General features: G+C 33.7%; 3 protein-coding genes across 5 annotated transcripts; 1 reads left to right on the plus strand and 2 right to left on the minus strand.

Moving 5' to 3' along the window:
• Nucleotides 1-18,748: 18,748 nt before the first annotated feature.
• Nucleotides 18,749-24,045, plus strand: LOC130974206 (protein STRUBBELIG-RECEPTOR FAMILY 8). The gene is made up of 16 exons (XM_057898982.1): nt 18,749-19,100; nt 19,727-19,859; nt 19,952-20,023; nt 20,173-20,238; nt 20,347-20,418; nt 20,515-20,586; nt 20,844-20,915; nt 21,000-21,065; nt 21,138-21,203; nt 21,306-21,619; nt 22,017-22,273; nt 22,465-22,736; nt 22,836-22,971; nt 23,053-23,192; nt 23,310-23,466; nt 23,632-24,045. The coding sequence occupies exons 1-16, from the start codon at nt 18,935-18,937 to the stop codon at nt 23,782-23,784; spliced, it is 2,214 nt and encodes a 737-aa protein (XP_057754965.1). The 5' UTR covers nt 18,749-18,934; the 3' UTR covers nt 23,785-24,045.
• An 887-nt stretch (nt 24,046-24,932) lies between these two features.
• LOC130974207 (uncharacterized) lies at nt 24,933-28,639 on the minus strand. 3 transcript variants are annotated; one of them, XM_057898984.1, is made up of 9 exons: nt 28,620-28,639; nt 28,339-28,520; nt 28,159-28,220; nt 27,934-28,054; nt 27,586-27,734; nt 26,918-27,025; nt 26,658-26,777; nt 25,639-25,812; nt 24,933-25,380 (listed from the first exon to the last, which is right to left on the minus strand). In XM_057898984.1, the coding sequence occupies exons 2-9, from the start codon at nt 28,445-28,447 to the stop codon at nt 25,279-25,281; spliced, it is 945 nt and encodes a 314-aa protein (XP_057754967.1). In that variant the 5' UTR covers nt 28,448-28,520; nt 28,620-28,639; the 3' UTR covers nt 24,933-25,278. The 3 variants fall into 3 exon arrangements, with proteins under 3 accessions (XP_057754967.1, XP_057754968.1, XP_057754966.1); XM_057898985.1 differs by having other exon boundaries at nt 28,339-28,513; nt 28,620-28,637; XM_057898983.1 differs by having other exon boundaries at nt 28,339-28,633.
• A 2,005-nt stretch (nt 28,640-30,644) lies between these two features.
• On the minus strand, nt 30,645-34,711 carry LOC130974489 (homeobox protein SBH1-like). The gene is made up of 4 exons (XM_057899365.1): nt 34,001-34,711; nt 33,621-33,876; nt 30,943-31,187; nt 30,645-30,848 (listed from the first exon to the last, which is right to left on the minus strand). Exons 1-4 carry the CDS (start codon nt 34,448-34,450, stop codon nt 30,645-30,647), a joined length of 1,155 nt encoding a protein of 384 aa, XP_057755348.1. The 5' UTR covers nt 34,451-34,711.
• Nucleotides 34,712-59,630: the final 24,919 nt, after the last annotated feature.

The following is a 59,630-nucleotide window of genomic DNA, read 5'->3' on the forward strand; positions in this document are numbered from 1 at the left end:
TAGCTAGGTTCTACTATTTATAATATATGTTGCTTGTTCCATAATCCGTGATAGATTGAATCCAAATATCAAATTAAGACATCATCAATGTTGATGATAAATATGTTGGAGTTATGCATATGTATCCCGAGTCATGCCATTTGCAAAGTCACGTGACAGGTCAGGGACAATAATGTATCAATCAACAATGTTACATGATGGTAAAGAAGGATCTTATTAGCTTAGGCACAGCGTTTGACATTTACATCTTATCTTAACTTCAACCCAATTTATGAAGCAATATATTCCCTCAAATTCTGTCTTATGATCGATTTCTCTACCTACATGATGATAGATCTTCGATTTTTCGTTCTCTTATTGCACACTGAAGCTAAATTAAACTACACTAATATATGTTGTAAACACTTGTCATGTTGTCACACACGCACTATATTTTGCTTTGGGTAGAAAAAAAAAAAGCTTCTTTAATTAATTTCCTACCGACCAGTTACAAGATAAACTTTGTGACTAAAATACTAGAATACTTTGGAAAGGTCTAATTTCACCAAAAATTGAATTATTTATTTGATTTATTTTGACTGAACAGATCAACACGAAAAAAAGGATAAATTAAATTGAGATTGTTAATTAGGGAGATATTGTATGTGTGTTATGTAATAAAGGTGTTGATTTTTTTGATAGGTTTGATGTGCATAAATTTTATTTGTTGGTAGGTAATGGTCGTGCCCGAAAATATTAAGAGAATATTTTTAAAGTTGGACTGAGTTATCAACTAGCTAGTAAGGAGGAGTGCAAGAGATGGATGATATGTTTTTGTTCGATTATTTGAAAAATTTGTTTAGAAAAAAATAGAAGAGTTTTTTTAGAATAAAAAAAAAGTATTGATGAGATTATCCACCTGTGCTTTATGAACTATAAAGAATAGTTAGGTGTGGATTCCTTTCGTTGTTGAGGACAATACCAAAAATGACAAAGGAATATCTATTAGAGTTTTGTGCGTTGGTTGATTCCGTTATTTGTTTATTTTTGTTTAGGTTGGTTCTGTTTGTTGTCTTCTAATACTCCACTTATTGTGTTGAGCTTTTCTTTAAAAAAAAAAAAAACTAGAATATTAGATAGCATTTACTTTGGTAAGTTCTAAATGAAGTTATATCTATGAAATACAGATATTTCGTTGAGTTGTCGTATTCATGTGACGGACACATTTTGAATATGATATTTCTTTGGCATTCGTTCGACATGATTGTCTGTTATATCCAACGAATTGTGTTTTAATAAAAAAAATTTTCGAACATATTTAAACATGCTTAAATACCGTTACGTGTCAGCGTGTCCAGTCTTATTTTTAATATATATATTTATGAGTTTAGAAATAATATATATTATTATGTATTGAAATAAAAATATTTTAATTTTATATAATTAAAAGCACGGGCGGAGCTAGATAAAATATTAGAGGGAGATAAAAAATATTTATACAATAAAATAAGATTAAAATAAAATTTTAAGAGGGCTAAACTGAAATTTACATATAATTTATATATAAAAAATTAAAATTAGGAAACTATTACTCCTCTTTCCTACAATGTATAGCTTGTTCCTAATTAAAATAAGACATTAAAAATAATTAAAAATTATTTTATATTTTAATATTAATAAAATATTAAAATATCATTATAATTTATCTAAAAAAATATTTTATATTTTGTATATATACCGTATTTTTGTGTCTTACAAATTTTTAAAATTTATATATCAATATATTTTATATTATATCATATATCATATCAATCTCTGTACATGATAGAGTTATATATAATATAATCAAATTGTAATGCTTGCTATAATAATTTTGACAGAAAAGTCGGTTATTGTTATTAATATGAACGCATTGGATCCTTCAAAGCTTATGATTGTTGTTAAAGTTAAGGACTATTAGTGATTAAATATATGATTCCATGCATACTATCAACTAGGAAATTAAAATTGCTATGAAGTTGATTTTTACTTATGTTCGTTCAAAGCATGAGTCGCTGTTTAGAATAAGGGTGACTTGGGGGAGAGAAAAGGGGGGGGGGGGGGGGGGGGTTAAATGCTAATTATAATTAATTGTGAGATAGTAATAAACAATTATAAAATATAAAGAGAGAGAAAATTAAAAAAATAGATTAAACAACAACCATTTAAATATACACAAAAGTCAACCATCTAATTAATTCACATTCGTATAAAATATATATTAAAATATAAAATAAATTAAATAATATATTTATATATAAATATAGTGACTTATTTGATAATTAATTTTTAATGTGTATATAATATTTTTTATTGAAAAATATGGAGTTATATGTATATATGTTGTAGTTGTTAATTGTTGGTCCATTTTTAGTTTTCAAATTGGCATTCCGCGAAAATTATTATTCTACTTGTACTGTTCCACTATCACTTAGGGTGTGTTTGTTTGAGAGGAAAATGGGAGGAAAGAAATAGGAAGGAAAGAAATTGGAAGGAAAATAACTATTTTCTTTTGTTTGGTTGAATGGAAAAGTCAAAAAAAAAAATGAATAGTGTAAAAAAATGGGTGAGACCCATTGAAAATTTTTTCCCTCCAATAATGAATGGAAAATTGAAGGAAAATATATTTTGTATCAATATTTTAATATTACTCTTTAATTTTTAATATATTTTAAAATATCTAAGGATAAAATTATCTTTTCATAACATTATATACTATTTCATTCCTTCTCATTTTCCTTTCATCCAAACATATCCAAAGAAAATAAAATTCCACTCAATTTTTCTATTTCCTTCATTCCAACCAAACAAAGCCTTAATATGAGACGAAATTTAGTACATGTTGTGCATAAACTTTAATAATAAATAAAATATTTTTCACTCGCAGATGTGTCTTTTCAAGGAGAATCATCTTACTTAATTGTTTGAGTAAAGAATGATTCTAATTATCTTTATTGGTTTTCTCCACCTTAGCTTTCAGCATTTTTTATGCAACTTCCAGCAGACTAAATCCAAAATATTAATAACTTCATCTAGGAGTTGGTTTATCTTTTACTGCTATGTTTTGCTTTGATATGTGCGGTATCACATACACTAACCATTTATTTTTATTTTTATTAATTATCAACAAATCCTTTAACTTTTACCTTAGATAAAGGGTTGAAGAATATTAATTAACAACCTTTAATTACAGGTGTGTTTCTATTTGAATGTTTTTTAAAAGAGAAACTCAACACTTAAAATAGAATACAAAGAACACACATTAGTAAGATAAATTAGATAAAAAGACAAATCCAACAAACAAACAGTAACATATATTTTTTTATTATTTTCGACATTGTCAGTAATAACAAAATAGATTCACATCTAATTACTCCTTATAATTCAGAAATGTCATGTTAATAATTTTTTTAATTCTAAAAGATTCTCATGTTCCTTTTCAGCCATAAATTTCAGATAATCATACAAAAGCACACCATCTATTGTTTGTGCTCTGCTTTCCTTTGTGATATTTTTGTTCAACTTAGAAAATGCTCCTTCAACGTACTCGAATAAGACCATTGTCTACTAACATATGATAGTCATGCACACCAAACTTGCTAAGAAAAATTACAACCAAAAAACAAGTAGTGATCAAACTCAACACTTTTGATACATAAAACACACAAGATATCTTGTTAGTTAATAGTCCCAAACCGACTCAGTCTCTCCTTCGTACTGACCTTACTAGTCAAAACAAATCAAACAAACAACTCTACTCATGGTGGAACTAGTCCTTTCTATATAGTTTTAGTAAAGTTGTAGCTTGTGATATCTTCCAGAACTATTTCTGACTGCATTATCTGCACAAATGAGTTAGTTGAATAAACATCTTGTTTATCATATTTTCACACAACTTTATCCTCTCTGTCATATGCAAGTCTGACCAGCCTTAATGCATCATGTAGCTGGTTCACTAGATCCAACTCCCATTGGAACAATTGTCGTCTCCATTGGAAGTTTCATATCCACTCTAACCCATCCTAAAACCCACAATCCCCTATCACTGATCTTTTTAGTTTGAAACAGAGAAGAGGCTTGGAAAGTGATCTTTCAACGAACCTCTAAAAAATCGGACATCCTCCAAAAAACGAGTACCTCTTCCATCCCCTATCTCCATAGACAACCTAGTGATCATCTTCTGTCTCACTTCTTGATTTGTGAACTGTAACTGACAAATATTCCTCTACGGACTCTCTCGAGTAGGTAATTCTTGATTGGGCAGAGACACATTCGGATCCAGATTATTGCAGGAACAAACCATCTTCTTCCACAATAGACATTCCTCTTTTGAAAAGCGTCACCACCGTTTAAATAAAAGCTGTCTTGTGGACCAAAGCATCTCCAACTTTCAATCTGCCTAATTTTTTAGGAACCTGCATCACTTTCCACTTAACCATAACCATATTATTCCTTTCATCCTCTTTGTTCCAAAGAAATTTTATCTGTAAAAAAATTAACTTCTCTGCAATAGTCTTAGATATTTTATATAAGTTCAAATAATAAATTAAAAGACTATTTAACACATATTTAATAAACACCAATTTATTAGTTTTATTGAAAATTTTGACTTTTTGAAGGTTAAACTTTTTTTTTCACTTTGTCTATTATTGGCTTTTAAATGTTAACTAACCTTGGATTAGCTCCCGACAAGATATCCATATATTACTACATGAACAATAACTTTTATTTTTTATTTTTGTCCTTCTTGATGAACCAAGAATAATAATACTATACTCAATAGGAGGGTACGTATAATAATGTCAAGTGTGTCTGTTGTATATCTGATTTAACTATTTTCTTAAACTGTTACTTATTCTCCGGTGTGTGTGTTCGTATATTTGATTTAAACTTTTTTCTAAATCTGTTATTTATTCTCCACATGTTCTATATATATATGTGACGCACATAAATAAATTACAATTAGCTATATATGTATTAATTTTCTTTGCTTCTATGCTATATTTTAGTATCTGACTAAGACTGTTAGTATGTCTATGTCATCATGCATTCATGCTCATTATATCCAAGTAATAATCATCCATCAATATACATAGTAAGTGAATACAATCATAAAAATTTTATAATTATTTTTATGTAAATTAAAAATATATTTTTTTTATTATTAGATGATGAATAATAAAAATTGATTTAATATGTTATAAAAGTATTATTTTTTTTTTAAATGTGACCAAACAAATAAAACATATTTTTAACACAAAATTTTTCATAAAAAAATATTTTTAACATCTTCATTTGAGTAGCTAGGTGCTTATATAGTATTGTTTATATATGTTATTTGACCAGCATCCGTTTGGAATAGAGTCATTTATTTTATGTGAAATGCCATTATTAGTTAAATTATATATTAATATGACAAAGGGGAATGGACAAACGGCTACTAGGTATGATGATTGTGTATTCTATTGTTGAAAAGAATCTATGACAAATCACGGGCATCCCTCATTTTCTCAACCATGAAAATCCAATTAAAAAAAAAATTTTAAAGTAAGTTATGTTTTATTTATGTTGTTACCAACCTTGGCCCCATATAATATATGGCAAGAAAGCTTTTCTTGAGTTGCTCTTTATTAATGCCTTTTTTTTTTCCATTACATTTTTATTTCACTTTCACACCTCCTTTGGTCCTATTGTTTTCCCACTTTAAATTCGGAGATGATATGATTACAGTTGAAAGGGAAAAAAAAACTATACAAAAAGGAAAAAAGAAATCCCTTCCTTTTAAATGATACATAAAAGCTTGGTATATAATTAATTATCACAGTATAAAAAATAATATCTTAAAATTAGTTTTTGAAAAAGCAGAAAGAACATTGTTGATTCTTTAAATAACGATGACATATTATTCATAGTTTATGCTTTTCCAAATAATTATAGAATAGGAGTTCCAATGTAACATTATTGATGATAGATCTATATTTTTTTATTGGTGCACCGAGATAAAATTCTGGCGTGATGATTGTTGAATAATGAAGAATAATCATTCTCTATTATATAGCTGTAGCTGCAACTTTGGATGAGCTCATGGGCTCTGGTTTCCAAATTTGTTTTGTTGTTAAATTGAAATAAACAATTGTTACTACGTCCTATTATTTAATTTAAGAGTGATGTTATATGTATATTAAAATTAATTATTAAAATTAATTATTAATATAAAATATATTTTAGAATATAAATATATATTGAAAATAAATTAAATTACACATAATATTTCAGTAATTAATTTTGATAGACAAATAATATTTTTATTAATTTAATTGTGATTTTATATATTCTATCAACATTGAGCGAAGTATAATCAAGGGAAATAAATACGACTTAGTTTAATTTTGATATTATATTAAGGGTTTAATAGTCAGGATCCATGTTAAAATTATCAATTAATTTTTGTTATAAAAATATAAATTTTAAATTTTAATTTTAATGTATTAATTTGTTATATTTTTGTTACAGAAAAAAATATAAATTTATAATAACAATAATTTTAATATATACTTTTTAGAATAGATACTAGCTAAATTCTCAATTTAGCTATTGAATTATGCAAAATCACTCTATTAAAAATATTTATTTTTAAAGTATGATAAAATCATATGAAAATAAAATATAAATATTTAATATCAATATCCATTAATCTCATTGTTCATACCCCGGCCCAATGTTAAGGGCCCAGGTCCAATCAAAAGGCCTGATCCAATAGATTAAGCCTAGCAAAGCACCCACCTCCATTCTAGAGGTCGGTGTCAACCCCGACTAGGTACGAAGAAGTCGGTTGTGAGATTAGCTGGCAGATAAATACTCATTCAAATGGGTAACCGCCCCTGAAATCTCTCTAACCACTTCCTAAAGCCATATCTTAACCTCCCTAAGATAATGGGACGGTTATTATCCTAAAGATACGGCACTACTCCAACGGTGGTTATTGGCTCACCACTATAAGTACACTGACACACCTCAGGTATTCCTAAGTCCAATACTCTCTAAGACCTGCTTACACCCTTGCTAACTTAGGCATCGGAGTGTCTTTGCAGGTACCACCCCCCATTCACACGCGAGCACAAGTCGGACGGAGCCTCCCGAGTTGCGGACATACCTGGAGTCCTCCTCCATCACTCACTTGGGCCGCCAAACGCCGTCCCTTGGACTAATCTCCGGTTACCCACCGTAACATTGGCGCCGTTGCCGGGGACCCGAGAGATCATCTCTCGATGGCAGAAAGATCCCATGAAGAAGGCCATGTCGAAACAGATTCTGAGCAAGAGAATCTAGGCATGGGCAATGACAATGAAGACACAGCCCAACATCAAGATAACGACCAACACAGAGAGGGTACCTCTGGAATGAAGAATCCAAAGGTAAACTCCTCAGATGGTCGTGAATCAGAAAAGGGTGGACCATCCCACGTAACTGAATTGATGGGACTAGTCCATAGCCGCCTGGAGCAATTGGAACAAGAGCGGGAGAGGCAAAAGGAAACCGAAAGGTACCTTAAGGAAGAGATGGAACGACGAAAAGAGTTAGAAAGAAAACTCTTGCAGCTAGAATCCTCTCTCAAGAACTCCCGCGACGAAGGAGAAGATCAACTCCCAGGCGGAGAAGATCCTTTCAGCGAGGACATAATGAGGGCAAAAGTTCCAACGAACTTCAAAAGCCCTGATATGGACCTCTATGATGGAACTACGGATCCAAAGCATCATCTTAGCAACTTTAAAAGCCGGATGTATCTAGCTGATGCCTCCGACGCTACGAGATGCAAGGCTTTCCCGACCACTTTATCGAAAGCAGCGATGAAGTGGTTCGATAGCCTCCCCCCGAGATCCATTACTAGTTTTGAAGACCTCTCAAGGAAATTCCTGATGAGGTTCTCAATCCAAAAAGATAAAGTAAAACATGCACCAAGCCTCCTGGGAGTAAAACAGGAGGTCGGAGAGTCTTTACGAGCCTATATGGAAAGGTTCAATAAGGCATGTTTAGAAATCCAAGACCTGCCCACGGAGGCAGTAATAATGGGGTTAGTCAATGGACTTAGAGAAAGTCCCTTCTCACAGTCCATATCAAAAAGACACCCCGTTTCTCTAAGTGATGTACAAGAAAGGGCCGAGAAGTACATCAACATGGAAGAGAATGCCAAACTGAGAGACCCGAGTTCGCGACCTGGACCTACTTCCTCCTCCAGGGAGAGGGAAAGGGAAGTCAGGAAGAAGGAAGAACCCGGTCTCGAAAGGCCCAGAAAGTATCACTCTTATACTCCTCTAAGGACTTCTATAGTGGACGTATACAGAGAAATTTGCAACACTGAAAGACTGCCGCCCCCAAGACCCATTAAAAATAAAAAAGGGGGAAGTCGCAGCGAGTATTGCGAGTACCATAAAATATATGGTCACTCCACCAACGACTGTTACGACCTCAAAAATGTGATAGAAAAGCTGGCTAGAGAAGGTCGGCTTAACAGATATCTCATGGAGAGGTCGGACACCCATGGAAAGAGGAAGCGAGATGATATGGACAGGAAAGATCCTCCACCACAGACCCCTGAGAGACACATTCACATGATCTCAGGAGGTTTTGCGGGAGGTGGAATCACCAAATCTTCTCGCAAAAGACATCTCAAAAGAGTCTATCAGGTCGGGGATGAGACGCCCGACCTCCCCACTATCTCATTCACCAAAGAAGATGGGCAAGGAATAATCCCCGGGCATGATGATCCCGTGGTAATAACCATGATCCTAGCTAACGCCCATCTCCACAGAACCCTAGTAGACCAGGGAAGCTCGGCGGACATCCTTTTCAAGCCCGCCTTCGACAAACTAGGGTTAGATGAAAAAGAGTTGAGAGCTTACCCCGACACCCTATACGGGTTAGGGGATACGCCAATAAAACCACTGGGATTTTTACCCCTTCACACAACTTTCGGAAAAGGGGAAAAATCGAGGACTCTGAGCATAGATTTCATAGTCATCGATGAAGGGTCAGCCTATAATGCCTTAATTGGCAGGACTACCCTTAATCGACTCGGAGCAGTGGTATCAACTCCTCACCTCTGCATGAAATTCCCGACTCCAGGAGGAATAGCAACGGTGAGAGGAGATCAAAAATTGGCAAGGAAGTGCTATAACGAAAGCCTAAATCTGAGAGGAAAGGGCAAAGAAGTCCACATCATAGAGTTGGGTGGAGCAAAAACCAGAGAAGAGCTACGACCCCAGCCGGGTGGAAAAACCGAGGAGATACAAGTCGGCGAGGAGGAAGGAAAAAACACTTACATAGGAGCCAACCTAGGGGAAGCCCTGAAACAAAGGTTGGGTGAACTCCTAAGAGATAATTCCGACCTCTTCGCCTGGAAGGCTTCCGACATGCCCGGGATTGATCCCGAGCTCATGTCTCACAGGCTCTCGGTTTACACAGGGTCCCGACCTGTACAGCAAAGAAGACGCAAGCTCGGCCCAGAGAGGATCTCCATAGTAGAAGAGCAAGTACAGGCGCTCCTGGAAGCCGACTTTATCAGAGAGGTCAAATACCCAACATGGCTAGTAAATGTGGTGCTAGTCAAAAAGCAAAATGGTAAATGGAGAATGTGCGTCGACTACACCGACTTGAATAAGGCCTGTCCTAAGGACCCTTATCCTCTACCGAGTATTGACACCCTGGTAGACTCCAGCTCAGGGTACCGATACTTATCATTCATGGACGCCTACTCGGGATATAACCAAATCCCGATGCATGAACCTGACCAAGAGAAAACATCGTTCATTACACCAAAAGCCAACTATTGCTACGTGGTCATGCCATTCGGACTGAAGAATGCAGGAGCCACGTACCAAAGGCTGATGAACAAAGTGTTTTCTCCCCATTTAGGGAGCTTAATGGAGGTATACGTCGACGACATGTTAGTAAAAACCAAGCAAGAAGTCGACCTCTTAACCGACCTCTCACAAGTCTTCAACACTATAAGGTTGCATGGGATGAGGCTAAATCCCGCAAAATGCGCCTTCGCAGTAGAAGCAGGGAAATTTCTAGGCTTCATGCTAACACAAAGAGGGATCGAGGCCAATCCCGACAAGTGCAGAGCTATCCTAGAAATGAAGAGCCCGACTTGTTTAAGAGAGGTTCAACAGCTCAATGGCCGACTTGCAGCCCTCTCCAGATTTATGGCAGGATCGGCACTAAAATCCCTTCCACTATTCTCCCTGTTAAGGAAGGGATGCCAGTTTGAATGGACTCCGGAATGTGAGGAGGCGTTCCAAGAGTTCAAAAATTGCTTAAGCCAACCTCCTATCTTGACCCGACCAATACCGGGAAAAGACCTCGTCCTATACTTATCCGTCGCAAACAGGGCTGTCTCATCAGCCCTGATCAGAGAAGACGAGGTCGGGCAACACCCGGTCTATTTTACCAGTAAGGTTCTACAAGGTCCTGAACTAAGGTACCACAAACTAGAGAAGTTTGCTTACTCCTTAGTAATAGCCTCAAGAAGGCTAAGACCTTACTTCCAGGCTCACACGATAAGAGTCCGTACGAACCAGCCCATGAAGCAAATTCTTCAAAAGACGGATGTTGCAGGGAGAATGGTTCAATGGGCGATAGAGCTCTCCGAGTTCGATTTGAGATACGAAGCTCGGACTGCAATTAAAGCCCAGTGCCTCGCCGACTTCATCGCAGAATACGCAGGTGAACAAGAGGAAAAACCAACTACATGGGAACTCTATGTAGACGGGTCCTCCAACAAAACAGGGAGCGGTGCAGGCATAATATTGGTAGATGGAAAAGGAACCCAGTTAGAGGTCTCCTTAAAATTTCTATTTCCAGCTTCAAACAATCAGGCAGAATATGAAGCCTTGATTGCCGGATTAAAATTAGCAGAAGAAGTTGGCGCTACAAAGGTGATGATCTACAGCGACTCACAAGTGGTGACTTCCCAAATAAGTGGGGAATATCAGGCAAAGGACCCCAATATGAAGAAATACTTGGAAAAAACCTTGGAACACCTTGGGCACTTTGCGGAAACCGAGATCAAACACATAACTCGGGATCTAAATAGCAGAGCTGACGCCCTCTCCAAGTTAGCAAGTACCAAACCCGGAGGGAACAACAGAAGCCTGATTCAAGAGACCCTACAAGAGCCCTCGGTATCAAAAGCAGAAGATGAACGAGAGGTTCTTGAGGTAGTCGGCCTAAACCTCGGATGGATGAATCCCTTAGTCGAATACCTAAAATTCGACATCCTCCCCAAAGAGGAGAAAGAGGCTAAAAAGATCCGAAGGGAAGCACAACATTATACTTTGGTGAGAAATGTCCTTTACAGAAGAGGGATATCAGCACCATTGCTGAAGTGCGTACCGACCTCAAGAACCACCGAGGTGTTGGAAGAAGTACACAATGGGATTTGCGGAAACCATCTCGGAGCAAGGTCGCTAGCCAGAAAAGTAATCCGAGCAGGATTCTATTGGCCGACCTTGCAGAAAGATGCTACCGACTTTGTGAAAAAATGCCAGCCATGCCAGATGCATGCAAATTTCCACGTAGCTCCACCAGAAGAGCTCATTAGTATAACTTCCCCCTGGCCCTTTGCAAAATGGGGGATGGACCTGTTAGGTCCTTTTCCCCAAGCACCAGGGCAAGTTAAATACTTAATCGTGGGAATAGATTACTTCACAAAGTGGATAGAAGCAGAACCACTAGCTACTATCACCGCTCAAAGAAGTCGCAGGTTCCTCTACAAAAACATTATCACAAGGTATGGAATACCTTATTCCATCACCACAGATAATGGGACTCAGTTCACCGACGCCTCCTTCAGAAATTTGGTAGCCAGTATGAAAATCAAACACCAGTTCACCTCGGTAGAACACCCACAAGCTAATGGGCAAGCCGAGGCAGCTAACAAAGTCATACTGGCAGGACTGAAGAAGAGATTACAGGAAGCAAAGGGAGCTTGGGTTGACGAGCTCCCCCAAGTGCTATGGGCTTATAGGACGACCCCCCAATCCGCCACAGGAGAAACACCCTTCCGACTAGTCTACGGCGTAGAAGCCATGATTCCTATAGAAATCAGTGAACAAAGCCCAAGGGTAATTCTCCATGATGAGGTCGGAAATGTACAGGGGCACAAAGAGGAGCTCGACTTGCTTCCCGAAGTCCGAGAGAACGCCCAGATAAGAGAAGCGGCATTAAAGCAAAGGATGACTACCAGATACAACAAGAAAGTCATTCGAAGAACATTCGCCGTAGATGACCTGGTCCTAATTAGAAACGACATTGGGGTCAACAAATCAGGAGATGGAAAGCTCGCCGCAAATTGGAAAGGGCCATACAAAATCAAGGAAGTGTTAGGGAAAGGTTATTATAAAGTAACCGACCTGGATGGCACTGAGTTACCAAGGTCGTGGCATGCTTGTAATATGAAAAGGTACTATAGTTAAAAGCGAACTCTACTCCCTGGTGTACTCTTTTCCCAACTTCATGATTTTTTCCCAAAAGGGTTTTTTTTTTCTGGAGAGGGGTTTTTAACGAGGCATCATAGTAGAGGCTAAGGGAAAATATACTGTCAAGACCCTTAGTAGCAAAAAGGTACCTTCATGATTAATAAAGATCTTTTTTCATTCATAATATCTCTCAATATCCTCCTTTATTTTTCTAAGTCTTTCTACGAAACGCGCCGACTTAAGCTCGACAAAGCGTGAAAATCCCATGAACCGACCTAGATGGTCGTCAGGATAAAACGACGAGGTACAAGTCGGCGTAAAGAGGTTATACAAGTCGGTCGTAAAAACTCGGGAACCAACCCGACTCATAAGTCGGAAAGAGATCCCGAGTAGGAAAACTTGGAAAACTTTGATCCACAGATCGGAGTATAACACCAAGTAGAAGAAAAACGCATCGCAAAAATAACCTAAGTCATAAAAACTCACTAAAGCAAAGTCGAGTATAAAGGATAACAAAAGAGATATGACAACCTGAAAAGTTTAAAGCTTGCATACAAGCCTTTCCACGAAAAAGGCTCGAGAAAATAATGCAGGCTAGCAGAAGGTTTTTCGAAAAAGATCAAACATATTTCAAAATGGAAAAGCATGTGCACGCGCAAAGTAACTTAAACCCTTATCCAAAAAAGGGCACCTACTTCGATTAGAAAACCCTTATCCAAAAAAGGCATTTATTTTGTTTAAAACCCTTATCCAAAAAAGGGCAACAAACAGAATATTTTGTTTACGGCCTTGAAAGGCCAAGAAGCAAATTGTTCACAACCACCAGCAAATAAATAGAAGTTTAAAAAAGGGGGGACCCACAGGCCGGGCCCCCATATAGCCACAAAAATAAAAAAGTCATTTCTTGGACGGAGTAGAGGAATCACCAGGAGGAACACCACCAGGACCGGGAGGAGGAGCTAAAGAGGAAGTCGGAGTGAGGATTGAAGAACTCGGAGCATCTTGGGGACGAGGAGGAGACTCAATAATCCTCTGTCCCCGAGTCTTCAGGTCTGATTCGGAAACGACCTCGGGAACAGGAGGATCAACAATGGCGCCATCAATAACTACTTTGTCAGGATGTAGTGGAGAAAGGTCCAAGTCGGGAGCAATAACTCTGACTTGTTCCAAGAAAATTCTCCAAGACTCCTCGGCACCATCGGCGATAGAGTCCTCCAACTCGGCGTAGGCGTTCCGAGAATTCAGCAAATCCTTCCTCACAGCCACAATATCTTGAAATAAGCTGTGGTAGCTTTCTTGCGCCGTTTTCCTCAGATTCGCCTCCAAAGTGCATTGGGCCCGCAGCTTACCCTCCTCCTCCTTCAGGTGATCCCTCTCCTTCCTCAATTTATCCCTCTCCTCCTTCAACTCCTTCTCATGCTTTTCATAAATAAGAATCCTCCCCTCTAACTCCTCAACCCTCGAGGATGCCCCCAAAGAGCTGAGGGGAGCTTTCTCAAAAATATCCAAAAGTTTCCCGCAAACACCCGCCGCCCTAAAACTCTCCTCAGCCATGGTGGTGAGGTGGTTTCGAACAGAAACATCATCCATACTGATAAAAGGATAGATGTTCTTTCGGACGAATGCCATAGCATCCGCCTTAACCCCACCATCGAAGGAAGAAGAGCCAGACTCTAAGGTCTTACGCTTCTTCTTCTCGGGCTCGGAGAGAATTTGGGCTGAAGGGGGTGGTCGGGGCAAACTCGAGGAAGAAATTACAATGGGTTGAGAAGGAGTGCCAGTGTTCTTAGGAGGAGGAGGTGGAGGAGGAGGAGAGGTGATCGCCCCGGACCTAGCCCGGGACTTCGCCTTGGCCTCTCGGACCCTTTGGTAGGCCTCCTGAGCGTTCTTTTTTGCCATATCTACAAAAGAAACAACCAAGTTACAAGTCGGTATAATATAAGTCGGCGAAAACAACTCGGAAATAAAGAATGCATGCACTACCTATTTGAGACTGAACGAAAGTCGGTGTTCCCTGAAGAATTTTTCTGGTATCCAAATATGGGGACCTCCCCCACGCTTCTCGGAAAAACCCCACAATGGCCGCCTCCACCTCGTCTAGGTCATCTAGACCAATCTTTTCACAAGGGGTGGCCGGCAGCCAATAAAGGGGAAAGCGAGGGGAGGAATGCTCGTCCAGAAAAAAGGGGTGGTGACCCTCTACGGCTTGAACCTTGAAGAAGAAATTTTTGAAGTCGTGGAAAGATTCGTCAAAAAGGGTGAAAATCCTCCGACCTTGAATGGCTCGGAAGGATACCCATTGTTGTTTATTGTTTAGCCCACTAAAGGGCTTAGTCATATGGAAAAGATAAAGGAAGATTCTCAAGGAAGTCGGGAAGTCCAGAGCGTGGCTTATAAACTGGTAAATCTTCAAGAAACCCCAGGAATTGGGATGGAGTTGAGTAGGGGCAACCTTACAGTGGTGCAGAACGGATATCTCAAAATCCGAGAAAGGAAGAAAAACACCCAAATGGGTGATCATGCATTCATACATAAAGAAAAAGTGAGGGGTCGCCTCATCAACTCTCCCAAAGCAGACCCGGTCTTCAGGACCCGGGATTATCAATTCATATTTGGGCTCGTCCTCGTCCGAAGTACAGAGCCTATGGTGAGTACGAAGGTGGGTGACGAACTCAGCGTCGACCAACGGTTCCTCCCCAAGGACCGTATCGTCAACCCACTGAGAAAGAATGTCTACAGAAGCCATTTTTTATGTAAAGAAAAGTGGCAGAAAACCTACAAAAGGGAAAAAGGAAAAAAGAAAATCAAAAAACAAGGCCACTAAAGAAGAAAGATTCGAAACTAGAATCTACGGGTCAACCTATCTACTCGCCAAACAAAACATGCAAACAAAAATGACATGGGAAAAACAGAACTAACCTTTAGCCGAAAATGAAGGTTGGGGAGAACTGAAGTCTTCAAACACAAGAATGCAACACAAACAGGATAAGGAGAAGTTTGAAAGATTGCAGAAACGGAAAATGGAAAGAGAGGGAAAGTATTTATAAATAGGCTAAGGGGCATAATGGTAAAAACGAGGCAGTCATTAATGCGACTGCACCGTTACCAAAGCCCTCAATCCCTAAATGATCCCTCAACGGACACGACGCTTGAATTGACGTAACTGTCAGAAACCAAAAGTCGCGAAAATCACGTCGGTTCTCACCATCCGTATTCTTTCAAACAAGTCGACTACGAACCCGAGTTGAATACTTGAACCCAAACTTTAAAGAAAATTTGGGCTCAAGTAGGGGCACTGTTCATACCCCGGCCCAATGTTAAGGGCCCAGGTCCAATCAAAAGGCCTGATCCAATAGATTAAGCCTAGCAAAGCACCCACCTCCATTCTAGAGGTCGGTGTCAACCCCGACTAGGTACGAAGAAGTCGGTTGTGAGATTAGCTGGCAGATAAATACTCATTCAAATGGGTAACCGCCCCTGAAATCTCTCTAACCACTTCCTAAAGCCATATCTTAACCTCCCTAAGATAATGGGACGGTTATTATCCTAAAGATACGGCACTACTCCAACGGTGGTTATTGGCTCACCACTATAAGTACACTGACACACCTCAGGTATTCCTAAGTCCAATACTCTCTAAGACCTGCTTACACCCTTGCTAACTTAGGCATCGGAGTGTCTTTGCAGGTACCACCCCCCATTCACACGCGAGCACAAGTCGGACAGAGCCTCCCGAGTTGCGGACATACCTGGAGTCCTCCTCCATCACTCACTTGGGCCGCCAAACGCCGTCCCTTGGACTAATCTCCGGTTACCCACCGTAACACTCATCATTATATCCGTCAAAAGAAAAAACATTTCATCATTGGAAACTTCAACGATGTTATTATATTTGAAGCTATATATAGTTAAGAAATTAAAGTTTGGATTTAACTCCTCTAAAATTATATTGCCACTTCAGAAAAAAATATATTATTAGTTATTTTTAAATTAAGATAGTAAAATTTACAAATAATAAATATTATAAATTTAAAAGTAATTAAAACATCATTTTATTACTTTATTAGCATTATTACTTTAGAAGAATTTTTTCTCTAAAATTTAACACCATTTTTTTTAGTGGCTCCTATGTTTAATTATTAGAAAAGAAAATCAAAGAATTAGCGCATAAAAAAATATGAAGTAATATAGCCCTACAATGAACATTGTTAATATATTGATGATAATGAAGTATAGTTTGTATTTTATTTGTACGTACTTTATATGTTATTGAAAGCATGTAGAATTCGATGGTATCACATCATCACATGTTTAAAAAACAAAAGTCAAAATAAGCTCAACCAACACCATAGACCCGCAAGTCATTCTTATTCTCTCCTAATCAAAATCAAAATAAAAATCTGTCTCTTTCTTAATTAGAGTAAAGCTTATACAATATTCGTTGAAAAGAAAAATGAAAAAAAGAAGTTAGACTAATGCTGACCGACACTGCTAGTTATAAACAGTCAACGTTTGTGTTAATACCTAATAACTTCATCACATTAATGAATATTGACAATTAAATAATGAATTCAATTAGGGAATTAATTTTTTTGTCAATATTAACTCATTTTTTAAAATTATTATTTATATTGAATTTTAAAATTTCTAAAAAATAAAAATTAAAAAATAATTTTATAATAAAATAAAAATTTAATTAATATTAACTAATCAAGAATTAGTTCTGTTTGTTCTGAATTAATATAATAAAAAAATAAAATTGTACTAATACTAAAATCATATTCAATAGAGTATTTTTAGAATATCATAATACTTTCAAAAATTAAATTAATTTAGAATTAAAATTTGTATTGAAGTTGATTGATAAAATAAAATTACTATTAACTTTAAAATACAGTATTAATTTGATAAAAAAATTAATAAAATTTTACTATTTATATAATTATATTGATAAAAGAATTAAAAATAATATAAAATTATAATTGAATTAAGATTAAATATTAGAGAAATAAATTTCATTTTAATTTTAAATTATTGTTTATAATAAATAATCTTACAAATAATTATGTATCATTTTATAAAATCTAAAATAAAATTAAAATTAAAACTAAGATTACAGATGCTCTAATAATAATAGAAGCACTTAGAAAGTTACAATGAAGAATTGGGATTTATATTAATATTAAAATTGATATATAGAAATAAGATATGAGAAAATGAAAGGGAAAAGTGAACTGACAGAGACACAGGTTGGATTGGGGGTAAAAGCCCGAAAGGTGTAGAATATAAGAATGAGAGAAATGGAAGAAGAAAATCCTAAAACCCAGAGAGGAAAAAGCTTGGGGGCCCACTTTAATTGCTTCCTTTGTTGCTTCTTCACACCTTCAAAGTTCAAATGAAACCAGCCTGCCACCCTTTTCAACTGCTTCCATTCTATTTTATTTATTTATTTTATATTCACTCTCAAATCATGGGGGAAAAAGTAGTTGTTCCTATACATCATACATGTTGATTGCTGTGAATAATTATGCTTCCCTATTTTAAGTGAATGTATGGTGTATATATTTGAAGCTTTTTATAAAGAAAAAGTTAAACTCATAAAATAATAGCTTCTCCCAAATATTTGAATAATCTATTCTCTATCTATATACAAAGAAAATCTAGGTATTTAGTTTAGTTTTTTAATCTCTCATTTATAGTTTAATACTTTTTATTTAAATTATTGATAAAAAATTAGATAAGTTATATACATAACATAAATAAAAAACAAAAAATATATATTAACTCCGTATGTATATAACTTAGGCTAATTTTTTTTGTTATGGAAATAGAAGTAGTAATATACTTTAATATTATAATTTTTTGTGTTTTTCTAAATTGTGAAAATACATAAGTAGGAGGGTCCGATTTCTGTCATTTTTAAATTTTTTTAATACAAATTGGATGATCCGATCTGTGTACCTATAAAAATCGGACAATCCGATTTCTCCTTTTCTAATTAAACGATTTCATATTTGAGTATAACACCCCCAACAATCTACATTTAAAAAAAACACCACTACCACTCCAATATTAAAAATAAAAAATTCATATAACTTGTTAATAATTTTTTTCGGTATGCACTTCCTATTTCTTTTTATTTTTTGTTACGTGACATATATGATATATGATAAGAATATTATAAAGAATAATTAATATTAAAATTTAGTTTTTTTCATTTTCGCCGACACACACAAACTCACACACTCATACGCTTGTGTTGTGTTTCGCTTCACTCTACTTTCTCTCTCTTCATTACTCTAAGCTTCGAATCTCTCTGACCCTTTCTTTAATGGAGTTGCCTTATGAAACCAGTCGCGATCTGAATCCCAACTACTACTCTTCTACCCCCAATCCCTTCTTCTTTCTCCTCTCTCTCGCTTTCATGCTTCTCCTGCATGTTTCCTTGCTCCTCTGAGCTTCTTTCTGCAGCTGCGGCGGGAAACAACAACAACCCAACAATGCCTCTTTCCCGCTTCATTCTTCTCTCTCTCTTTCATCTTTCATTCTCTTCGATCTTCTTAGCTCTTCCTTTTGCACTTGCCAATACTGACCCTTCTGATGGTACCCTTCATCCTTTTAACAAGCTTCTTGTTTTGTTTTTGTATGATCACAATGTGTTTGATTGATTGCTGTGGCTGCTGCCCATTTTGTAATGCTGTTGAAAGTTTCTGATTTTGATGTAAAGTTTGGATTTTGCTTTGTGGGGTTCTTGCTTTGAACTTGAACCCAAGTTGAGCTTTGATGACTTGCTTTTTCTGCTTATAAAACTCTGTTTGGGTGCAGGGAAAATGCAAAGAGATAAAAAAGTACTGGATTTCTTTTGCTTTACCGTGCCAAAAGAAGTGATATTTTTCAGAGAGTATTGACTTTTGTAGGGCGTTGGATTTTTTTTTTTGTGAACTCTAGTTGAAGAGGGAGTGCAATAAATGAAGTCACGGGGATTATCTGTTTTAACATACCAAAATCTTTCCTTTTTTTAAGGGGGGAAGAAAAAACTCTCTTTCTTTCTCTCTCCATTTGAGTATATGTTTGATATCAAGATAAGCTGAACCACCAGTTGTACAATCATGTGGCTTTATTTGTGTGTATTACTGCAAAGTGTTTAAGGCCTAATGGTATTCATTGCCTTTATCAACTATTGACAGTTTTCATTCCTCTTGTTGTTTTTCTTCTTCCCTTTGTTACAGTTCAAGCTCTTGGGGTATTATTCAACGCGTTGAATAGTCCATCTGTTCTAACGGGTTGGAAAGTAGGTGAAGGTGATCCGTGTGGAGAGTCATGGAAAGGAATAACCTGTGATGGTTCAGCAGTTGTTTCCATGTATGAAAAGATGACTCTTTAAAATTGAATTTTTGTTAGAATTGTTTGTGGTTTAGCTAACTAACTAATCTTCCTTTTGTGATGCTGAGTAGTGATCTCTCAGGTTTAGGACTCAATGGAACTTTGGGATACCTGCTTTCAGACCTTATGTCACTGAGAATACTGTGAGATAAACTCTGCCTCACTCATGTTTCTTGTAACACATACTTTGATATTTCGATCTATTGGTATTTAGGGATTGGTTTTAATCTTATTATTTTAATATGTTCGTATTGTTGATTGATATTATCTTCTTTTACATGTGTTTTTCTAGTGACTTGAGTAACAACAAGATCCATGACACAGTTCCCTATCAGTTGCCACCAAATCTTACAAGCCTGTAATATTCACCTACAATTATCTGTTCCATTCATTTCTTGATTAGTCTCAATTTCTGAAAATTTGAATAATTTTTGTAACTGAGTTACTCTCTAATTGCAACAATCAGGAATTTTGCTGGAAATAACTTAAGTGGAAATCTTCCTTATTCCATTTCTGCCATGACTTCACTCAATTATCTGTAAGTTCCTTTCTATTAGTAAAGTGCTAAGTTCATAATGTCCAGTTCAGTCATTCATTGGAATCACTTTTTTGCTGTGTTTCAATGCATTTTCAGGAATGTAAGCAACAATGCACTCTCCACTCCAATTGGTGATGTTTTTGCTAGTCTTTCTGATCTTGGTACCCTGTAAGATATCTTACATAGTGTCTTCATTCCCATCTTCCATTATTTATTTCATTTAGGTAATGATGTCATCTACCATATTAATGATCACTTATTCTCCTTTGGAAATCTCTTCTGAAATGAGGGGGAGAGTTTCAAATTAAAACTGTATAATTCTTTAGACTTTATTTATCATATATTGTAATTACCAATACTAGCTATTCGTAGTTTCAAGGTTGATTGTATTTGATGAATGTCAGTCTTTGTGTTCAATGATGCAGGGATCTTTCATTCAATAACTTTTCTGGGGATCTACCTGCTTCATTTGCTTCTTTGTCAAATCTTTCTTCTCTGTATGTCGGATGATATTTCGACTGATAAACTGGTTTTAATTTACCGTAAGTAAACATATAATGCTTATCAAAACATATTTGCAGTTTCTTGCAGAGCAATCAATTGACTGGCAATCTTAATACTCTTGTTGGTTTGCCGTTAGATAGCTTGTAAGTACTTCTCCATTTGGGGTTAAATTTGACTGTATATCAGATTCTTATCCTGCTCAATGTTATTTCCAGAAATGTGGCACACAATAATTTCAGCGGATGGATACCTCACGAGCTTAGTTCTATCCATAATTTCATGTAAGTATTTATGCATTCTTTTCCTTTAGTGGAATTGCCAATCTGTTTTCAAATGCATAACACAAACAGTGTGGTTGATATGAATCTCCAAATATGAACTAGATTTGATGGGAATTCTTTTGACAACGGGCCTGCTCCTCCTCCACCACCATTTACTTCTCCTCCACCCAGCAGGTCTCACAATAGTCACCGTCGCTCTGGATCTGGTTCCCATAACAAAACACGGGTTTCTGATAATGAAAGTTCTGATAGCAATAATGGCTTGACCACAGGGGCTATTATAGGCATTATTATAGGTTCAATATTGGTGGCTGTTATTTTGATACTTGCTCTTTTCTTCTGTGTCCGAAAGCAAAAGGGGAAGGAAAAGGTTACAAGAACTTCTAGTGGGAGCCTTCCTCAAGGAACTACTAATGGTGAATTCTTTTCTATACCTCTTTGTTTCCAATTACATTTTCTAATCATGTAATTTGCTTTCTTTGTTGAACCTAATCTAATAAAGTATGCTTAAATCTGGCCCAATCTTTGTTCAACATTAATATTTAGAGGCAATGAGGTCGCAGCTATATAGTAGAAGTGATTAGAAGGCCAGCGTGAGGGAATTATGATTTGGAAATTCATATTCACTATTTTTCACATAGGAACAAATTTTCTTTATGCTACAATAGCCATTTGCATTATCATCCTTTTGAAGCTACTATTCCATAAATGGTTCTTTCATTCAGAATTCCAACTATTTTCTTATTCTTTGGAGGTGAAGGATGTTGTATATGTATCCTGAACAGTGTTTTTCTTTTTGGTTTGTACTTGCAGTGAATCCTCAGATGCAAGAGCAGAGGGTAAAAAGTGCAGCTTTGATTACGGATCTCAAGCCTCCACCTGTTGAGAATGTGGTAGTCGAGAGGGCGCCTGTGAAAAGTGGATCTATAAAGCAGATGAAGTCCCCTATAACTTCCACATCATACACAGTTGCTTCTCTCCAAAGTGCAACGAATAGTTTTAGTCAAGAAAATATTATTGGTGAAGGTTCTCTTGGTCGAGTTTACAGGGCTGAATTTCCAAATGGGAAGGTAACATTATAGTTTTACATTTCTTATCTGCAACCCTGGCATGTTGCGTATCAATGGGGTACATACTGGTTTCACTGTAGGAAATGAACAAGGGAAAAGTTTTGTTTTATTATTATCATTATTATTTTTATTAAACCATAAAGTTTATGTACATTGTAATTCTAATAGTTTGAAGTTTTGTTTTTATTTAGATCATGGCCATTAAGAAGATCGACAACTCAGCATTGTCACTACAGGAGGAAGACAATTTTCTTGAAGCTGTTTCAAATATGTCAAGGTTACGGCACCCAAACATTGTTACGCTGGCTGGATATTGTGCGGAGCATGGCCAACGCCTTCTAGTTTATGAGTATATAGGAAACGGAAATCTACATGACATGCTACATTTTGCTGAAGATAGTAGTAAGGCTTTGTCTTGGAATGCCCGAGTACGCATAGCACTTGGCACAGCCCGGGCTTTAGAGTATGTCTCGTGCAAATGACTCATTAAGTTTGTTATATGCTCTAGCTATCATACCACATTCAGGCTAATTTCTTCGTCGAATTTTATGCTGCCTATCAGGTACTTGCATGAAGTGTGTTTGCCTTCTGTTGTACATAGAAATTTCAAATCTGCAAATATATTACTCGATGAAGAGCTCAATCCTCACCTCTCTGATTGTGGTTTAGCTGCACTAACACCAAACACTGAGCGGCAGGTTGGTGAGAGATGATTTCTTATTTTTATCTTTTCTAGTCACATTTCAATGGTAAAAAGTCAACAACTTTGCTTTTAGCAGGTTTCAACTCAGATGGTCGGTTCGTTTGGTTATAGCGCTCCTGAGTTTGCATTATCAGGAGTATATACTGTAAAAAGTGATGTTTACAGCTTTGGAGTTGTCATGCTGGAACTATTGACTGGTCGGAAGCCGCTTGACAGGTGAGCCTATTCTACTGCTGGAAATGAATATTCAACTTCATCATGTCAACATTTGCCTGTGTTTATTAGCTTCCATTTTTGTATGGATTCTTACATTCATTTCTAACTTTTTAACAGTTCACGGGTTAGATCAGAGCAGTCGCTTGTGAGATGGGCTACACCCCAGCTCCACGACATAGACGCGTTGGCTAAAATGGTTGATCCTGCTTTGAACGGCATGTATCCTGCAAAGTCGCTTTCGCGCTTTGCTGATATAATTGCACTTTGTGTTCAGGTAATACTTTTAGAGTAATACAAACTATAATCCCATGAACTGCACTCTGTTGGTTTTTCTACTAATGAACATATTCTTGTGGATTTGATTATGATCAATATATCTTGCATCTGCCCTCATTGCTCTTCAATAGTTATTCGTCAACTAACTCGATCTTCTGCGCAGCCTGAACCTGAATTTCGACCTCCCATGTCGGAGGTGGTGCAAGCATTGGTACGGTTAGTGCAAAGAGCAAGTGTGGTTAAACGAAGACCAAGTGATGAATCTGGTTTTGGTCACAGGACCCCGGAACATGAGGCCATAGATATGTCTTTTTAAATATGTATTTGACCATCTAATCTTAATGCAATTTTGTGTAAAGTGTTGCAGTTTTTCCAGGGAAAATAAGAACATTATGAAACACAAGGAAGAGTTAGAGATCATGATGAAGATGTTGTTATCAAATATAGTAGAACAGATTCAAGATGTTTGTAATTAATTACACGTGTTGGAAATTTTTCATACGCCATTTAATACTTTGGAAAAATAAGATGTATATTATTAACATGACATGGTGTAATATAATGAATTTTAAAGTCATGAATTTCTGTTCTTTATGCTGAATAGTACCAAAACAGTTTTTTCTGAGGTTATTGTTATTATTAAGCTTTGTTGGCAAGCACTGAGTGGAATAATTACAACAAATGCCGACATGATGGATCCTACAAGTTAGAGTGGATTATGTTTGGTATGAGTTGGGGTATCTTATGAGAGGACAATGCATGCACATTAAGGGGCCTACATCTCACCAAGTTTCTTTCACTTTCTTATTTGTTCTCATTTAGAATGATTTTGGCGTTATGCCCTGTTCCCTTCATTTTTCTTATTCTCTGCAGGCTGCTTGAATAATTTCAACTTTATATTTGTGTCGGTGGAATGTTAATATGTAGTAGCAGTGGATTTTGTTATCAAAATGGGTTACATTTTCGGAATTATAGTAGTTAGAATTTTAATTTAATTCTCAAAATCTTTTGATTATGATTTTAAATGTGTTAACCAAATTTGTAAAATTTCTACTAAACGACGATTTTATAATTTAAATCTTGTTATGATTTCATATTTTATGTATTCAATTTACTTTTATGATTTCATAAAAAATCTCGAGTTTTTCTAACTTGCTCGGAATCATTAAAGGTGTGAAAAATATACATATTGTTAACATAATTATCAAAATTTTCAAAAATAAATCATTTACCAAAGACCATCAAAATAATTTATTTTGTAAAGCTTGATACTTATATTAACAAGGTGGAGCAATGTGTATATTTTCCCTAGTCTTTGGTAACTTCTTTCAATGTATATGTTAACAATGTGTACACATCAATCTTGATAATTAGTATTTTTCCATCAGGACGATCAAAATCAAGGTCATTTAGTTGTTACAACGTGCATGAATGGAAAATACAATTGATTGTACACATCCATGCTGATAACTCCCCAAGAAGCAAATAAATTTTATTTGATTAAATCCATGAGCAGAGGCAATGGTACGGGGCTTATTAGATCCTTTGCATTTGAAAGCTAGAAAATTATTTTCAACCATGACAAACATAACCACTTGAAAATCAAAATTCGACCATCAAGTTCTTAGCATTCCAACTTTCAGTAAAAGGTAAAAATGGCTGTAACTTGCCTACATTATATAATTTTAACAGAAGCTACATAAGATATTCTCATTGAATGTCTATGTTGTTACAGAAGAAATGATGGGGACCGGATACCATTCTTAATTTCCAAGAAAATGTAGGGAAGCACAAAAGTATAGTTACCGCCTTAACGATTTATTGGAGTGTGCATACGCTGGACGATACTGTTCACAGCATCTCGGGACATCACCAATGTGTCATGCAACAAAATGCTGTACACATTCAATCCCTGCAAAAACATATCACATTAAACATAAGCAAAGGAAGCTTTTAAATCTGGTCTGCATACATGAAACACACCACATAATGATTCAATTGTAGGCTAGCAAGTTATTGTTTTGATACAAATACCGTGATATAAATCATATTTCACATATAATTGACACGTTGGAAGCTAATTAAGCAGTATTTTTTTTTGGGTATTCATATTTTTTTCTCCCCAACAGAAATCGAAAAAGTTAAGTGTTAAATTGGAAATGAAACTTACAATGGCAGGAAGTACGTTAACATAATGTAGATTTTGTGTAGCTAATTTCAACTTTTCATCTATGGGGCCTCCATCTACTAGCAAAACTTTCTTGGTGCTCTCCATTTGATTGTAATAGCTTACGATGTTCTTCGTTTTATGCGTCGGAACCGCCAGGTCATCAAACACAAGAAGCTGTAGAAATGCCATCCTTCCATTTGAGTATACATAGCTCGAGAAACAAAACCTCATTTAATACATTGTAAGGCAGCGAAGAAAAAGTAAAAGGGGGTGGGGTGGAGAACAATTCCAAGCAAAGAAATCAATGAACATCTTAACATACAGACTTATAAGAATAAACAATGTAACATACCCGACTAGAATCATTTAGATGTCATTTGGTTAATGTAAACTATTCAATATGGTGTCAGGATAGAGATATATGCCCAAAAGAACCATTGGACTTGCAATAAGAAAGGAATCAAATGACAGTTGATGCAGAAGTATCATACTTCTCATTTTTTCCCCCTCCAAGTTATTTTCTTGGTACTGTTTAGTTTCTTAACATGGTTCTGATGTACTGAGTAATCACAGTAGTGAGGACTACCACATGACTTTTTGATGACAAAATTGTAAACCACTGAGAGATCTGTATTTTTAGGTTGGGAATAGTGTGCAGTTAACCTAATATAAATGGCACTCGGACTTTGTATTCAATATTCATACAATATACCTTCTGTTCCTAACTTCATTTTCCTCCTAGTGGAAATAGCAACATCAATATCAACGACAGAGAAGCCCTCTAGTGGAACCAGAACATTGTGTATCTTTCTAGCATGGCTACTAAACCATTAAACAACCAGACAATATAATTACAAATTGAGAGCTTACTGAAGTGAGAAACCACAATTTATTAGGAAAAATGTACAATCATGCAACAAATGAATGAACCAAGATGAGAAAAGCATGAAAGGAAACAGAAGCGAATATGTCCTATTTTGTGCATGGAGGGCGGTGATGGAGGTGGAGAAAAGACTTGCCTTTCCTTCTGCAACACGAGCTGACAGTGCAATCTTAAGCCCTAGACGGCGAACCTTCTTATTCAGTTTGAAAGCATGGCTTCGGGGCTTAGGCCCATGCTTAGTTTCACCTCCCCTAAACTGTTGCAATCCATTAATTTATTTAATTTTAACTTCCAAAGATAGAAATGATGGGAGCGGAAGGGAAGAAAAATAGTGGAGAACGGAAGGATAATGGGAGTTCAAAAGACTAGAAATCAACGAGCAGAGTGCTTCACTACCTGAGGTCCACGCAATGAGCCATGCCTTGCTCTACCAGTTCCCTTTTGTTTCCAAGGTTTTCTCCCAGTCCCGCTGACCTCACTGATAGTTTTTGTTGAGTGTGTTCCCTGTTGATTCAGTCAATTAGCATACACAGAAAAAAGTTTTCCCAGATATTGATTTCATTTCATACTACTATGATATAAATTATATCTCTAAAACCATGATATATCTTTTTTCTTATGGAAATTAATTTTATTAAGAGAAAAGAGATAAGACATCCTCGCATTCACACAGATACATAAGATAAGCTAAGAAACAGCACATGGTCATTCCTTTGAATATTAGCAAGAGGAACAACACTATGCAGACTAAGTCTTGCACACCTAAGGGAAGCCAAAAAAGAAAAATTTATCCTATTCCAAATGAAATCAATAACTGATAAATAGGAACTTCTAAAAATCTTTGAATTACTTTTCAACCTGAAACAAGTAAACCAAAACACTGCATAAACTAAGGACTGCCACAGAAGCTTTGCTTCTTTACACAAGCCAAAACCTCCAACTTAGTGAGTAGAAAGAGATCCAAAAACACCAAGAAGCTATTACTGTAGACACCTCTGGATCACACATAACATGTGTCCAATGTGCAACAAACTTTGTATTCCGAAACATCATGCAGTCATTACCTGTTGTCGTTTCGCAAGCTGCCATCTAACAACACGATGAATAATGTCCTTCCTAATAGGCACATCGAAAACATCTCCAGCTAAAACCATGAAGCCCTTGTCTTCATTATGAAAGTTGGTCACTGGAATTAAAAGATCCTGACAAAGCCCTACATCATAATAAACCACATTCAGTCGATTCTGCAAAGTGGACAATAAAACTTATCTCATATTCACATATCAATAATCTAACCACATAGAAATCCAAGTCTAGAAGTCAAATACCTATCCTTCCAAAAACAGATACCAGAACAATATAGAACCATATTCATAACCGAAATGCTTCAAAGTTCAAATTACTCATCATACCTATAATACGGTCAGGTGTTGCTACCACAGGCTTTGTGGACAACAATTCAGATGGAAATGCACCTTCATCAGCTCCAGGAGTCAAAATAGTGGTAGAAAACCGTCGAATCATTGACCTGGCCTACATTGAAATTCACTACACAAAATTATCAAACAATACAATCAATAAACAACCAGTATAATAGAAGGTTCAGTAATTAAACACTCAATTCAGTGACAAATTACCAAAAGAAAGCCAGAACGTTCTGCAGAAAACAGTCCTTCCCCGTATAAACCTCTGCAAGTACCTGTAGTAAAAACAATAATTTTAAACAAAAGTAATCATAAATCGTTACATGAAAGTTAACATTTTTTATTCCTAAAGCGCAAAAAACAAAGTGGTGAGCATGCAGAAAAACAGTGTACCGTGTGATCTATGAGAAGCGGCGAACTTAGCACCGTTAGATGAAGGTAGACCTACTGAATGCAAAGCACGAAACGAACGCAGCATTCTTTTGGAGATAAAGGCCGCCATAGTTGCTGAACATACAATCTATGGTTCCAATCGCAACAAGTGGTTTTTTTTTTTTTTATCCTGACCCTGCCCTCTTGAATTCAAGAATTAACAATGAGAAAGACAGAGGGGGGAAAAAACAACAAATTGAAATTGAAGAAAAAAATAACGACGGAGAAGAAGAAGAAATCACCAACAGTGGAGGAGGCAGAGAGATTCCGCAGTAAGAACAGAGGAGGAACAAAGGTTTAGGGGGTTTCTCAATTTTTTTTTGGGTCCGAAGGTTGGGTTGGCAAAAATAAAAATAGTTGGGCCAGCGAAGCCCAAATTTTGTTTACCCAAATCTGGTTCCCAACAAATGGGATTTGATTTTAAAAAGAGGAGATACTACTACCACTCTACCAGTCTAATTAGTAATATAGGAAAAATTTGAAGTGTACTAAGAACATCGATATTTCAATTATTTTAATCGTTAATTTTAATTAATATATATTATATATATTTTTTATAATTTAGATCAACAGTTAAAACAATTAGAATACCAATATTTTCGGTATATTTAAAACTCTTACAGTAATATATAGAGTAGTTTATATATTTGTGATCTAATAAAAGTGAGTCAATGCAAGCATGGTGGAGCTTTGGTGAAGAAGATTTTTGCCTCTTGAAGGATATTGAGGATTGGTGCCATATTTGAAGCCATGAAAATTTCCCTGTGCTCATTGTTGTTACCATCTTACACACATATTTTGAAGAGGCTGAGGTGCTCCAGAAAATTCTCTTTTCAACATCATTGATTGCCTTAAGGTTTTTTAAGTTATGACTATGTGATGAGTTTGGTGGTTAAAAAATTCAAAATAGGATGCTGCCATATAATTTCATGCATTTTAATGCAATAATAAACACCAATAATATATATTTTAGAAAAAATGACAAATAGGTTTTTGATTTTTTAATTTGTGCACATTTAAGTCTTCGAAGATTTGAAAATACATTTAAGTCTTTGACCTTTTTAAAACATATCAATCCCTCATGTATTCACTTGGTTTATCAGATCCAATAAAAAAATCAAACTTAACTCTCATTGTACTGACTTGGTTGATACGGATGTGCACATGCGAGATAATTTATAAAATGAGACAAATTAAACCTAAAAATCAATGTGTCCAGATTTTGAAGCGGTTAAAAATTTAAATGTTCGTGGACTAAAAAGTCATACCGATTTATCTTTTTTTTTTCTATATTTTATTTAGTATCTCTTGCCTTTAGATTTTAGAAGATGTAAGGTTCTTGAGCATTATTACAAAAACACAAATGTTAGTCAATTATTTCTCTTATATTTATTTTGTATTGAAATGTTTGGCTGAATTTTAAAAAAGATATTTTTTGAGTGATCTCTTTTTTAAAAAATATTTTAGAAAAATAAAATAATTTTATATTTAAATATTTTATGTATAAATTTTTTTATTTATTAATTATATTTGAATATATATAAAAATATTTATTTATTTATTTATTATGTAAAAAATATTTTTTTTAAATAAAAAATTTAACTTATAAAAAATAATATTTTACATTTTTCTAATACTTTTATTTTTATTATTAAAAATTTATCAAACACACTAAAAATAAAAAATATTATCTTTTTCCAACTTAATAACACCTTAATAAACTCTAACAATAACTAAATTTCTATTTTTTTTGGTACTAAAATAGAAGTCCCATTTTGGAATTAACATAAACAACTAGAGAGTTATTTTTTCTTCTGTTGTTCCTCACTCAAAATTGGTTTTATGGGATTTGGCAAGAGTAGTAATCAGCAATCAATAGCTTTATTATTTTCTTATTATTTTATTGAAACTTTATATATTCATAAATCAACTTTATAAATAGTATCATCATTCATCACAAGTTTGTTGACATTCACTACTAGACCCGACCTCACATAAAGGAGTAAAGGACCATCCAAAAACCAGGCAGCAGCATAGAGAACTTCAAATTATATACTGTATTTATAAATCTTAATCATAACTTAGAATAATGCTTAATCTCTAGCTACTACTTACACACAAATAATAATAATAATAATAATAATAATACAGGATAAGTATAAATAATTAAGGTCTTAATTAAGTGATCACACAATAATAAGCTTATGACTGCTTTGCAATTAATAATTAATTAATTAATTAGACATAATTAAGCAATATATATGTTTCTAGAGCATTGTGTTGGGGAGATCCATGGAAAATGGATTGGCAAGAACATTATCCATGTAATAATGTGGATGAGTTGGATCCACCACCACAAATTGCATGTCCTCAGAAGGCTTCCAGTGGCGTTTCCTCTGATTAATAAACCAATTGTTAATTTGCTTCTGATCCAAACCAGTGGATTCTGCTAGAGCCAGCTTCTGTGATTCCTACAATTCCACAACAATGTGTTGATAATTATTTTAATTTGCATGCATGCAAGATGCTTAATTATTCTTACAAGGAAATAATGATAATACATACAGAAGGGTAAGGCCATTTGTAATGTCTGCTCCACCATTCAAGTAATTGTTGCCTTGCTTCTTTTGGAAGCTTCCCTTTCTTCCTCTTCTTCATGAACTCCTGCTTCAGACTTCCCAAGTAGCCACTGTACTTGCGAAGAAGCTGACCCTTCAATTCCCTGTCTTCTGCCTGAGGATCTATCAAGCTTTGTAGATCTGCTTCTTCTTCTGATGATCCATTATTCCCATCATTTCCGTCGTTGCTACCTGATACATGAGTTTAATAATCACTATAACTATTAATTAACTAGTTTTTTAGCCACCCATTATTTGAAAAATCATATATATATAAAGTACTTAATTATTGTATATTTAATTTTCTCGTGTCTTAGTCTTTTTCTTTAATTTCCTCTAAAAGACTAAAAGGTATTCTGTCCCATATTTGTGTCCCACACTTATGTTTTTCATTTTTCACAAATTTGTAACAACATCATATCATATATTCAACATTACACATGATTCTTCCCAAAATCAAACATGTGAAAATTTACCCATGATAAAGGAAGGAGACACATGGGACAGAACAATTGTTTTCCCTCAACAAAGCACAGTTCAACTATAGCAAATTAGACACTTTTAATAATGGTTAAACTTAAATCAAGTCAACTCTTCAATCAATGTAGAAAAGTACATATAACCAACCAAATTCAGACAGAATATGCAAGGTACAAAAATCATAGGACAATAAAAAAAAAAGTAACACATTGTTCACTTTCTTTTTCTCCAATACAAAAAAAAAAATGAAAATAAGGCAATGAATGAGTGTAGTAGCTGCCTTTAAAGCCATATAAGTGCCACCATTATTTCAAATAGCAGCATACATTTTATATATCAAGCCACAGAAGAATTATGTATGGGATAAATTTTAAAGAACTTAAGTGATTGATTTTATAAATACAAAGGATGAAGATAAGTACAGAACACAATGATTAGGAAATAATTGATTCAACAAAATGGAAGGTATATATAACTTCAAATTAATGCATAGGTTAAAGAGCCTGGAGACCAATATGGCCAAAGAACATTTGAAAATAGAAACTCATTTTTCAAGAAGCACAGTGGCCCTAAACCCTAAGACTGATGAGAAGAAAAGTATACACAACAAATGTGATTAACTTAGTCTATTTTTTCAAAATAAAAACATATAAAATTTCTATTTCTATATACTAACAAAAACTGACCTGTTCTTTAGTCTACCCAATTACATTAGTATTTAGTAGGTCAGAGATAGGAAGAAAAATACAAGCTTTTTGTTTTTCCTCTATGTATTTAGTCTCAAGACATTGACTAATTAACTATGGAAGATGAAACAATTGAAATCATAAACCAGAAAAGCATGCAGCTAAAGTAGTAAGTAAGAAAACACTATTGGTTGCTCTCCTAAAATAGAATCTTTCAGGCTTTACAAGAAAGACACTATATACTTATTTTGGCCCATCACAGTTAGAAGCTTGATGAGAAAACATTGATTCAGCAAAAAGTTTGGTCTTGTTGACATATACAAGCCAGCATATATGCTATAAACAAGCTCCTACTTATTTTTCTTCATGGTAATACTCATCAACATTATAGCAGCAAAGTTTGACTAGTATTAATGGTTGTCACATTCAATTGTATATTCTCAACCAGCCATGAACACTGTTTAGATTTGACAGTGTGTGCAAATAATTAAATCACTATCATATATAACATCATGAACATGTACACTAAACAAGCATGAGAATATGTATCTGCACCCGCAGACACAAATATACGCAGAATATATAGTTATTTCAATACCTATAGTAGTCACAATACACTACACAAATATATTCTAATCATATAAATAAAGTTGATGCATGATCTTTGAAAAATAAATAAAATTAAAATTCCTAATCTATCATTAAGACAAAAAAAAAAGTGATATCATATCATCTACATGACATTTATAAAGTGATGTGTTTTGATTGAGTGAAATCAAAACATTTCATGCAAAAATTTACTCATCACTGTTACAAACTCATTATATGTAAAACCTTGCTATTACCAATTTCAGAAGAAACAAGAAACCCTAATCCCTAGGTTATATATTTAGTTCAAAAAACCCTAAATTCACGGACTAGTTGGCTGTTCATCCTCACAGACATGAAATCATCATTAGGTATATAGAAGAATATAGAATCTTTCACAATTCTAATAAAGATGCAAAACCAGCACATCAAATGGGGAAAATACATAGAAAAATAAAACACTTATATTTCCCAAAAACCATTATCTGAAAACATGTCAATTCATGCACACAGGAATAGGAAGAAGAATTAGCAAAGATACAAACAAAAGTTCATTCAATGCACTAACACCGAGAACAAAGAGAATCACACACATATCATAGAGAATAAAACACGTTTCGAGCAAAGGCACCTTTTGCTTAGTAGTGATATTTGAAACTCTTGAACAAAGATAAAAGGGTAAGCAAATTAAAACAACTACATCATTTTTCAGAAGGATAACGTCACCAAAACGTTAAACCAAAAAGATCATAATTAAAGCTGAAAAAGTAAAGTAAAAGTAGAGGCTTCAATCCACTTTAGCTTAATCAAGAACATGCATGCATGAATCTGAAAATTATCGAAAAATTAAAGAAATAGCAGGACTGATCACCAAGATCTCTAGAAGAAGAAGAGATGGTGAGATTCTTGAACTGAGACTCCATCCTTTGAAGGAAGATCATGGCTTCCTTCAAGGGTTTTGAAAGTTCTTGCTCGTACTTTGTGAGCATCTCACAGTAAGCTTCCATGAACTGATCCAGAGATGGATCTTCACCTAGGCAAGCTGATGTGTCTCCTGCAGCTGCTATTGACATGGCAGATGCACATGCTGCTTCTAACCTTGCCACCACTTCAGGTGGTGCTCCAACCTGCAACAAAGAGAAAAAAATAAACTCTCAAATAGGGTTCTGAGTAATCTCAGATCCGAAGTTTGTGATGTGGAGAAATTAATTAGGCATGGTTTTGATGATGAGTCCAAAATATTTTCAACACCTTTTGACAATTGACGTAAGCTGCCAAGAGGCGGTGATAGTGAGGATGGGCCATGATCTTTGCCTTGACAGCAGAAGAAGGAGAAGAGGAAGAAGAGCTTCCATTGTTGTTGTCCATGAAATAATACCCTAAACCAGTAGTAGTAGCAGTAGTAGTAGTAGTAGTATTGTTTTCAAGCATGAAAGAAGTGTTGGTATTACTATTGTTGGTGTTGTTGGGAAGGAAGATGTTTGCAATGTTATTAGAAGTAGAAGTATGATTTTGATGAGGAATAAGATTATTTGTTGGATGATGAGAATTAGTGAGTAAAGGCATCATCATCATTGGAGATAGGCCACTACCACTAACACTGTTATTGTTATTATTACTACTACTGTTGTTGTTGTTTTCTCCAAAAGCCATGAAACAATTAGAAGGGCCACCATTAGAGCTACCACCCTCAGCTTCCATAGCTGGATAATGGATATGATGTTGGGAGGGGGTCTCCCGGGTTTTATGGTAAAAGAATGAGTCTGCTTTTTCCACAGAAACAATCCTAAACAGTAGTGTCTACAGTGATAGTTGTTGCTCTCAGTCTCAGTAACAGTAACAAAGCCTGCAGAGATTTCCTTTGGAAAATGGGTGTGTGTGTGTGTGTTTTGGTAGGATTAACTCACTCACGCAGGTAGTTGCAGCTGCTCATAAAGATGGAGAGGGAGAGAGGGTTGTGAGGAGGGAGAGGGGGGGTTTGATTTACCTTCCCAATGAAAACTCTTCTCCTCTCTTTTCTTCTCTATACTGCCACTGATACACTGCTGTTTCTGCCATACAAACAATAGCAGTAGAAAGAGAAAGAAAGAACGATCAAATCGAGGATGAAGAGGAAACGAAAACAAGTTACCTACATACACTACTGAATGAAGAGAAAGATAGGTTTTATTATGGGGCACGGAATCAATTACCTTCTCTCTCTCTCTTTTATGCCAATCTCTCCACTCATTTAATTAATATTCTTTCACCACTTCCTTTTTCTCTCCTTGCTCCCCACTCTCAAATCAATCCACTAATTAAATTATTAATTTAACAACTCATCTTTTACTTAATTAAGCATTTCTAACTGCATACATAAGTATTCAAGGGGCAGCAGGTTCTTGTGTGTGTTACTTTTAATTAATTAAATATTATTCTTGACTTGAAGTAATATATATTAATAACGTTTAGCATGGAAATAAAAAGGCGCGCGTCTACAAGAAATAATTAAAGTAGTTAAAGTATGTGGGACAGTGGAAATGTCTGTATGAGAAAATTTAAGGGTTTAGTAATTTTTGTATTTTATAGTCAGTATTTAATTATTAAAAAAAGTGAATAATTTTTTATTATTAAATATAATTTTATACTATTAAAAATATTATTTATAATCAATTAATAATTACAAAATATAAAAATTGTTGACCTCTTTACACTTCTCTGTGTGTATAGGAGCATAGGTTAGTTGCAAATTATATATGTATGTGAGGATGCATAATAATAAGTAGCGTAGGTAGGATCACTAGTTCCCGTAAAAATACCGTAGTGAAAACTGAAAGCAATTCCATATTGTCGCTTCACATTGTCCCCCCCCTACCCTATACTTTATCAATGCTTATTATTAATTAATAACCACTTCTAATAAATCTAAAATATTATGTACTTGACTTGACTTGGTACATAGATATTATTAATAATCAGTTAATAATGATGAGATTATTGAGATGAGCAGGGACGTAGTAGGTTTGTAGGTGTCTAGGAATCTCTTCAGAATTGATCTATCTATCTATGTATCTATGTTGCGGATAATCAAATGAAAGACTGCATCATCAGCCTGCTCATCAATTTTATTTTATTTTTATCTGTCTATCCATCTACCTATTTTTGCATCTTTATTCTTATTGCTCCCACGCTTCAAATCTCCACACAAATACTCTACATATTCTCACTTCGACTACAATATTTTCGCTTCCCTCGTTAAAATAAATAAATAAACATTTCATGATGAGTACACTAGTATCTAATAGGAAGAGTTTGAAGTGTATAAAAAATATCGATATTTTAGTTATTTTAACTGTTGATCTAAATTATAAAAAAAATATATAATATATATTAATTAAAATTAACGGCTAAAATAATTAAAATACCGATATTTTTAGTACACTTAAAACTTTTTCAATCTAATATTATAATGTTATAATAGTTTAAAGAGAAACTTTTGGATTTATGGCTAATAATTTTTAGTATTTTTAGTTATTATTTGAATAATATAAATATTAAATTATTTTTAATAAATAAATTTTATTAATTTATGTGTGTAAAATTTTTAAAAATATAAATACAAATTATATTGATTTATATGTATGAAATTTTAATAAAAATAAATATAAATTATATATTTTTTATGTATACAATTTTTGTAAATATAAATATAAATTATTGTTAATTAGTTAAATATTAACCAAAATTAATAATATTTGCTGGTTATGTAGTATTGATATAATTTAACTAAGCATTTCAACTTTAACTTGCCAATGTTCTTAGAAGTGTAAACTCTCTTGGTTTTTAATAAATTGTTGTGAAAAACAAAATTGACACAATAAAATTTAATATTTTTAACGATTATATATAGTGGCGTCCAATCAAATGAAAAATAAATTACTTTTTATTATATTTAAATAATAATAAATTATTTTTAACCTTTTTAAAAAAAGATAATTTAATATCTAATTTACCAGTTTTGTTTTATTAAAGACTAATTTAAAATAAAGACTAATTAATTTGTTTTATCCTGTAGCGATTTATACACATTTATAAATCACACATAAACTGTAACACTTTATTACGGATTATGTAATGCGTTACTTCAAATATAAATCACGACACTTCTGTATCCATTTTACAAAATGTGTATTCTAATAGATTTGGAGGCTAGAATATTTATTTTATAAATTATCCTTAAGTATATGTTATATTATCTCAAAATAATACTATCAAAAAATTATCAAATATTTTAATAGAGAAAATACAATAAATATCTTAAATAATTGTCATAAAAAAAAGTAAAATAGATTTTGATTGGTAAGTGTAGGGTGGAAACGACAACGGATTTGGTGGAAAAAAAATTGGTTAATTTGAAGATAGTAATTATGATCTGGTGGACTTCCTCAGGCCACCCTAATGGGCGGTGGCAACCTGTCAAAGACAAACCATCCCATCATATCCATCGGGTGCTCAAGCGTGCCATTAATTAATTATTAATTAATCAACATTTCATTATTTCCATTCAAAATGGAAATCAATATGGGATTCTGCTGTTAAATTTTGTTTCACTTACGACATCTTCCGTACGTCAAGGCTTTAAATTTTGTTTTATCAAAGAAATTGCAAATCATCAGAGATCAGGTTGCGTTCCTCCTATTGTACCCACAACCACAACTGATGAGACATTTGCCGGATAATTACCAGTAATTCAAACATTTCATCAAAAATTTCGATGTCATCCTCACAATAGTGTCTAACAAATTTTAAAATATGATAAAAATAATTAATAATATTATATTTTTATAAGTGATATAAAAATTTTGTACTTAACAAATAATTTATTTATTTGAATAAATATTTAAAGATATATCAATAAATTTAGAGTGAAATTTGATCTTTAAATTTTTTATTTTTTAAAAAAGTAGTAATTCACAATTAAATAATTTTTTAAAAAAATTACTTGACATAAAATTATCAAATTTCATAAACAATCTTATTTTTTTAATAATTATTGCAAAAAATTATATCAAAATTTGATGTCTTAAATATTTATTTATTATTTAACGAGAAATACTACAAGGATAGTAAATATTATTATTTTTTGTTAGTAACTGGCCAACAATAATTTATACTCATATTTATAAAAATTTACACACAAGAAGCATATAATTTGTACCTATATTTATCAAAGTTTATATGCATAAATTAATACAATTTGTATTCACATTTCTTAAAATTTATACACATAAATTAATAAAATTTATTTATTAAAGATAATTTAATATTTATACTTATCAAATAATAAAAAAATACTGAAAATTATTAGCTCTTAAATTTTCTCATATTTTAATATCTACACTTATTTAAACAGATGAATAAACTAAATACTTTAACACTAAACCAATCTAAATTAATTTCAATAAAGAACTTCTTTAATTAGACATTGTTTCTCCCTTTTAATTTTAATTTTATTTGCTAAATGATTGTTACTTATATTACAATAATTTAACTTTTGTGTAATGATATCATAAAAGAGTTTTATACGTAATCATTTAATTGTATGTTTTTTTATCAATAAAAATAATTAATTTTTATATTTATTAAAAGTTATTCATATACATAATTAAATTAGATGCTTTTGTAAATTATTTTACTACATATTAAAATTAAACTCATATTTTATATAGACAAATTAGTTTTATAAATAACAATTTTGATAATTATTAGTACATACAGTTTTGACTTTTTGAATATTTCGATGCCCTTTCAATTTTTAAGTTTTCCCGAAATTAGCTACTTTTTAATATACTAAATATTGAACCATAGGCATCCAATTTTGTTATTAGGTATAAAGTTTCACAAAGTCAAAGTGTTTTAGGTATACAACTCAAACATAAGATCAAGGAGTAAATGAATCCAAGTGCTTATCAATTTAACCAATCACATGTTGGTTCTCAAAAATGAGCTAAACTTGAAGAAACATTGGATCAATGAAAATTAAAAATAGTAACCCAAAATTCCAAAAATAACCTTCGGATGAAATTAATTTAAAAATAAAAGTCAAATAGGTTTCTGACATTTTAAAACGAGGACATTTTCGTCCCTCAAAATTGAAAAATACATTTCGATTTCTCACGTTTTAAAATGCGTGACAATTAGATCCCTCCGTCGAATTGAGCTTCAAAACGGCAACGGAATATGCTGACCTGAAAAGGTAGAGTGTTAGGTGTCCGTTTTAGTTGCTGATGTGGATGGAGAACAAATTTTTAATGGACAAATTAGTCCTTGATACCTAACATCTTACCTCTGTCATGCCAGTTTCTGCTCAAAGACCCTCCTACTCTCCTTATTTTGATTATTCTAAAACTTATTCATAGCTTGCTCCTATTAATTCAAAACCTCCATTTCACTATACAAATTCTTAATGTTACTAACATACCTATCCATCTTTCTCACCATACCTTTCATATGCTTAACCAAGAACCCTAATTCATTGACATCTATGACCCCACTCACAATGTCACCATACACATGCTCAAATTCCTGTAATGCATGAACAGAACACTTCTTCCCTAACCATATTTAAGTAAGATTATATATATAAACACTAGAACTAAAATGAAGGCCTAAATTTGAGAGTTTTAAACTAATTCTAATCCTAACACATACAGTAATACCTGCAAGGTTTTTTCGAGAGAAGCATTAACCTTATACGTGTATGTATCACCTGTGCAATACCATAAAAATTTGCATTCCAAGAATTAAGTCACTATTTTCTAGAAGCACAAATGTTGAAAATCATTCAATATATCAAAAGTATCATCCAGATGCTTAAAATTAACCTTGAAATATACACACAAACACACTAAATTGGGACCACTAAATATACAAATTGTTAATTTGTCATCACCTTTTTTATCTGGTTGAAGTGGTATATCCGAACATGGCACATACATATAAGACAACCAACTGAGAAGAAGCCGACATCAAACTAACCAATATCCTTTTCTGGAGTTTGGTCGAACAAGAACTTTGAGATAGCCATGTCACCAGCCTTTGCATAGCTATCAATCATGATCGTGAAAGAAGCAACACTCTTTTCCGGCATAGTATCAAGCACTACCCTAGCATTGCCCAAATTTCCACTTTCACAAAATCCCATATCATCGCATTCCATGATGCCACATTCATCTGAGGCATTTCATCAAACAGCCTCTTTGTCTCCACCATATCCCTAACTTTCACATAGTCAACTACCATAGCCGTCTATGAAACTACATTCTTCTCAGACATTCCATCAAACACCTTGTGAGCGTCACCAATATTTTCACATTTTCCATACACATCAACCAAACAGGTTCCAACAAACATATCACCTTCAACCCCCACACCTCAACGCTGAGCCATGGAGCAATTTTCTTTTGCAGGATCTGCACATGCTTGAACAGGCCTTAATCACAGAAGAGTAAGTGTATCTATTGGGAAGAGACCCATGTACCTTCATGCGAATAAAAGTAGAGAGGGTGTCGAAAAAATAACTTCCTTTGGTGTGGGCTCCGATGAGGGAGTTCCAGAGAAAATGGGAATGGCCAAGGACGCAGTCGAAGACAGAGGTGTAATATGAAGCAGTGGCGGCAAAGGAGGCGGAAAGAAAAATGAAGCGGGAGATGATGAGGTGATCTTGCTCTAGACCTCGTTAGATGATGGAGGCGTGGACTTGGTAGAGGTGATGAATGGTCTTACAGGCCTTAAGAAGGGTGATAATGGCGGCAGTTGAACGCGACGGAGAAGAAGAGTGTCGAAATATTGAATTCATCGAAAGAACGGCATCGTTTTGGCCTTAAAGAACGAATTTGTCGACTAATAATTTGTCCCAATCCACTTCAGTAAGTGTAACGGACACGTCATTCTCTACCCGTTCATGTCAGATGGCTTCATTGCCATTTTTTGTCCAAAATAGACGGAAGGGTATAATTATCGACCGTTTTAAAACGTGAGAAATCAAAATATATTTTTCAATTTTGAGGAACAAAAATATCTTCGTTTTAAAAGGTCAGGGACCTATTTATCTTTTATTCTTAATTTAAATCAGTGCATGTATAAACAATAAGCTTGAGAATGAGACTAGACTTACCAAATATTGAACATTATTAATTTAGGTACAAAAGGTAATATAACACTAATTTGTATAACAAAAATATCATGTGTATAAAAAATTAATTATTAAATCGATTATTATATAATTGTGTATAAATATATATAATATTAATTATTTTTAATATATATTTTAAATTTTAACATGTATATTTTTTTATTGAAGACAAGAAAACTCGAATTCGTAACCTTTTAAGTGAGTGTAGAGAGACTACGTCATTTGTAATATAACTTATTGGCTTTTAATATTAATTCTATACGAATGAATAATTTAATAATTAATATTTTTGTATAAATCTAATATAATTGTTTATATAATAGATCACACGAACAAAACTATGTCACATTCGAGGAGGAACTCCGATCCATCTTGTCAATTTGCTAATACTATACCATTATATTAAACTTATACAGGAAACTCATTTTCTTTTTGGTGCCAGTATTAAGGAATCTCTTTGATGTTGATGTCAGCAATTATATATACACGCAAGAAAATAAATGATTATTAGAACTAATAATGTAGATTTGAACATATCCCATTTCCCCATTTATTTTTCGGGTCGAAATCCATATTCCTATAAGAACAAAAAATTAAATGTTTATAAGTTCAAAAAGCAATTTGAAGATAAAAATTAAGGAATAAGATGTTAAAGTAGTAGATATATGAATTAATTTGGCATATGAGAATAAAAAGAAAAATGAAATGTGCATTTTTGGGTAGGTTTATATATGGAATATATGTTCCTTTCAGCGCTATAAAATGAGTGAAAGAGCAGTTCCTTCTTTATCATAAGAAATCCCCTGAAAGCTCCACTTTTGCTCCATAATTGAGCTTCTCAGTTCTGATCATCAGCACCTGATAATGACACGGGAAACTTAAGAAAGGACCTATGAGTTATTGCGCACACACATTGCGTCAAGGACTAATAAATCATTTCCAACTATATATAGCACTACACCACTATACTCCAAAATCCATTCAAGTCTCTTCAAATAAAATTAGGGTTTTAGTTAATATGTTTGTATTTTTTAGATATATTCAAGTTATCAAATAAAAAATTGGGTAAAGTATATTTTTTGTCCCTAAAGTTTGATAAAAGTTTCGAAAATATCTCTAAATTTTATTTTGTTTCAATTTTGTTCTAGAAGTTTTTGATTTGCATCAAATATACCACTGATGACTAATTTTTCAAAAAATTTAAGACCAATTAAACAACAATTTCATAAGAACAACACTCAATACAAACAAATCAAGCATAATTTTCATGCATTATTGTTAGATTGGTCTTAAATTTTGTGAAAATTTAGCCGTCGAGAGTATATTTAATACAAATCGAAAATTTTTCAAAATTGAAATAAAATAAAACTTAGGGGTATTTTTAAAATTTTTGTCAAACTTTAGAGACAAAAATTTATTAATAATAATTTAATCTTCTAACGTATTTGTTATGTATATTCATTTTTTTAAATATATTAGTAATAATTTTAAAAGGCATGTTAATTAAATCCATATAATTAATATCACCCCATTTATTTGCATTGAGATATCGGATGTCTGCCTTTTACCAGACAAACAACTTTATAAGACTAATTAATATCATCCCATATAATTAATATTATTTAAAAAAAAGTATCATTAAAATTAGTTTTAAAGTTAGCCAAATTTTCTTAATAGAAAAATCAGATGAAGGGAGTTGAATCACGTCCAAAGGAGGTTCATCTAATTAAGAAACACCTTATTTGGATGTGAATTGAAGAGAGAGAGAGAGAGAAGCAATAGAGTGTGTGGATGGTGAAGGGTAGATAGTAGAGACAAAAGGGGTAGTAAGTAGTAACAGTTTGGCCGCCACTTAAATGAAGTTATCAATTTGTGTCTTTGGCTGAAGTGGCACACACATCTAGCTAACACGCGTGCAACATAATGAGCAAGCAAAATCTTAATTTCCCCCTTAATCTGTTCTAATTTTATTCTAATCGTATTTTATGAATTAGAGCCATTTTGGATTGTTTTTTAAGAAAATATTTATTTTTTATTTTTTAAAAAAATAAGTAAATAAAAATTATTTTATATTTAAATAAATTTTTAAAAAATTTAAATATTAAAAATGTCTTTTTTTTAAAAAAAATAAAGTATAGTTGACCTTTAGAAAAAAATTATTTTTTGATAAAAATATTTTTTTATTCAAATAAATTAATTAAAACCAACACTTAGACTTGATTGATAATTTTTTATTTTTTAAAAATAATTTATAAAAATTAATTTTTAAATTATAATTTTTTAAAAGTTTTAATATTTATGTTTAATAAATTAAATAAAAAATAATTTTTAATAAGCACAAATAATAATAAATATATTTGATAAAATAATTTTAAAATTTAAAATATTATAATAAATAATAATATAAAAATTAAACTTAGATATTAATTAATATAGGAAGTTATATTAGTATAAGTCATCTCTAAAAATTTTACCTAATATATTTAAAAAATTATCCTTATCTTTTAAAAATTATAAATAAAATACGTAATTTTTTTATTTACTAAATACAAAATAAAAAATTTATAATTTTAAAAAATACAAACACATTTATAAAATATTTTACGAGATCACGTCTCTCATTTTAAATAGTCCAAATTTATAAACATCAATAAATGATATTTAGACTTTTTTTATGTTAGTAAATTTATTTGATCTTTTAATAATAAAAATAGATTGACTAAAAAATTAGCTCTGATTTGTATATCCAAATCGAAATAAATTAAAATAAACCATATAAAGAAGAAAAAGTTAATTTAATCAGGCTATTAATTAGAATAAAAAGAATTAGATAATTATCTATTAATTATTTATATTTATAGTTAAATTAAATGTTAATAAGTATAATTTTAGTAATTGTCAGAATATTTGTTTAATAAAAATTAATTAAGAGTCTAATGTAAAGTCTAACACGTTATTTTAATTTTAATTAAGTGCTAATTATAATCTTTTTAATAAAATTAAGGTATTATTTCATTTCGAATACACTATTTCTTTTTTCTTCATAATTAACAAAAATAGTTAAAAATAAGTGAATATAATTTGTTTATAAAAATGACCCAACCAAGTTTAATTTACGGTATAATTAATTAAAAATGTTAGACCAATTATTTGTCTTTCAGTCAATAAGAGAGTAACTATGTCTACATCATATTTAATAACTTCATTGATCCTCCAGTTTTTGGTTCTGATCTTCACACACACATGAATTTACCTCTCGACGATCAATCCAATCAGTGGGTCCTAAATCTCCTGACAGATTTTTTTCGTACAGAATTGATCATGAATTCTCTCTTCATTTAAGAATCCACTTGATTTAACAACTGTGAAGTGAAGCCATGTATATAGCTTGCACAAAACAAATTTGTATAATTTAATAATAACCAACCACTTTGCTTTAAAGAATATACGATTTTTATTAATAATATATGAAACGAATATAGTGAATACAGCGTATGGGATATGAATAATTGAGGTCTTGATTCTATCTCAATGTATTTTTACATTTATATCCAAAAAATAAAAGTGAAAAAAAATTATAAATGAAAAACGAAATACAGTATTATTTTAGTTTAAATCTTAATTTATTCTTAACATTTAAAATAGTGCATTTTTTTATCTCAGAAGTTTTATTTTGTTTTATTGAATTTTCATTAAAATTAAATAATTATTCTGTCTTTCTAAAATATCAAAGCATAGTAAAAAAATTTATTTAGAATAAAATATAATTTTAAATAAAAATTATAAAAACTAATTTTCAGTTAGTTAATATTCACTAATTTTTATAAACAAAATCAAATACTAAAGTAATTTACCACACATGATAAAAGTCATTAGTGTCACTAGTTAATACTAATTATTTTTCCCCTTAACTTCACATAGCCAATTAAAACAGTTATCCAATTTGGTGTTCTATACTATATACTATATGGAAAATAATGGTATAAATTAAAACATACTTTTTTTTTTGTACTGCGGTATTCATTTGGCTGAAAGTTTAATGATTAATCTCTTAAGTACTGTAAAGACAAAGTGAACGATCCTTTCAAACAAGCAAATTCTATTCTTATCTTTCAGTTAGTATTGAATTCGAGAGAGATAGTTAAAAAACACAAACCTTTATTCATATATACCAACTTACGTTGATAAATTAAAATATATTTAATCCGATCGAACTATATATATATATATATATATATATCATCGAATGAAACTATAGATTAAAAACCAACAAAGCAACAGTTACTGTATGTATATTATAACAGTTATGATTTTTTAATTTAATGAAAATAAATGTTTCATCCCAAAAAAAAAAATATAGATGAAAAAAAGAAAAAGAAAAGAAAGTAATTGTCCCGCGATGTGTGTAGTAGTGTTGGGCACATGGGAAGTTAAAAGAGTATTGGTTGGTTAGGTGTTGATGTAGTTAGGGTTAGGGTTAGGGTTGGAAAAGGAGTTTGTACGCGAATCCGTCACAAGAGCGTAAGAAGAAAAAGCAACGCCAAAGTTGAGACTTGAGAGACGTCACTGCTCATGGTGGGTCACACAAACCCTAGCTACCATAGCCCTCTATCAAGCAACCTTTTTTCTTCTTTTTTTTTTTTATCTTTCGTTCATTTTCGCTATTCTCTCACTTTAAGTCACGTCTATAGACAGTTGTATGATTGACATTAAGAAAATGGAAAAAGTAATTATTTTCAATAAAATTAATTAATTACCGTAGAGAGTTGGATTTATAAGGATAAGAATGGTGTGGCAACTGGAAACAGTTACCAGATACGAATAATTTAGGTTCTTTTTAATTTCGCATCAAATTATAGGAGAGACTCACTTTAATATCTAAAAATTGAAAACCAATAATTCAGTCTTAAGTTTGTTGATGAGTCATATTAACTTGTTACTATACCTGCTATTACTATAGCATCATAGTTTATTAGTTTAGTTTTACTATATTAACTTGAGAAAGTAATGGATTAATGAGATTTATTGCCAATGACTTATTATTAGTATAAGACGAGATTTAAATTTCAATACTATAAGTTAATTATTCAACCAATTCAATTAATTTACAAATTAATTATAACATGTTACTTTATATTGTAAAATAATTTAAATAAGCTATCATATTACTTATAATTATACTAAGTATATATTAAAATCGATTACTTAAATCAATTATTAATATAAAATACATATATAAATAAATTAAATCATAAATATATTTATTTATAAATACATGATTAATTTTAATAAATAATTTTAATATATACAAAATGAAATTTTTTATATAGGATATTTGTTTTCACTAATGATAACTAATCTTTTAAGTACTGTAAAAGTAATGTATAAAACTAATACCACATAAACAAATATAAATTTGTTAAAAATGTCCAATTAGATTTTATGTTAATACAACAACAATAAAATCTTAGTTTGTCAGGTGGTGCCAACTAAATAGATCAAACAATGTTATTGACTCTTATTATATATCATGTCTACAATAAAATTATTTTGACGTAAATTTTCTTTATCTACTTCATATATGATTTGAATGGATAATTAGGTTTTATGTTAAATAATTAGAAAATATTTATAATAGTTAGCATGGTGGCACATGTTAAAGTAACTGGCAATTTGTGCCAAAATTGAAAACGACATTTACTAATCCTTTTTGGGTAAATCAATCAATGATTATGACACAGTGTATAACTTATGAACAGCCAAAGATGGTAACAAACACTTTCATAAGAGGCTTAAAGGAGGCAAGCAGCTTTTCTACAAGTGTTGTTAGTGTTGTCATTCGAAAAAAAGATAGAGCTCTTAATTTAATTAATATCAATGACAAATCTTAATTTGGTGTTATATTATTTGATTGATACTACTATATGCCAAAGTTCATCATGAGTATTTACTTTTTGTGCTAGAACATGAATTGACTTCTCCACATTATTGTAAGCTTATTATAGATTATTAAGGTGGCAATATTTATATTCAAATCATAAAATATATATATAAATAAAACTTGTTATTTGTGGCAAATGGGGTTGAGGAAAGGACCAATAACAAAATGAAAAGCGTCCTATTAAAGCATGTTGGGCTGCCATTCCAAGTAGGTGTGGGTCTATTCCTTCTTCACTTTTTCTTCTTTGTTGCATAATCTCTTAAGGAATATGGATTTATAGCCCACTCTATGCTTCCATTTTTATGATATTTTTCACTCTTGTGTCAAAAAGAGTAAAAGACATTAAGACAATAGTATTTGGACGTTAGGTACTCTCATTTTGAAGGTTTAATTTCTTAGGCATATTCTATTGTTAAAAATCTTCCCTTTTTTTAATTCCACGTTAGTTATTAGGCTAATTTTTTTTGTTATGGAAGTAGAAGTGGTGATATACTTTAACATTGTAATTTTTGGTGTTTTTTAAAACTGTGAAAATACATAAATTGGAGGGTCTGATTTCTGTACCTCAAATTTTTAAATTTTTTTTAACACAAATCGGACCTCCGATTTGTGTATCTCTAAAAATCGGACGGTCCGATTTTTGTATATGTAATAAATCAGACTGTCCGATTTCTGCTTTTCTAGTTAAACGATTCCACATACATTTGAGTATAACACCCCAACGATCTACATTTTAAAAAAACACCACTTAAACTCCAATATTAAAAATAAAAAATCCTAGTTATTATTAATAGCTCATCAAAATTCACAAAAATGGAGCATTATTATGAAATATGTGACCCCAAAGGAGCATTATTCAAACTCTAGAATGTAAAGGAAATATATATCACTTTTTGAAATGACTAGTGATTAATTACATGACAAATCTCACACCAAAATTTCTAAGCACTAGTTAACTAGTGACTAGTGCTTTTCTTTATGCTAATACATTTTTTGCTAAGGCTTTGAATGGTTTCCTCGTCATCTTTTTTTTTCTTTTTTTTTTTTTTGGGGGGTCTTGGCCCTCGTCATCATTTTTAGAAGACAATTCAAGACGTTTGCCTAGTTAGCTAGTTTCCATGCATTCCTTTTCTCCCTCAATACATGCAACAAAGCTGCCAAAGTCAAAATTCATTATATTCTCTTTTCTTTTCATGTCATTTGTTTTAGCATCACAATTATTATATTTGCTACATATATATATAGCCAAGGTTCAAATCCATCTTGATGCTTCGGACCGGAATTCAAGCCCTACCCATTCATATGATATATGGAATAATGTCTGAGCCATGTTATTATTAGTTTACCAATTTTATACCTAATAATAATTTTCCTATTAATCATTTTATTTGAATCTAACGAAAATAAAAGAGCAAACTAACATTTTTAATCTTCAATGTATTGGTTGAGTGAAAAAATAATTCTTCAAAATATTAATACTTATATAGTTGTGGTAATCTCGATTATATCCTTTGAAATATTAGGAATTTTAATGTGGTACAGAGAAAGTAAAGAATGCAGCAATAGAAAAAATCACGGATTATATATCCACCAACAGAATTATTATTTGAGAAACTCTAGGGGCCAACAGATTTTGTAATTTTTAGCCATCAATTAGCCATCAATAATGTTTTTAACGGTGTAAGATTACATCTAATGGTATAGAATCATTCAATTTTCTTTTGATTGTTAAGTGTTGACCAAAATTTAACAAAAGTGCTGCCCCTAGCACTCCTCTTACTATTTATTATGAATTGAGTAAGTTTAATTCAAGGACTTTGCTATAATCTAATTAACAATTTGGAAGCCTATTAATACTATAATTAAGTAGTTTCCAACTGAATCCTAAACTAACTTGTAAATTAAGAAAAGGGTCCTCTCCATATTCTTTTAAAGTTTATGATTATGGCCATAATCATAGCTTGAAACCCTAAGATTACTAACTAACCACATGATTTTTGGACTAGAAGAGACACGTTTGATAGAAGAATATGTTAGCAAGGAGTGGTAGGGCCAATTATCTGTACACCACACAAGACATGGGAGTGAAGCCCCACATGTTAGTACCTTTCTTCCACTCAGCAATCTTTTAAGTTAATTTGGTTCAACTTAGGGAGTCACATATGGCACCTTATATTATAGTATAGTTGAAAATTTGGTCCGATATGTAATTCATGTTTTTCTTCACTCATGTATCTTTGGCTCACAATTTTTCCAACACAAACCAAATCTTTCTTTTCTCATTAGCATATTTAGCTTTCCAAATAGAGTGGCACTAGTAGCGTGCTTTTTGGGGTCTTTTCTTCAATATCTTTTCAGGTGCTAAGATAATGGTTATTAGATATTGTTCCGGGACACTTAGATTTGTTTGTTTAGTTGAAAATCAATGTCAAGTTGAAGGATTAGGATTTTAATTAACCAATCTTACATGGTTTTGATAGTTTACTGTTTTATAATTAGTTCCACATCGAATACCATTTGTTGTTGTACAGTTCGAACGTGAGTGTTTGTTTTTCTTCCCTCGTCTAATTCATGTCAAGTCATGCTGCCACGATTGGTGTTTTTGCTCTATGATTTCTGGAAAAAGTATTCTTTTTCGTCTTTAGAAAAAAAGAAAAAGAAAAAGAAAATTCTTCTAATATATGGTTTAGTATTAAAAGTCATAGATTTTAGTTAATGATACCAAACATGTTAAAGTTATAACATATTCTTTTTTTTTTTTTTTCCAATGCTAAGCTTAAAGTATTTTTGTTTTCATTTGGTATATCAAATTATGTTTTCTATTACATGCAATGGTAATAGGCCATAGTTGGGACAAGAACTACAGATGAAAGGTGAAAAAGCCCATTTGTTGAAGAAAAAAACAAAGAAGAAAAGGTGGCTTGAAAGGCAGATGCTGGCAAGTGGTAACTGGGGAAACTTAATACAGAAAATGCCTCCACTTAAGATCAAATATATATATATATATATATATATATATATATATATATATATATATATATATATATATATATATGACCAAAAAAAAAGATCAAATATATATATGCAGCCAAAATGAAAAAATATCTTGAAAAACTAAAAAATATATATATGCAGTCGAGGCTTGGATAAATGGCAATATTACGTGCTTCAATGGGGAGCTACACATGGGTTCGAATCCTTAGTGAGGAATATAGGATCCATAGCAGTGTGGGTGAATAGGTGTGTGATGCGTAAGATAAAAAAAAGAAAAAAAAAGACCAAATATATATTAACACATTAGCAGAACGGAAAAGCTCTGCATACAAGCCATTTAGGGCTTGTATGCTTTACAAGTTTATTAAACAATAAATTTAAAATACGCGCTCCTCCACGTACGTTGATTACACGCGCTATATAATATACCGCGTATATCTAACTTCCAAATTTAAAATATTTGTTTCCTTCTTCGTTTTCGTTATTTTGAGATTTGGTTGTTCTTCTTCTCGCGCGTCTTCCCTCATTCTTCTCTATCGATCTTTTCCTCTTCTTTTCTCACTGGTATGTTCTTCGTTTACGTTATCTTTTTCTCTCTCTGCAACTCGAGCTTCGTTTTCTCTTTTGATTTGTTGTTTTCTGAAATCAAAGTTCGAACTCGTTTTGAAGATAATGGATCCTTCAAGCTCAGATTTTGTGCTGAATCCAGGCGATGTGGATTATGAATTTGAATCTAACGAAGTTCCTGAGGTTTGATTTACAGTAATTTGTATAGCATTGTGTAGTTTAAAAATTGCTGAACATTGTTTAATTACCTGGAATTTATAGCAGACGCTCGGGTGTAGATCAATTCTTCTTTGGGTGTATTTTAGCTATAAGTGTGGGTGTATATACACTTTACTGGTTTTTTGTTATTTTTAATTGAGTTGTTGTTGTTCAGGTGTATTATATCAGACATGATTGGGTGTGTTTTAGTTTTTGATATGGTGTATTCTGCAGCCTGTGTATTGACAGTTTATGGCTTTAAATGTCATTCTGTAGTTGAGTTGTTTCGGTTCGGGTGTATCATATTAGACATGATTGGGTGTATTTGTATCATATCTATGGGTGTATTCACAGTTCTGACACGGTGTATTGTGCAGCCTCTCTCGGTTGTTGATGACGAGCTTGTTCCGAAGGTCGGAATGACCTTTACGACCCTTGAAGATGCCGGAAAATTTTACAGGAACTACGCCAAGGCTGCAGGTTTCTCTACAAGAGTTCGGTGCACAAATAGGAAGGGAAACGAGATTAAGAATCAACTGATTACATGTAGCAGAGAGGGAAAATGGAAATCTAAAATATCTCCAACCGAGAAGACCAATCCGACAGCCGGTTTAAACTGTCCTGCAAGAATTTATATACACACATTGAAGGATGTCGGTGCTTGGATCATTTCAAAGGTTGTGCTGGATCATTCACACCCCTGCTGTCCAAGCAAAGCAGAGATGCTCAAACAGCACAGGGAACTAAGCATGTCCATTCGTCGTACGATAGAGAATAACGACGAGGCCGGTATCAGACCAAGCAAAACCTACCAATCATTTGTTGCGGCTGCCGGGGGTCACCGCGAGTTAAATTTTATCGAAAAGGACGTGAGGAATTACATTACCAGGGAAGTGCGGAATGTTTCCGAACAAGAAGATGCAAAGAAATTCGGGAAATATTTCTTAAGAATGAAAGAGAAGAATCCGAATTTCTTTTTTGAGCTCGAACTCGAGGAGGATCAATCGATTAAGCTGGCTTTTTGGGCCGACGCAAGAAGCAGAGCCGCCTTTGAGTATTTCGGAGACGTCATTTCATTCGACACCACCTACAATACAAACAGGTAACAAAATGTCCCTGTTTATGATGCTAAATTAATTTATTTTTACGAATCCGAGCAGAGGTGTATATTGGCCGTTTCATTGGGTGTATTCGAAGCATTTGTTGGGGTGTACCTAATGATTTTGCATTCTGGACCATGGTAATTCGTTTCAGGTATAATTTGGTCTGTGGTTCTTTTGTCGGGGTGAATCACCACGGTCAGTCAACACTTCTCGGATGCTCTTTGATGAAGAACGAAGAAATTGATTCATTCAAATGGTTATTTCAATGCTGGCTTCGTTGCATGGGAGGAAACGCTCCGAAAGGTTTTCTCACCGATCAGTGCGCATCAATGAAAAGGGCTCTAGAGGCCTGTATGCCAACAGCAGTTCACCGGTGGTGTATTTGGCACATCATGAAGAAGATTTCAAGCAAATTAAACGGGTACAAGGGACATGCCGATATCGAACAACAAATGAGCCATGTTGTTTGGAACTCTCACAGCAAAGACTCATTCGATAGGAATTGGAACGATTTTCTGGTGAATTTTGGTCTTGCGGACAACAAGTGGCTTTCAGGTAATGTGTTTTTAAAATCTGCAGCAGAGGTGTAAATTGTACGATCTCTCGGGTGTATTTTACTGTGTGTGTTTGGGTGTATTATGCAGATCTGTACGAAGACCGTCACATATGGGTTCCTATCTATCTGGACCACCACTTCTGGGCAGGGATGAGAAGCACACAAAGGAGCGAGAGCATGCATTCATTTTTTAACAAGTACATCACCCGGAACAGCTCGCTCATTCAGTTCGTCAAACAGTACGATAATTGCCTCAGAAGCAGGGAGCAAGCAGAGAGAGAATCAGATGCTGCAGATTTTCATACGGTCATACCGTGTGCAACCAAATCCTCCATCGAAGCTCAGTTTCAAGATGCGTACACTCACGCAAAGTTTAGGGAAGTCCAAGCCCAATTCAGAGGAAAGGCGAATTGCATCACCAGATTAAAGAATTCCGCTCTAGGCTATTCAGTATACGAAGTCGCAGAACAAGTTTCCAGCTCAATATTCGACAAGTTCGCGGTTACCTACGACTCAGTTGCAGCCGAGGTAAAATGCCAATGCTTATTATTCGAGTCGAAAGGGATACTGTGCCGTCACGCACTAAGCGTGTTAAGCTTCGAACAAGTAAGCCAAGTGTCCCCTAGATACATACTGGAACGATGGAGCAAGAAGGTAAAGAGGCAACACACACACATCAAGAGCAGCCACGACGAGCCACTAATGGAGCCAAGAAGCAAGAGGTTCGACCAATTGGTTTTTCGTTCGCAAAATATTTGCGAATTTGCCTCCGAATCGGAGGAGCTGACTGCAATTCTGCACCGTGCGTACGATAACGTCATGGCCGAGATGGAAGCACTAAAAGGCAAAAGGAAGGGGACATCTTCTTTATCCCACGAAGACGCCAACTTGGAATCCGTTAACGAGCTTCAAAGCCCGCCAAGGATTCGAACAAGAGGACGTCCAAAAAATAGGCTAGGTTCAAAGCTGGAGAAACAGATTGCAAATGCCACAAAGAAGAAGAAGACGAAAGTTTTAAGCGAGATAAATGTAATGTTCTTTAAATTTGTGGCGATTGAGTTTATTTTTCTAGTTAATAGTTTAGCTAATGCGTGAGTGTTATATTCAGATAAACCTGTTTGATGCTGCATCAGTGGCGCATTCAAGTTGCAGCCAATATCAGGGACAAGTTATAAATTATCAGTTCAGGGTACCAGCAGCAGGGGATAACTCTTTGGGTGTATAGTTATAAAGAGTATGGGTGTAAAATCACTGTTACTTTTGGGTGTATTTTTGTTAATTGACAATTTACATATAGACACATATATAGATACATATAGAACAAAAGCTGTAAAAATTCACAGGTTATGGGCGTATATTTTCGGTTGATGTTTTTTTTCTTCATATTTTAGTACATGTAATTCATTCATTTTGAATACAGCACAGACAATTGGGTGTATATTTTATTCAACCTCGGGTGTATTATTAGACTTGCGTTGGGTGTAACAGTTTATAATATGCGTATGCCTTGATTTTTTGCTTTATGTTTTACCACCTGTAATACAGTTTTTGAATACATCACAGACAGTTTACCAGCACAGATAGTTTAACTATGGGAAAAAATATACATGGAATAGAAGTTGTTGATAAATGGCAAATATTTACATCATTTGTTCAATTTACAAACTACCCAGTTTCTATATCAGCAGAATTAATCTGACAAAACGGACTCAATAATACAGAGGATGGCTTCGACAGCCTTATAGCACTACTCTCTCTAATTGCCCGATCTCTCTGTGTATTCATCTCACTGAATAGTATCCGGGAAGCATACTCCACTCTATAGTGGTCCACCTCCTCCTACAATTAAAAAGTATGTTATGTTTAAACAGAAATATTAATTCAGTAAAGTAATACAGAGTTATATAGTTCTAAAGACAGTTACCTGTGTCCAATTATCCCATTCATACTTCCCCTTTTTAATGTTTTCCGGCTTTATTAACTCAAGCCACTTCATTACGTAGATAGCGCAGTCATAGCTGAAAACGAAGAAAATAAATTACAAATCTCATTTAGGAAAGTTTAATGTTCAGAGTCACAAATTTATACCTTGTTTTTTGGCCTGAAATTTTAACATATGAGGCTTTAATTTCCTTCTCCTTCTCGCCTTTCTCGAGAGGTTTCCCGCCGGCATATGTTATCAATCTTGAAAATACATATCCCTTAAATACCAAAACAAATCAGTAATACACCCGAATGAATGGACAAGATACACCCAACTGAATATGGAATATACACCCAACTCAACCTTCAAAATAGACCTATATATTAAAGTAAAGAAGACAGAGGCAACTTACAGTGAATTTATTAATGTTCTTTCTCTCATTGCTTGGAGCTTTTTTGTGTAGCGGGTCAAGTATTTGACATTTCTGCTTTGTTGTATTTATCAGCCATAACCACCAATGTCCCGAGTGGTAAACAGGAGCAAAAATCTGAAGGATTGCCACATTTCAACAGTCTGTTATTTTATTTGGCATATAAGTGAATAAGTATACTAACAAATTTACGAAACAAAAACTTACATATGGATGCGAACTTAATTTTTTTCTATCTATGAATTCAATGAAACTCGGGTAGGCTTCCACCCTGAATTCTTTGTTCGTTTTCGGGGATATGAATTCCCCCCTTGGGTGATCCGAAAGTGCCATGCTCTGCAAGAATTGCGATACAAGAAATGAAAAACCGAAAATACACAAAATACACCCAAATCAAAGCATAAAATACACCCAAAGTTCGTAGAAGTAACACTTACCACAATATCAGGGGGGAGACAGTATATTTGTTCCTGAAACCTCTTTTCATTTTTCTGGTTTAGGATGAGGCAGATGGCAGATACAATCTAGAAATATATGCCGAAATCAATTTTACATTAATAAACGTCGCAGTTGACTTTGGTGTAAAAACATTAATGTTAGTCTAAAATTACCTGAGATTCTATATCACTTTTTGCCTGGAGGGATGCAAGGTGCATTCTGATCAAAATGTATTCTCCTTGGCCAATCAGAGTGCACATCTCCTCATACTCGTTAGTATTGCCATCTGCGTTTTCCTTCAGTCTCGTCCCCCAGATGTAGCACTTTTGTTTCATATCGTCCGGAATTTGATTTATTCCCCCAGGAGTTTCAAACTTTGCAGAACTTTCCCCCCCAGTCTCCCTCTGAATTTGTGGACTTTCGTCTTTTTCCTTTGACGCACTGCTTGCTAACTTTTGGACCAAACTGTCCAATTGTTCTAGCATAGTTGCAGTTTCTGGAGATTTTTCCCTTTCTGTCTCCTGCGTCGACGCCCCCTCCTGGCTTGAATCTGTCAATCCGAGGCTGAATGATGGCATCCCCGGATCTGTTTTAGGAACATAGGTTGCTGTCCGTGCCATCATCAACAGGGCAGCAGCGTCCTCTGCGTCTGGATGACTGCATCATTATGTATAAGAATAAGAGTAAGAATAAGAATATACGGATGATAAGCAAAGATTGATTCTAGTCTAATGAACTTACATTTTTGTTGGAGCTGGGGGAAGCTTGGGTGTTGTTTCTTGAAGTTGTTTGGGGGTTTCAGGAGTGCTGCACAGTTACACAAAATTAATCAGGAAGAATATACACCCAAACTGTTATCAAATATACACCCAAACTCTAAATAAATATACACCCAATATTATTTTCTTACGTTTCTCTAGCCCCTTCAATCTGTAGCATAGGAGTTGGTTCGGAATCTGCGTCAGTGGTTGTTTGCTGGGATGCCGGAACAAAAAACTGGATCGGGACTCTAAATAAGAATAAAAATGAAAGGTTAACAACGTATTTGAAAATAATAAGGTTATAAGGTTGAAATATTCTTGGAAAACTCACATTGCAAGCGCTTCCGACGACGTTTGTTCCCTAACAACCATCATATTAGAATCATTCGGAGTCAACCTAAAATACACCCAAAAAAGGTCAAAAAATACACCCGAACAATTCAAAAAGAAGACGGGCTTTGTTTTTTGAGAACTTACATAATTGCAGTTTTTGCTTTTTTTGCTGCCTTTTTTTTCTTGAATAAAATAATAAAGGGCTTTTTTTTCTAAAAAAAATATATACAGAATTAGAAGTAGAAGTTATTAGAAGAACAAAAGTAACGGTTATTTGAAAGAGAAATTACATGCTCTGAGACGGCTGGTTTACACTACTCTGTTCTGTGCGTGCTTGAGAGGAAGGATCATCACTTCCCAAGTTCACAGCCGGTAGTCTAAACAGATTTCATGTTATTCAAACGAAATATACATCCAACTTAGTAAACAAGATACACCCAACTTGATCCACAAAATACACCCAAATTGTATCACAGAATACATCCAAATCATGATAACAAGATTTTATTAAATAATAAAGCTTCTTATGTTTCAGAGGACACATAGCGACCTTCTGTCGATCGCAGGTCAGCTTGGTTGTCCCTGCGAAACAAGATACAGTTATTAGCAAACAAAAGACACCAAAATCTCAAATACACAGCCCAGTAAGACATACCCCTCTGCAGCAGATTTATGAACGTTTTCCCCTAGCCATTCATCAAGTTCGTCACTCGATATTTCATATCTCTCACTACATTCATAAAATAAGACGTTAACAAAAATAATTACGATGATAGACCGTAGTATAGCTTACGAGGTATTGTACCCGTCAAAGTATTGATCTTCTTCAGGAGGTGAATCCTCCACAACAACTTTTTTCTTTTTTTGTGGTGTTCTGGGTGGAAAAAAAAACAGTACCAATCAGAAATAAAAAATTAATTTTATCACAGAATTTTATCCAAAGAATTGCTTACTTTTTTGGAGTTGTTTTTGTTTTTTTCTTTTTCTTCTCCTTCTTCCCAGGTGATGATTCTTCGCTCCTATAAGTCAATAAAAGACACTTCAGTTAATACATAAAATCTTTATAAAGAAGCCAAAAGAAAGGAGTAATAATTTCAGGACATTACTCATCACTTTGTTCAGATTCTGATTCTGAGTCAGAATCTGACTCCTTTTGCCTCTGCTTTCTTTTTCTTGAGTCCATTCTGGAAGGCAAACAATTGTCATTTAGAACATACTAAAAATACACCCAAATGAATTCACCAGATACACCCAACTAAATATACAATATACACCCAACGCAGCAAACGAAACACACCCTGCTTAATAAGCTACATACACCCAACGTGGACAAACAAAATACACCCAAACCGAAAAAGAAATTACACCCAAGTATGGTACTTACTTTTTCCCCTTTTTGCCGGAGTGTTTTCTTCCCGAATCCTCTGAGTCTTCTTGAGCCTCAGACTCAGAGGTAGAAGTGTCACTATCAGTAGTTTCTGTGTCCGAAGACGATGTTGGGCTCGCCTTCCTTTTTTTGTTTTTTTTATTTCTTGTTTTTTTTTTCTTTTTTTTTCTTTTTTTCTCATTTTTCTCTTGTCTCTGCCAACTTCACAATCCCCTGAAACATGAGATATTTTAGTTAGCACCATTCGGGTAAATAAAATACACCAACTTATTATGATTACTCACCAAAATTTCTTCTCTCTCTGCATTCATTCTTTCCACCAACTGCTCCTTAGTCCAGTTGGCAATCCATGGCTTTGGTGGTCTTTCAACCCTGTTCTTGCCTTTGTTTTTTGAAAGATGAAAGTAGATTATCATCAGGGCGAAGAGGCAGCCATTGATTGCCTTCTTCTTCTTCTCTTGATAGTCTGTTATGCCCTTGATCATGAAGGTCAAAACATGCCCCCCCCTGTTTCTCTCCTCTATGCCGTCCATCTTAAAAATTGGGACCAGGTACACGGGCGATATTTTGTTTATCGTCGTTGGCAAAAGGAACGCCATCTGTATGTAGATGATGAATATCCTCTTGAACATCAGGCGTTCCTCTTCGTTGCCAACGCCGATTTCCATCATTTCATCGGTAAGACTTTTGAGGGTCTTACCCTGGAATCTTCTATAAATTATTTTGTCATCATCAGAAAGTTTCTTATAGTCAACTTTCTCAGGAAATAGATCTCCTACAAAAAGGAAGACAACAAAGCATCCAAGTCGGTTCAAATACACCCAAGCATCAGGTTAATATACACCTAAGCAACAACTTAATATTCATCTATAATTTTGAGCTAATTACCTGTTGCATTGATGCCAAGCGCATCACCTATTTTTTTTGGGGTTATTTGGAAAGAACCATATCCTGTCTTCAGTTTGTTCTCCCCAAGTTTGAAGTTGTTTGCCAGCTCCCTTAAGAGTTGGTGATCCACCCTCAGTGGTGGGATGTGCATCAACCCACCGAATCCAAGATCCCTCACAATCGCCTTCTTCTCCTCAGTCATGTTTCTGAACTTATCATTCAGGAGATGTGTGGCACATTTAAGGTCTTTGGTTTGGTTTCTTGCTGCCATTTTCTCTGAAACTAAAAATACACCCAAAGATATCAGTAATATACACCCATATATATATGACTCAGATATACCCATTGATAACAAAAAGACACATCCATTGATAACAGTAAGATACACGCATATATATGAGTCAGATACACCCAAAGATATTCGCAAGATACACCCATTGATAACAGTGAGATAAACCCATAGATATTATTCAGATACACCCAAAGATGTCAAACAAGATACACCCATTGATTACAGTGAGATACACCCATAGATATTATTCTGATACATCCATATAGATATCAGTCAGATATCACTCAACCATGCTTCAATATCAAGCCACATTACAAGGTTAAGCAGTTTACACCCCCGAATCTACGGAATAAACCCCCAAAAATCAACAAAAATAGCAGGAGAACTTAGAATAACAATGTAGAACGACGTAGAACTTAGAAGAACGACGTATAACTTAGAACAGTGTAACAAAGAAGCAAGAGTAATAGTAAACCCTAGAAGAACGACGTAGAAGAAAAGTAAAATATACAGTATTTTAATGGACTTACGTTGAGTATTCTTGGTTTGTTTTTTCTTCAGATTCTTCACAGAGAGGTTGATGGTGTTTTGATGCAGTTTTCGAACTACGATTTCTATATTTTGAAACTTGATTTTCGCTCGAAAATGAGAGGGTTTCGTTGTTTTGAAAGCGCCTTGAGAAATGGAAGAAGTGGAAGAAGTGGAAGAGTCTGCCATATGTAACCGTTCGTATGTTGAGCGCGTGATTTTGACGCGCCATCTTATCTCTCTTCATGCGCGTGATTTCTGTTTGGGCTGGGCCAGCTTGTTTGCTTGTAGGCTTGTATGTGTAGCAGGCCCGTTAGCAGAAAAGTATGTATATATAAGACCAAAAGTTCATTAACAAAGGTCATGGG

Source organism: Arachis stenosperma, chromosome 4 (genome assembly GCF_014773155.1).
Source record: "Arachis stenosperma cultivar V10309 chromosome 4, arast.V10309.gnm1.PFL2, whole genome shotgun sequence".
Classification (NCBI taxonomy): domain Eukaryota; kingdom Viridiplantae; phylum Streptophyta; class Magnoliopsida; order Fabales; family Fabaceae; genus Arachis; species Arachis stenosperma.

What these genes read in the sequence shown, in the direction of transcription:
- LOC130974206 (XM_057898982.1), top strand. Translation starts at nt 18,935, where the DNA reads ATGTTTCCTTGCTCCTCTGAGCTTCTTTCTGCAGCTGCGGCGGGAAAC. An exon ending in GGTTCAGCAGTTGTTTCCAT is followed by an intron (nt 19,860 to 19,951) that starts GTATGAAAAGAT and finishes GATGCTGAGTAG; the next exon opens with TGATCTCTCAGGTTTAGGAC. An exon ending in ATGACTTCACTCAATTATCT is followed by an intron (nt 20,419 to 20,514) that starts GTAAGTTCCTTT and finishes ATGCATTTTCAG; the next exon opens with GAATGTAAGCAACAATGCAC.
- LOC130974207 (XM_057898984.1), bottom strand. Translation starts at nt 28,447, where the DNA reads ATGGCGGCCTTTATCTCCAAAAGAATGCTGCGTTCGTTTCGTGCTTTG. An exon ending in AACGTTCTGGCTTTCTTTTG is followed by an intron (nt 28,055 to 28,158) that starts GTAATTTGTCAC and finishes ATTTCAATGTAG; the next exon opens with GCCAGGTCAATGATTCGACG. An exon ending in TTAACGTACTTCCTGCCATT is followed by an intron (nt 25,381 to 25,638) that starts GTAAGTTTCATT and finishes ATGTTTTTGCAG; the next exon opens with GGATTGAATGTGTACAGCAT.
- LOC130974489 (XM_057899365.1), bottom strand. Translation starts at nt 34,450, where the DNA reads ATGGAAGCTGAGGGTGGTAGCTCTAATGGTGGCCCTTCTAATTGTTTC. An exon ending in CTTACGTCAATTGTCAAAAG is followed by an intron (nt 33,877 to 34,000) that starts GTGTTGAAAATA and finishes TCTTTGTTGCAG; the next exon opens with GTTGGAGCACCACCTGAAGT. An exon ending in ACAAATGGCCTTACCCTTCT is followed by an intron (nt 30,849 to 30,942) that starts GTATGTATTATC and finishes GTGGAATTGTAG; the next exon opens with GAATCACAGAAGCTGGCTCT.